This window comes from Passer montanus, unplaced genomic scaffold (assembly GCF_014805655.1).
Source record: "Passer montanus isolate IOZ18808 unplaced genomic scaffold, ASM1480565v1 scaffold16, whole genome shotgun sequence".
NCBI lineage: Eukaryota > Metazoa > Chordata > Aves > Passeriformes > Passeridae > Passer > Passer montanus.
In genome coordinates this window covers 12903659-12975747 of record NW_024363160.1, presented here as the reverse complement: position 1 = coordinate 12975747, position 72089 = coordinate 12903659, and positions in this window count along the sequence as shown.

The following is a 72089-nucleotide window of genomic DNA, read 5'->3' as shown; positions in this document are numbered from 1 at the left end:
CAGGACAGAGATAGCATTGATCACTATAAGCATACATTGTACAATAAGCAGTGCTTAAAATCAGTATAATAGGAGTCAAGTTCCAAGAAGGCAGAGAACACTGAAATTAAGGTTATTTGTGCAGTCTTAGGTAGTGTCTTGCATCTTGCACGGCTTCCACTGGTAAATATGTTATGGTATACCAAGTAGTCCTGTAACTGACAATATTGGTATATACCCTTCCTCATTCCCACAAAAGACAATTTATGCCTCTTTTACACTGCAAACTAGATAGAATGCTGTTAGTTAATAGATATTTCATAGTTCCTATATCTCTTCTCTTGCTTTTTTCCCTTTTTTAAATAATTTTTTAAAATTTATTTATTTATTATGGAGTGAAAAACCTGTCTGTAAAACAACATTATTAAATCTGTCTGTATGGATCATTACTCTGATACCTAAGCATTTCAAAAGCCATCATTTATCTTTATTATCTCTTCTCACAAGGGGCTTTTATTGTGTGATTTGCAACCAGAGAAGTGAATCAGTGTACGAAATGTTTGATATTTATGATTTTCAATGCTGTACACTGTTTCTGATATAATCTGCAAAATGAACACTTCATCTGGCCCTTTATGTATTCTAGCACTGCTTCTGTTGAGTGGTATTGCAGGCAGTAGTGTAGTTCTCAGCAGTTGTGCTGATTGGGTATTTGAGACTTGTATTGGGCAGGAAGAAAGTGTGGAATGTAAAACAGACACAGATAAAAAGATCAATGGTATTTTTATTAAGTTTTATATAGTGTTTTATGTTTGCTTTCAAGATATGAAAATAAAATTACAGTTAAAATGAAACTAAAGTTGACATTGAATTGAGTTGGCAATGACAATTTCAAAATACAGTACTTTCCATGTGACTATCAGGACTGTTTGTCATACCTGTGGGACCTTTTTAATCCTCAAAATGAAAAATGTATTTATTTCAGAAAAGTATTTAAATTGAGCCATTTTTCTTAGAATTTACATTATTTAAAAATAAAAAACAAACAACAACAACAACAACAAAAAAAAACCAAACCAATACCATACCTCACAGTAACATAAAGTCCCAAAACAGATTCTAGACATTAATTAAGATGTAGCCAGTTCTTCACAGATAAATTAATTTCTGACATACATGCAGAAGCAGCGTCTAAAACTGTACTTTGAAATTTTATGAAAACAAAAGATGGGAAGTGGAAATATGTCCTCAGAGTTGAGCAGTGGATATTAAAAAATTTCAATTTGCCCCCACCTACAGGAATCTTTCAGTTGTAAGGGAGCCTTTGGCAAGGTACAGAGATGCTAGGTGGTGGGACTCCACACAGTTGTGAGGGATCTTTCAGTTTCCTGTGAGATGATGACAGGTTAGGGAGGAAGGTGGTGGAGAGTTCCTTTGATCACATTGTGGGGACAATACTGCTGCTTATAGGACTATGACATGGAACATTGTGGGGTTATTGTCTTTTCTTAGATTTAGGACAATATCCTAGTACAAAGCTTCAACACTTTCTATCTGACTGGCAGAAGGGGAGATCCTGATAATGTCATGAACTGCTCACGTAGCTGATGCTGTCACTTACAGGAGGAGAATCAGCAACCAGGGCTCATACTCTCTGTCACCACAAGGAAACCTTGCTGCACTGCACAGACTCTCTCACCCTCAGGCCAAGGATGCCCATCCAAATCTCTCAGAAAGGCATGAAATACCCATGCTGGGCTGCCCACTGACCTCCCTGTGACACAGGACACCTCAGGTGTTCTACCAGCTGCGTTAAGGCCACAGCATGACTAAGGCTTGTGCCCACAGCTCATGTGAGGCCCAGCCACATGAGGGATCTCTCCTTGCCAATGGCTGTGGGGAACATCTAGTCCTCCGCCAGATAGTGACAGCATTGTTTTATCTGTCCTTTGGAGCATTGTCCTCTGTCACTATGACTTTTGAGGAGGTAGAAGACAGGAGGAAAGAGATATTACAGAGATATTACAGCCAGGCATCTGGCTGTAATACACAGAACACAGAAAAGAGGAGCTGCCTGCCTCACCACTCACTTCTCCCTGCCTTTTTTCACATCCATACCAACCTGTCAACCTTGGCTGGTTCAGCCCTTTTGACACCCAGCATGGCCATCATGAACATTCTTCCCTTCATGGTATGTTCTCAGCATCACCAAGGGTAGTACCAGGAGTTGGTGACACCACACTGCGACCATGGAACATCAGGAAACTTTGCTTTATTGTGAAGGTGACTGAGCCCTGGCACAGGTTTCAGCAAGATGTTCTCCATCCTTGGATATATCCAAAATATGTCTGGACATGGCCCTGGACAACATGCTCTAGGTGGCACTGCTTGAGCAGGAGCAGGGCTGAACCCAATGACCTGCAGATGTCCCTTCCAGTCTCAAACACTACATGACTATGTGAAAAACTAGAAAATACTTAATTAGTTATTTCTCTCTACACTGCTATTCTCTTAATGTTGGCTCTGGAAAGGTAATTTTAGTGATTTAACACAAGAATTTTCTTGCAGAATCAGACATTATGGTGTCTGGAGGTTCAAAATGCTTAAGCAGAAGAGAAGTATCTTTTTTTTCTGTAGGTTGGTTTTTTTTTCCATAGGGATCTTTTTTCCCCTCGCCAGAATTTGTCTTGCCTACTTATTTGACTTTTTAATCTGAGAACTCAAATGAAGTTTCTCAGACAACAGTATTTGCTATAAAGGACTTCTAAGGACAATCCATCTCACACAATGAATCTGATCTTGTAGAGATATGTGACCACTTCTTCTAAAAGCTCATTTTCTTGACTAAATTATCTACTCAGTGTTAGAATGTAGCATTTGAGCATTATGAAGATTCTTGGCTTTAAGGAAAAGTAACAAGAGGAAAAAGACAGTGCATGTAATCTTGTGACATACTGATACACAGATGGATCCTGAGCATGGATTGATGATTTTTCATCCACTGCTACAAGTTTTCTCTCACCTCAGGTAACAGAGTAGTGACTAGTATAGATAATCATTCTCTGATACACCAATATTAGCAACAATTGCTAATATTATCTTGGACTGCAAAAGTTACTACTAGATAGAGAATGATGGTTATTATGGTTGGGAAAACCATTGCTGCTGTTGAGGACTCCTATCTCTTGATCACAAAATACTTCTGTGAGATAAACTTTTTTCTGCACCCTTCCTTTGTACCTCTCCTAGAAAAACCTTTTTTAACTTGCCCTTGCTCTTCGCCTCTTCTTATCTCACTCCATCAACCATAATCTCCAAACTGACAGTGTAAATCTCTGTCCCAACCCCATCCTAACCCCAAAGTCGTTTCTGAGTAAATCTCTCTAGCTTCTTACCTAAGCTATGCTCTCTCTCCTTTGCTCTTCATTGGCTATGTGCATTTTCTCTGGCTTCCCATTCAGTTATTGCTTTTCTGGTGTCAGTCTCTCTAAATTATGTAGGTGACCCCAGTTCTTCCTGTACAGTTATCTTTTCCTTACCTGATCTAAAATGCCCTCTTTTTCATCATCTCCCACCCCAATTTTTAATCAGATTTTTTATTTCTCTCTTCTCAATCTCATTCTTAAGGTGTTAGTGCAAATTGACCCACCTATGGCACTGTGTCAGTCCACCTTGAAACTTAATTGGGGTTTTTGCCTTATTTCTTAAAAGTAATGACCTTTATAAGTACAAGTGGAAAGTGGTTTTTGGTCTTGATTTTTTTCATTTTTTTTAAGACACAAAAGTTCAGAAACTTTTTAAAGCAACTCAAAGTTTGCCACTCTAACCCTGTAATAAATAATTTAAACCCAGGGATTTTAAAATGTGCAATTTGGTGAAAACAAGACAGGTCAAGAAGTTTGAAAATCCTTAATGAGAATACAGATTTTTCTGACCTTTTTTTTCCTGTCAAATTACAGCAGGTTTGCTTTGATTATGTGTGAAATTGGATTCCCTCAGACCCCACACAGATAGAGTAGGTCAGATTATTAAATGGAACTGTGTTTGAAGGGACTGATCCACAGTCCTGTAATTCAAAACAAAAAACTCCTTGATCATTTTCAAATAAATTTGTTCTTATTTGCTTTATGTGGGCAACATCTTCCAGTTTCATTCACAGAAGTCAGGCAGAGGTAATTAAAAAGCAGGATATTAGGAAGATGGCTGTTGTCCAGCCTTAATTATATAGGTTACTCTAGTAACCTATTATGATAATGGGAAGGACAAATTTACCTATATCAAACTTATATTTTATAAACAGATCCAGCCTGGCTTAGGTGATTGTCTCAGGCTGTCCAGAGGTGAGATAACCCCTGTCTGAAATATGTACAGCTGCTTGAGCATGACTTCTTGAGCATGTACCCAGCCTGGGTTACATCACAGAAGCTTTGTGATCCTGGGCAGCTTGGGGTAAGGGCAAAGCAAGCTGGGGTCTTTAAAGAGAGGCTGGTTCAACTTCACAAGGATTGTGGCAGTGACGTAATAAAAACCACAACTTGTTCTGGAGAGCTGGTGCTATTGGTAAAAGAGGATCCAAGTGCTAGAAGCAATTAAGACAGGCTCTCAACTCAAGTGCTGTTTTACAGTCTTATAAAAGGTTGCAGTTTTTTAAAGTCAAATGCCAGCATTTACCCAGGTGGTCTCAAAGCAAATGAAACGTAGGCCATTTTTGGAAGCTTAAAATCACTTTTTCCATACTGCAGTCTGCTTAATCATGCACTTAGTAGTAAGCACATGCCACCACTGAAATGTAACATTTGCTGAGTAGCTTCCTTTAAAAAAATCTAAAATATAAATATGCATCTAGGGAAACAGAACATGGAGTTAAAATATGAGTAGCTAAACATGACTTTTATTGTTTCCATAGATCTTCATATGCACTTATGAAATGAAAAATGTCTTTTGCATTTGCAACATGCTTGCTAAATCATTACCTCTATCTTGCAATTAACTGCAGTGGGTAAAAGCTGGCTTTCCTATCAAGAAAATAGACACAAATCTTCTTTCACTTTGTTGTATCACTGCAGGATTTTTATCCATGACCTTGTAGGAAAAAGATACATTTTTGAATCCCTGAAAATACCTTGTTTGGTGCCCTTGGAATACTCCAAGTACTTTTTAGAACTGAACTGTACAATTGAATTCTTTGACAAATCTCTCTTGGCCTTTTTGAGAGCTACTTTTAGGTGTTGTAGTGCTGCATAGAGAAGCACCTGCTTAGCACTACTGGGGGACACTGTGTACCTTTCTTATTTGCCCTATCTTGACACATGATCGATATCCTCACTTACCAGCACGCACACCACTGATACCTTTGAACTTTTGATTTTTCTCAGCCTGAAGATCAAAGAGGATTATTGCCTTAAACTGAACCATGTCAGTACATACCAATAACTGCTAATTATTAGCTAATTAGCTAATGCTATTTCCTTCTGCAGTTATATCTATACACAGCTATCTTTGTGTTTTTTGTTGCAATAGTTATCCAATTGATAAAGGATAAATCAGGTTACCCAGGAAAGCAGAAAAAAAGGTGTAAGTAAAATTGGAAGTATTTCACATTTATTATTGAAATTCTCAAATTGATTACTTCTGCTATGTGATCTGCAGTCTCTTTAAATGTATAAATAGGACAATATCTTTATATTCCAAACAAAGAAATCACATACTAACTAAAGCAACAAAAGTAATAAATGCTCAGTGGAAAATGATTTTTCATGTTGATATTCTAAGTATGTATTATAAAATTAATTGTCCTTATATGCAGTTGGCCTATAATTTAATTTCTTCCTCTGGTCCCTCTACAATGTTACCATTTTTGGACTCTATATGTTATTTGTTTTGCCAGGAAAGTGTGGAAAGTTGCTTTGAAACAACGTTGTTGTATAGTAGAAGAACACAGTAAAAGTAGAAATTTTTTGAGGAAAGAACGTGATCAAGGAAACTAATTTTGCTCTGTATACCATACTTCTCCCCGCCTTCTTCTGCTGTGGAGGAGTGTTGTGTCAGAAAAACTCATGGCAAAGAAATAGGGAATACTGGAAGAGAAAAGGAGGACTAACAGTGTATGATGCTCTCCTGAGAATGCATCATTTTTCCAAAGATGCTCTATGTCATTTATGATTGTCTAAAATGACAAGAGGTACAGGTTTCGAATAGGGTCACTAGAGCATTGGTGATTCCTAAAAGCCCTTTGAATCCAGGAGTTATTCCAAGTTAATATTGGGGAACAGCAAACAAAATAGCTTTTCAGTCATGATTAATTTTGTTCCTTAAGCACTACAAATTTCTCTCCTAAGAAACACACTGGTATCTTATTTGATTTAAATGAGAGACATTGGCACTGCTGGTGAGCCTACAGAGCATTTGAGCAAATTAGCAAAGGGGTTACTGCATCCATATGTGTGTTGCTTCAGGGATTAGATGAATCTATTCAGTGAGTCAAATGCCTAGATTTAAATATCCCACAGATTCGAGATTTGTGGGATGGAAGCTGCCTGTATTCAGAAAGGACATTTACCAAAGGAATAAAAAACTGTGATAACCAGGTGCATTTTAGATCTGAATCTGAATGCTTGTTTCAATGCAATGTGATTAAACTACAAACAGTACCAATCAAAGCAAACTAAGATGCCATTTCCAGAGATAGTAACTTAATGACTACACTCTGAAGATTTGTAACTCTCCAAAAACTTGCAAACTTTGAATTTTTGGTCACAATGTCCAATGCATTTTGTATCTTCTCAAATCTTTAGATATTATTTTCTTTTATTAATGTTCTTTTTCAGTTATTAATCTTCTTTTTTCCATGGATACCATACAAAGAAAAAAAATGCTTTTCACTGTCCTTTTTTTGAAAATCTGATGTTCAAGAAAGAAACTCAAAAAAGTATAGAAGTGTTTCATCAGTATTTTTCCTAATAAAATATTCTGGTGAGGAATTTTATGTAAAGTTGAGATACCTAGGAGAAACAAGTTCAGTATATGACAACATATTATTTTGTAAAATAAAGTTAATGAATGAATGTCAAGTCTTATTGACTAATATTTTCAAAGGGCTGTCCTGAGTCAAATCCTGCTAGGTGTCTGTGGACCTCAGCATGCATGAACTTGAAGTTCTGCGTATGTTGGTGGTTTGGTCTAAAGGGATAGCATTGTTAATGCTATTCACTGAAAGAAAATCAATGGTGGTTCTGTGCTCTCTGCATTATAACAACATTTAGGTTACCAGAAAGTAATGGAAATTTCATATTTTCCCTTGATCTCCTTTTTTCTTTTGATTTTTGTGTTATATTTTGATACTTCTCTTTCCATATGATTTTTGGCAGTATTTCAACTGTTTCAAATTTCAAACAAAAAAAATGTTTTTATGAAATTTTCTAGTTTTGTGTTATGACCCTTCCAAAAACTAAATGAAAGCCTTTTCATTTGTATTACTCTCTTCAGGACTTTGACTAGGTTTTGATTTGAAGAGCTCTTTAAAATATCTGTAGCTAACACCAGCCCTCTATCATCCATTACAATGACGTTAGAGAACCGTATGTCACTGAAATAAATAAAAAATTGAAAGTGTTAAAATGAAATGGGTCAGCCCATTAACACGAAATCAAATTCTGAGTTTTAAAATTTGTGGGTAAAGTAATAGGATGTAAATCGGTGCTAGTGGCAATGCAGATACACAATTTGAGATTGTGTTAACAATCAGTCAAACAGAGCCTAAGGTGGTGCATTGTGAAGGTTTGGGCTGGGGTAGAGTTCATTTTCTTTACAGTAGCTGGTCTGGGTCTGTCCTTTGGGTTTGTGCTGGAAATATTGTTGATAACAGAGGAGCATTCTTGTCATTGATGAGCAGGGCTTGCCAAGAGCCAAGGCCTTTTCTTCTCCCCAAACCATCCCACCAGCGAGTGGGCTGGGAATGCACAAGGAGTTGGGAGGGGACACAGGTGTGTAGGAATGTAGGAGAGTGCCCCCTAATGACAGAGTGGCAAAGCTAGCCTTTGTCCCCCAAAAAAGGAAAGAAGCTCAGAAGTTTCTCCCAACGATCAGGTGAAAAGCCACCTTATAGGACCCCAGAGACTTCACTGAAACCTTGGGGTCACCTAATTGGATAGAAGCCAAAAAGTCCCGCCTGGGCCATAAGGTAGAAAAAGAGGAGGACAAAAGAACTAAACTGCTTTTGTGAAGGTGTTTCTACCAGGGGCAGACCTCTGTACCTGGCTCGGATTTTCTGTTTGTTATTTTACCTTTTATTAAACCTTTTTGTTTCTAGCACTGCAGCAGAAGCCATCCTGCTCATTATTTGCCTCCAATGGTAATAGCTAAGCTATACTTGGGTGTATTAGGTTCCCTTTTGAAGGCTCATAAAACCCTGGCCCAACAAAAAAGAACCCAATACAGGTGGGACAGCTGACCCCAGCTGACCACAGGGATACCCCACAGCATTTGGCATCATGCTCAGCATATAGAGCTGGGAGAAGAAAGGGAAGGAGGCAACTTCTTCTGAGAGTGATCTCATTTGTCTTTCCAAGTCACTATTACATGTGATGGAGCACTCCTTTCCTGGACATGTCTGAACACGTGCCTGCCCTTGGGGTTTTCTCACTTTTACACTTGTGATTCTCTCCACCATCCCACTGGTGGAGGAGTGAGTGGCTGAACCTTGACATAGATTCATGGTAATTTCAAGCATTTGCATCTGAAATTCTGCAATTAATTTGTCTCATTTTATTGATTTGTTGTTCTGAAATGGAATAGTTGTTATTGCTTATATGCTTATATGAGTTTAATCTGCACAGGCTTCAAATATTTAATTTAAAAAAAAGTTGTAAGTGTTCCAAACCCTCAGTGCTAGAAAGAAGACAGAGTGTTCTTCAAATACATATGCATGTCAACAATAGAGCTCTTATAGCAAGGTCACTGTCAGTTGATTTAATGCTCAGACTCCAGCAGAAAGTACTTAGAAGTCCAACAATTACTGTATGATTCACTTGACACTGCAGATAGAGTGAACTTCTGCAGATATGCACGTTAGAACTCTGGTTGTCACTAACTTGTGACTGATAGTGTAAGACTGCTAAATGATTAACTTGATGTTTGCATGCCTTGAAAACAGATAATAGATCTATAAAATCCGGCAGTATATTCAAGGCAACACACATAAAATACACTAATGTGGCATTTAAATTGATAAAAACCGTCAGCATTATAAGGGAATGCTTTTCCATGTTGTACATCCTGCTACAACTAAAAGTTTCAAGGTCTTGTTTTTTACTGTGTGACCAAAGATTGTGAACTTTCATGGCACCCACCTCATATGCTTAAGGCTTTCCAGTGAAAAACCTTTAGCAAACTGAGAATCATTACCTGAAAAAGATTAAAATTTGTTCATTTCACTGCGCAGTGTTAATGCTATGAACATCACAATTTGTTTAACAAAAATCAGTTTCAGTTTCAAAGACGATTTCTGACTATCATTCTAGAGGAGATTGCTCTAGTGGCAGAAGAATTTAAATAACTTTTCCTGTATATCTACACTGTTGCATAAATCCAAAAAGCAGATGCTATACCAATAGTAAGATTGACACTTGCCAGTTTCTCTTTGATCTGAAGCTGTAATTACAAGAAAAAAGCATAAGCTTATGGCAGGAATTGTACAGGACCAAAATAAAAAAAGTATTTGATATAGTTAGGATTCTCAAACATTCTTATATCATGGGGGAAAAGTGATGCTAAAAATCCTCTGGATTTTAAAGTGTTTTTGGTCAATGTGAATGGGGTTCTAATTGCTCATGGCTAGAGTCGCTTATCATGTGGTGAAAGTTGCAACACTGTCTTTTGATAGATTATGAGTAACTGGTGTGGAAAAAAAAAAGTTCAATAAAGCTTAATAAAAATTCACCTAAAATGCTGTTTTGCATCTCGTTCTGATTTGAATTTTTGTGGGAGGAGTAATCAGTGCTATGAAAGAATAGACACCTCGAATTGCTCCTCAAAAACCTTCTGTTCAAACCAGATGAATGGCTCCTATTAGTGCTCGTTTGATGAAATATCTTTAGGCAGGAGGACATTCCATGTAAACCCATAAGCATCAGCTTCTGCTATCTTCACTTCCCTACTACTTATTGACATAATTTCAGTGTTTGTGGAGGAGAAAAAACCATTAAATTTCTCAGCTCTTTAAAACTGGCTGTGAAGAAATGTTCATGTACCCAACTTCTTGTCAATATGCTTTAATAAAAAAAAAAGTCTAAAGAAATTGTAGGATTTTTTGAAGGACTCAAGAGAATTCTGAAATAAAACAAAATAAAGTTGCATAACAGTGTGGTTTTAAGAAGGGATTTAGTTAGATTGCATGGTCCTTAGTATTCACATGAAACATTTGGAAGGCTTCTGCTGACAGCACCTTTTCCTCTCAGCTGACATCGACACAGAAGGAAGATCTCGGGTACTGAATGCTCTCCACTTGTGGCAAACAGGAGACAGAAGAGGTTTAGTTGAGAGAGTTTTGCTTTGCCCACAATTTCTGCAGTGTTACTTCGACAGAAACTTTAACTCCAGATGATCTAAACAACTCAAGCTGTGAAACTGAAATCAAGAAAAGTGTAAACTCTGTGTCAAGAACTGGATGATTTACATGGTGTGCTTTCTGGTGATGTTAAGCACACAAATAAGACATCACAACAAAAGAACTTCACTGAAGGATACCATGTTTGGGTCCTCATATATAAATGTTAACTAAAGCTGAAATTAATATCCCTTATATGATGGCAGAACCAAGGAGTAGAACCAGAGTGTTTCTCAGGGAGGTGAACAGTCCTAGCTCAATGTTGGGAAATATTCTTGACAATACCACAAAACATTACAATAACAGAGATGGTGGTCAAGACAGCACAGATATTACCAAATAATAAAGCTTCTGTTTTTGTTTTGGGTTTTTTCTCATATTTCCCAATATAGACCTCTGAGAGAGTGCCAATGCTGTCTTTTAACATTTATAGGTTATCCCTTTTTCTATTCTCTCTAGATTAAAAAAAGAAAAAAAAAATCCCAAACCACAGAAAAAGCCCCACTGGTTAATGACCATATTTGTAAATTCTTTAATATAATTTACAAAAATATCTCAGCATCTAAGAGATATAAAATTTCTGCAACTTGCTTTTTAAAAAGGTTATAGTTTTTTCTGTTTGGACCCTGTTATTGATGATAGTATCTGCCAGGAAGATTGAACATTTCTTCTGTGTTTGCATATCAAAGGACTAGATTTTCACATCTTCCTGAAGAACTAATTAAAACCTTGATTCTTTTAAATGGTAATTACGTTTTAAAGTATTAAGGGCTAGCCTGTCTCTGATCATGTATGGAGATTGAAATTATCAGACACCTTCAGCAACTGTTATGCCATGGCAATACTAAACTTTCCAGAAGAGGGAACTGCTGTTTTTTAAAGATTTACCTATGTTCATACACTGCATTTGCAGTGATTATAACCACACTATGAGACTTTAGTGGAAAATTGAATGTTGGATTTCGGTTTAATTTGGTTTGGTTTAGCTTGATTATGTTTTATACAGACCTTCAGTATTATATTAACTGTTCCTTGTTTGCTGTCCATTTCTGTTTTAAAGAAAATTCTTCAAGGTAAGACTTGTCTGCATTTTTTTGTCAGGTTTTCAAATGCAAAGAAGATAGCAAATTCTAATGAATTTGAAATCTATGCAACATAGTAGAAAATAATGGCACTCCCAAGGACTTGAAATCCATGCAATTTGTTAAAAAAAAAAAAGTTACTTTCTGAGTAACATAAGATTTAGTATAGAGTGCCCTTGGAGTATTTAACCTAACAATATTTTTATATTATATAACTGTCCTCATGTTAGAAACAATGTCTCAGTTAGTTTCAAAAGCATTATTCTGAAGATTAATGTTATTCTTAATCAAAGTGGATTCAATAACTTTTACAGTTCCATATCATATATTGTGCTGAATTCAATTTTTTTTCTCATCTATGAATCTAAGAAACCTTTCTTTTTCAGCTTTTCTTCATGGCTGATAAAAGATTCAGTATTGCATAGATGTCTAATGAAACTCTTGCCAATTTACAAAAACATATTAAGGGTTTATGCAACTGTTATTTCACTCTTTAATCTTATTAAGCCATTGAAAAACCTCAGAACAGGAAGACTGTTGGTTCCAGTTGAAGCCTGTTTTCTGCATTTATTCTTTTTTTGGCCAAATGGAATTATCAGTTATTATCTCAAAGCACTGAAAGATCACCTCCAGTCACACTCTTCCATGGCAAAGAATGTGTGTGTTACTTTCTTTTAGTTTCTGACAATACTGGCAATACTTGATTATGGTAATAAGTGGTTTTAGTCTACCTACAGCTTGCTTTTGGTGTCAAGGGAACATTCAAAGTTTTGAAAGTTTCTTTTTGTTTTAATCTCTACATATTTCATTGCTAACTCTCCTTTGAAGTCTCTCAGTTCACACCATGATTTGGATTTTCAAAAAAGTCTGAATTCCTCTAAAGGTTCACCATCTAGATCCATCTAACATTGTTTGAAAGTTTCCCTCTGAATCTGGTTTTGTCATTAGGAAACCTCGATTAATCGAGGGACTTTTCGCTTTTGTTAGGTATCCAACTATGCATAAACAGTTGCCTTTTCAGGCAACTTGCCCAGAGACACCTTCACTTTAATCCTCCCTCACTTTGGCTTGGGTGTTTCACACCTCACTCCTCTGATAAACTGCTCTGTGTGGTTTTTTCCTCCTCCTCATTTTTTCCCCTCCCTTTGTGGTGTCTTTAGGAGTTTGTTTGTCACGAGGTTCATTGGATATTATTTACAAGAATTATACAATTATAAATGTGGGTTTATGAAAATGAAATTTCTATATCTAGTGTTGGTATTTAGAATTAAACAAATGAAACATCTTCCATTTTTATTCTGACAAACTGTATATTTAAACATGTGATTTTTTTTCAAGGTAGACATATTTTTACTTGTGTCTAAATTAGAAATACAGCCCTCATCTGTTCCAAGTGCACAGCACAACTGCCAAGGATGACTGAAAAGATCACTGAGACCTTCCTGTTATCTGTTAGCACCCGAGGATAAGTCAGCATTGATTTGTGTTTGTCAACAACCTCAGCTGACAAATTCAACAAGTGGGGCTGCCTTATTCCAGTTCTTGCTAAATACTGAATCTTTTTCTGTGCTACAATATGAGCTAGAGCAATGTAAAAATGACAAGAATGTGTCTCAAGTGGCTTCTCATGTGGAAGTCCTTCCTTGCCCATCAGCTTGCTCCACTAGCCACAGGCTTTTTCCCATCAAGTTGAAGAAAATACTTTAATTTAATAATATTTTATTTTGTTAAGAAATGCCTGGATCAGTATATAATTTTAATTTTTTCCATCTGGCTAAGGCCATTGAAAATTGTAATGTAGATGAAGAATTAAAAACTAGAGAAATACTCTTTTGGAGTCTTAACTAACACGTAACTTATTTGAGCCTTATATTCTGGCTAGGTACAATTAGATATTCTACTCAGGTAATGTGTGGGTGAGGAGAGGTGAAGCAGTAGCTGTTCAGGTTTCAGCAGTTTCTTAGAAATCCATTCATTTATTCTCCAACAGTGTGGAAAGATGGTGTTTCTGCAAAGACAGAACTGTAAACATCCAAGAGGTAGAGGTCTGTGGAGAGAGCAGGAGTGATGCTGAGGCAGAGCATCAGCAGCTCCTGGTGTCCTTGGGAAGCTGCCATGGCTTGACAGCTTCTTCCTTTGTCTGCAGGAGGACTTTGGCTATGTCCCTGTAGGCTGAAGGCTGGTTGTGTAGAGCTGACACATGGGGAAATAATCACAAGAGTGACTAAAGACCTGTCAGGAAAAGTAGTCAAGATTAACAGATACAGGCACTTAGGTCTGCCTGCAACAGTTAAGTATTTCTGGTCTGGTTTAGGTATCTTCCTTGAGGAAAATTCTTTTGAATTTTTGCAACAGAAAAACAGATATATTATCTCCAGGTAAAGCTTTCTGAATATCACTCTTAAAATACACCCTAAATAAAATTCTAGTTGCATGCTTTTATTTACCCATGAATCTTTCTTTGGGCTTCAGTGCCACCAACACAGGGTTTGCTTTTCCTCTCATCTATTTTGATGGTCTTCATCTTTTCTCTACTATATTAAATCTTACATTTATCCTATCTAGCTTTGATTTTCTTGCTGCCTTCAAGCTGCTATTAGATAACAGCAAGTAAAGATGAATAAATAAGATGGATTGACACTGAACATAACATACCACCTTTGTTCTCTAGCATGGGAATTGAGCAATGCAAACACTACAAATAGGCATTCAGCAAAGACACTCTGGATGGGGATGCTAACTTTGTTACAAATTTGTTAAATGCAATATCACTAAAGCAACCTATCAGTGTCATCTTCAGCAGTCTTCAAGATTTTGATTTTGTGCATTATAGACCTATGTGCCTGACTAAAAAAAAAATCAAATAATACTCTGGTATATGTATTTAATAAATAGCAAATTATGATTCCTGCTAGCAAGATGCCCAGCAAATCCTTATAGTTTATACATATTTCTTTTGTAAATATCTTCTCACTTATCTCCATCAGCAACTTGAAACTCCCCTACTGTTTAGAAGTTTTGCTTTGGATATTTAAGTTTTATTTGATCTATGATTTCCAGGTACCCAGGTAATACTTGTGATTTAAATACCTAAAAGAGGATAAAACAATACTGGGTTTTTTTCAGTGTCAAAAGAAACAAAACCAACTGAAATTTAATTTGACCTGCATACCTAATTCACTTTAAACTTCTCAGAAAATGGGATGCAGCAGGGACACCTCCATAGGGCCACAGTTTCATCACTGCTGATGTGTTGCACACACACTACCAAAGCTCCCAAAGAGACCCACAGTCAAACAAATGTCAAATTGACAAGAGAATTGGATAGGAGGTTGTGAAGGCTTCATGTCAGGTATGAGAGAGCAAATGGTATCTGATCTGACATGAAGTTACAGTGGCAAAGGCAATATCTAATCCAGCATCAAGCATGACAGAAAAAAGTTAAACTTTCAGTCATTTTTAATATCTGAAGCACCTGGGAAGAGGGAACTGATGCAAACTGATGCAAACCGATGCAAACCAAGAGGTTCAAGTCATAGGATGAAGAATTTGTGACCTAGAACTAGAAGACTTAAGGCTTCTTTCTTAACATTTGCTACTTATTGAATCAAGTTTCTTGTCAAATTCAGGGAAAATCGAAACACTGCTTATCCCAAAGACTTTGAACTCTAAAGAACAGCAAATATGCATACATAGCTAAATATCAAGGAAGCAAATTAATTACAGAGATGGGCTATCATCCATGTGATGATGTAGGTTGGGCAGGCGATAGGTACAGACCATAGTTCTCCAGAGTTCGTTCCTGTGGGGATTACTTGTATGGTCTATGGCCTATTGGGTCTCCATGGTTATGATTTGGGAGGGGTGCTACAGGGGGAGCTGCTGTGAGAAGCTGCCAGAAGTTTCCCCATGTCTGACAGAGCCAATGCCAGCCGGCTCCAGGAGGGACCAGGCCAAGCCCATCAGCAGTGGTGGTGGTGCCTCCGGGGTAACAGAGTTAAAAATGGGACAGTGAACCCCTGCAAATGCAGCTTGAGATAGGAATGAGAATTGGAGAGAAACAAGCCTGAAGACACCAGGGACAGTGAAGAAGGGAAAGGAGGTGTTCCAGGTGCTGGAGCTGAGATTCTCCTGCACCTCAGAGCTCAGGCCACGGTGATGCAGCTGCGTCCCAGCAGCCTATGGAGTGCCCCACACTGGAGCCGAGATCCACTTGCAGCCCCAGGACAACCCCACATCAGAGCAGGTGGATGCCTGAGGGAGGCTGTGACCCCATGGAGAGAGCTCACACTGAAGCAGGTTTGCTTCAGGACTTGTGACCCCACCAGTGAGTGACCCACTCTGGAGCAGCCTGTTCCTGAAGGACTGCATGCTGTGGAAGTGATCCATGCTGGAGCACTTTGTGAAGGACTACAAGCAGTGGAAAGGACTCCGTGGAGAAGCTCATGGAAGAGCACCTCCTATGGGAGGGACCCCATGCTGGAGCAGGGGAAGAGTGTGAGAAGTCCTGTCCTGAGGAGGAAGGAGAGACAGAGACAGAGGGTGATGAACTGACCACAACCCCCATTCCCCTCCTCCATCCCACTGCAGTGGGGGTGAACAAGTGGCTGTGCAGGGCTCAGCTGCCTATATGGGTCAATGTGGAACAGACAGAAAAAAATTATATCTTTTATTGAGCCAAAGACATTTGCATCTGAAACATGTTTTATTCTTTTTTTTTTTTTTTTTAATTTTTCAACTATGTCATTGCTTCAGGAGCCAGCAGCATCAGATAAAATGCTATTATGGGCTCTATTAGTCTCCCAGTCCTCAGCAGAACAGTATTTAAAGGACTACCTGCACAAGAGATTCTACCTTTGATTACTAGCCCATAATAGATCTGTTTTCTATAAACCTCTCCCACATTTTTTAGACTCCTGTAAAGGTTTTATTATGAACACTTTCTTGTGTCAGAATTCCACAGATTAGCTATGAGCTATGAAGAATTTCTATTTTGTTTAGTGATTCATTTTTAGCTAAATTACTTTGACCTCCCTAGGTTTTATTGCACTAGTCCTTTCTTTTTTATTTTCTTGGTGTAACATATGATTTTACAGGGAAGTATTTTACCCCTTACTAGCTGATTTTTTCTGTAATTGGAGAATTGTCTGTGATTATCTCTCTAACTAATTGTCTGTGATTATCTCTCTAACTTTTTCCTGCTTCTTTTTTGAGATGGTTGTCGGGGTAGTAGAAATTGCAAAGAGCACCCAGGATAGCTTTATACAGTATCATACAGCATCATAACATTTACTTTATTTTCTTTTCCTTTTCTAAATGTCTATTTTCTTTTTTACTGCTCCTGAGTATTGAGCTGGCATTTTCACTGAACTGTTCATTACAGGTCAATTCTGAAGATTTCATTCCTGTGTGGCAAAAGTAATCTCAGAGTTCTTCACCTCGTATGTAAAATTGAGATTGTTTTTCCTCATGTGCATCACTGTGCATTTACCAACACTGATTTCATCTGCCATTTCATTATCACATTATTTCTTCTGCAGTTCAGTTGCCCTTTTTTATTACCTTGAATAACTAACTATCACCAACACATTTTGTTTTCTCATGGCTTCTTCCTCCCTTTTTCCAGTTATGGAAGTGTTGAAAAGTCCTGAAACAGCAAAGATCCTGTGTGACTCCACTTTATTTATTAGCTAAATAAATTTAAAGTCCAACAACTACAACTGTATTAGGCTACTTATATAGTTCCTTGTTGAATTTTCCTCCTTTAACAAAATGGGTGCTGAATTTTATTTAGGTGATCATGTGTTCCTTAAGTACCAAATTTTTAAGAACTATGAGCTGGTATGTGCAGTCAATGACATAATTTGACAGACTTCCTTCAACCATGAGAGGGGATTTTTTTATGTTTAGCTAGAGTCTTTGTATTTTGTATGGAGACAATTTTCAGGTTCTCATGGTTCTCAAGACATTTTATTGATGTGATATAAGTGGAAGCAATCACCAACAATATAAGTAATAGAGATACATTGTGCTAGCCTAGCATTTATTATGTGTTCTTATGTTTCCATATTGTGTGGTTGAGGACAATGTTCATGTGGATAGGTTGATCCTAAATTTCAATGAAACTATTAGGAAAACTTGAATTATCTTCATTTCACGAGCATGATTTTACTTTAAAAGATTATGCACCTGGCTTTCAATGCAGTATTGGGCACTTTTGTTTGCACTAGATTAGACTATTACTGATTATAGTTTGATTAAAAATATTATTTTAAAATATATATTAAATTAATTAAATTTGGCAGGTTCACAAACCTCCACAGTAGCTCTCTCCAAAAGGCTTTTCTGTTTGCAAGTAGAACATGTCAGACAATATCTGGAAATGAAGATTTAAGGTGGTCATAACCTTATTTGAACAATAGAAATAATTGCATCAGGCAAATGCTCTAGAGATTACTGTTTCAATCACTTTTAACACTTTTTGAAATGTGCTTTCAAAGCAGCGGTAGGTGAGAGTGTTTTTAATGAGGGGAAAAATATAATATCTGACCAATCAAGTATTATTTCTTGTTTTATTGTGCTTGAGCAAATTTCAGGTCACTGGGATTAACCCAAACAATTCCCTTAAATTTGATCAGAGACATTGTTTACAAAACTATTGTTAACACTTTTACAAAACCAACAAAACGGGAAAAAGAAAAAAATTATGTCAAATATAATATTTCCATTAAGATTGAAACATCCTACAGCAACATGCTGAACTCATCCAAATTTCAGAAAGAAAAGGTCACTATCTTTTTTAGGGGGGGCTATGACATTAAAAGACAGGATTTAAAACTAAATGCATGTTACTGGTGCTGATATATGTTGCATCTTGTCCATGATTTATTTTTACATTAGTAAAACAAAGTAGTTTTCATTATATAAAAAGAATAGTCTGTTGTTTCAGAACAGAATTACTTTGGAATGATAATTATGCAAAGACAATTTTAAAATCACTGAACTGACGTGCATCCTATTTGAAGTGTTTTTTACAGATTCTTTTGGTTTCTAAGTTTGGGGTTTTTAAGCTGTTGGAGTGTGTCCATATGTTCAGTAGAACACAAACTGCTTTTCATTCAGTTCTATATCAATGCAACAGAATATTCAAAATATTTTCTAAACTCCTATAAGTTTTAGAGTATAATTAAAAGTAGTAGAATCTGCAGAAGATTTATAAGAAGACTTATAACCCCAGATCATAATAAGACAAAAATTTGTACTTAGAGAGTAACCCAGAGAATGAATTCCCAGGACTTTTAGGGAGTATCCCAAAGATTTTTAAGAATTTAAAACCAAAAACTTTTATTTGTGCTTACGTTTATGTTCTTTTTGCTGTACCAAGCAAAAAAACTTGTGTTTTATTGTGTTATATTCCATGAAGGCATCCTGATTTGGCTTCCAGACATAAAGACTAGTAAAATTCAGAACTCTGGTATCAGCGATACTTTATTTTGATAGCTGGCCAAGTAACTTTTTAGCAATTTGTGTGACATTTGCCATTTGAATTGGCCATCAGCTTCTAACTACTCATTCTTGTCATGCTTTTTGTCTATTAGACTGAACGCTACCTGATCCTTTTAGTACCTGATCTCTGAAGTATGAATATGTTGCAGGCAACACACCTCTTAATATATTTTTAGATAAGCTAAGTGGGGTGAGCTGTAGGTGCCATCTGCAGAAATGCATTTTCTACCACACAAGTAGTATTGGTCACTCTCTTCTGTATTGTCTCCAGGTTTTCCATCTTCTTTTTACAGAATGTGGACTACAGAGTAATATTATTCTGATATGTCTCACATATATCACATACAAATAACCACTATCCCCTTCTTTAGACAGCCACAGGTCTTGTTATCACTTTTAGCAGCAAAATTGCATTGACAGTTTGTGTCAAATCATCTACATGCTGTATATGTGCTATTTTTATGGTTCAGTCTTAATTCTGCCAGTTAAGAAATCTGTTCCTCAGTATGCAAGTTTTTATTTTACAAAACTAAATTCATTTTGTTTGAGTCAGTTTGACCTAGATCTCTATTTTCTGCTACTTCACTTGCTTTTTCTTTGATGGATTTTATGGTATAGCTGCTTGTTTGATGCTTGCTTAGACACAGGTGATCAAGATGATAAATAAGGCTCCAAAATAGACTTTTTCAGAAAATAAAAACTAAATAAAGTATTTTCATAAATCCTAGTAGTTATTCTGAATTTCAAAAATAACCTTTTTGTAGTTTTGAATCACAAGGTTATGGAAATCTTCACGTTTGCACATGAACCTTCTCATTCCCACACGAATCTTCACGTTCCAAGAGAACATAGCAGTACAGCCAGCCTAAACTACTGAGGCATTGAAAATTTTTAAAAAAAGTACACTGGTTGAATATGAAAAATAATTTCATTTCAAACATGTATTTATGTTGAAAGTGATTCTTAATGACTTTCAGCTAATTAGTCTGTTTCTTGCATTTTTCACTATCCTTTCTTAAAACAAAAAAGTGAGAAATGTCCCATTTTTTTTCAATTTTGCTTCCCTGTTCTGTTACTCATTCTTTTACTGACAGTAGCAAAGGGAAAAAATAAAAATTAAGACATAAGTACAGCAGTTTTATCACACACATGAAGAAATGGTCCTTTATTGCAACCACTATGGTTGCAATATTTATTTGAAAATTTACAGATTCAGTAATTTTTTAAAGCTTCTCATTTTGTTGGACAAATAATTTTGGCCAAATTTTATCAAATTTGTCTGATGCAATGCTGAGCTTTAGATAAATTTGAATGGAGAGAATTTGGACCCATCACACCTGACAAACCCTGGAAAATTACAGTATTATCTGTTGTTTCAAAGATCTGTTCTACTTTATTCCTCCTTCACTTAGCTCTGCATCCTCTATTTTGCCACCACTTTTATTAAAATATCTCCATGCACTTTACAAAATGGCTGTGCTTAACCTCAGATTCAGCCTTTTTTTCATGATAAATAATCCTAAGTGAAAGAAGCTTCCTAAATCACTACATCTATTATGGACTGTAGTCATTTTGGCCATACAATTTTTGAATCCTCAGTGAGATACTATGGATGTCTGATCTCTCTGTTTTAACTTTAATCTCCCTTAAAAATATTTTCTCCTTAATCCAATTTATTACATTATTTCTCAGGGTAAGAGTTATCTCAGGAGGTGTCTTGGTTTGTCTTTAAATGAAAATGGGCTTTTATTCACATACAGGCATTGAGGACAAAAGGAGGCTTATCAGGAGGGAAACCATTTACAGGAGTCTTTGAGTGCCCAAGTAACCTGATCTGGGCCTGACTACAAATAATGTTATAATACAGGAGGGTTTTACTGCAAGAATTGAGCAATGTTCTCTTTGCTCATGAAAAAGAAGCATACTTCACAAGCTTAGAGAAAGTTTGCATCCCAAAATGAATGGAGCCAAATCCTCAATATGAGCTAAAGAAGAAAGTTTGTTTCCCTACTGTTCTAACTAGACAGGTTTTATGTTTCACGTAAAGAGTGATATTCTATTAACAAATACGTTGCAGAGCCTATGCACCCAGACCTATTTTCTTCATTGCAAAGTGATGAAGCAGACAAGTGAAAGCCTGTGCTTTCTCGAGAGGCCAAGGAGGACCATGGGCTACACAATAAAGCTGAGCAATTGCAATATTTCAGTTCACTGCACTGGAGCAGGAGACAATTCTAATGGCCTGTGCTGTGAGAGGTAGTGTCTGCACTCTGCTCAGACTCCCTTGTCTAACAGAACATGATGAATACAAGTACAGGACCTCCTGGCAGGAATCTCAGTGTCTCAACAAAGCATTACGAGGTTCTGTCACGCCAAGTGACAGAAGACCACAGGCTTAATACTTCTGCCTCTGCTCATCATATTTCCTATTTGAAATCTGAATTACTTTTTCTTTTTATTTGTTGACCAATTGACCCTGTATATGAAACAACATATGTTGACAAGCATATATGCTTGTGGATATTTAGTGATCAAATAAGCTATTTCCAGCCATTTCCTTAGCTTCTCCCATCTTGTAGGGTGACTGAATTCTGAATTCCCCTGCTGAATTCTTGGTAATGAACCTGCCAAAAGTGTTTTACAGACAGGCAACTGGCAAGTCGACTTTCTGATTAGGGCTTAAGATTTTTTCTTTTATATAATGTCTTCACACAGTAACATCGGTGGGCTTTTTGTTTGTTGGGTTTTTTTTCTTACTTTGGATTTTTGTAAATTTCAAATTATTTTACATAAAATGCTAGATAAAATTTTGAATATGTTAAGTTGAGGTTTCATGGAGGACTTCTGGTTGCTTTTTGATGGGCCTTAAACAACTTCATGCTTGAGCAGTTCAAACTCTGACTAAATGAGGGGAGTGTTAAAGTTCCACTGAAGTGGAAATTATAGCTACTCTTATGCTATTATACTTTAAGAAAATCCAGCTTAACAGTGTTCAGAAGAATGGAGAAAAAATTAATCTTCTAATTTTTCATTCATGCACATTACATAGCACTGTAACTGTTGTATTTTTATTATCTTCAAATGATGAAGACCGCAGCTGACAATGACAGCAGTTATTATGTCAAAGCTTGCCTAACAAAATTCAGATATTTTGAAATTTCTTCTAAAACATCAGACTTATTCTTCTGCTAAGTATTTTAATGATATTGAGAGTTTCTTGAAGCACTCCATGATGGCTCCTTTAATTTCTTCTAGGTTCATCCTCAAACACAGACTCCCACAGGTCACGATGAGACAATGCAAAGTATGCACAAATTATCTAAATCTAAGTATAAAACAATTCTATAGCCTTCTAAAAACCAGCTATTGGGTAATATTTCCTGTGACAACACTATAAGCCAATATAATTTGGGATATTTATATTTTGTAATGAAATGTCAAGAAAGAACTTAGGAACAAAACAAGAAAGAACTTTTGGTGTATTACTAGTTAATGCTCAAAACACACAATCTTTTTCAAATTAAAATAGTATTTTTTTAAAGTTAGAATTTAGAAGTGGTAGAATGCTTAGAAACAAAACACATTTTAAGAATAAATGTTTATTATCACCCTTCTTTGTATCAAAATTTCACTTTTGTGCTTTGACTTTTTAACTATTTCTGTCATGTTCACTGAAGTCAACATGTCTTAACTAGAATGAGGTATATATAAATAAATAATCAGCATACCCTTGAACACAGCTTCATCCTGAGTTGTCCTTTGAAGGAAATAAGGTGAGTTTAGTAACATTCTCTCCTCACATACCCCAGAAGAATACATTTTTTTCTGGAAATAATTTAATCATCAATAGTGAAGTTAAAGGAATTAGATCACTTAAGGAGAAGCACTGAGAGATGGTTACTTAGAGACTGTCTGAGTCTGCCTGTGGTTAATATAAGTTTATTTTCTCTTTCATTTTTCTCTCTCTACACTTTTCTCACTTGGAAATTGGAATAGGAAGATATTGCATCCCATACAAAGAAGATACCATAGAATGAATTGTATTGAAATTATTCATTGATATAAAACCAGAAATTTACCATAAAAAGAGATACTATGAAAAATCTGCCAATACACTTCGCAATTTTTCATTTAGGAGGCAAAATATGCAACTGAATTGTGTTGTCCTATTTGAGTGTTTTCAATTGCATTTGCTTTTCTGACTGATCTGGATACTATAACATCTAAGATAGACAAGTCTCAGATATATTCCTTACTCACTGCAGATGATGAGTGATTTTTAATTTTAAAAAAAGAGAGACGTAAGACAATCTAAAATAAAATTTCTTCATCAGCATCCATATTTTTTCCTTAAGAAGTATGTATTGCAATGTTTATATGAATTTATTTATCTAGTTGCTTGTAAAAAATAACCTATGCTCCAAGTCAAAAAATAAGGGTTTGCAAGGATTTTAGTAGTAGAAGAATGAAAAAACAACTTTGTAACAGGTAAGACTGAATTTATGAAATGCCTCCCTTCTTCCCTGCTTATTTTTAAGTCTTGATTGAACAGTGGCTTAAAATAAATTCTCCAATCATTGAACAAAAGTTCATCTTATCTCTTGAATAATTCAATCCATATATTCCGGTAGCTATAAAATTAGTTAATCAGCAAAATATTTGTCAGACTATTCAACTATAAAGTATTTTTATTCTAATCTTAAGTGATATGCAAATACTTTTCTTCCACTTTAAATGTTGGTAGGTAGGTGAAAGGAGCCTTCAATATAAAGTTTTTAAGAAATGAATGTATGCGCTTGATGAGTGAAAAGTTCCTTTTAACCATAAAATTGCTCAGGGAGCTAATATTTCTCTTTTCTAATGCAATCAATTTGAATGAAAATAATTTGTTCTATTAAAACAGAACTCTAAGTAAAACTTGCTAAACTGCAGAAATAATTTAATTGGTACAAACTATGCTGTAAACCTTCATCCAAACTTTTTAGTACTAGTTCAAATAGAGTTCATTGTAAGTCAAAAGCTATTTTAAATATGGTTTAGAATAAGGACTGAAAACCAGTTGTAAAATACAGAAATTTCAATGGTTGTAAAACACAAATTATATTATGGTTTTATAAGTAAGAATAAGAATGTGATTTGATGTTTGTTTTCCTCACTCATGGACCCAGTAGGTGAGATTTCCTCTTCAGGGAATTTTAGCACAAGTGTGAAAAGTCCTGTATATACCTAGGTCAAATTTATTACATATAGGAATGCTAATGAATATTCATGAGAATCAGCTAAATCTTCACACTCTATATGTTTTCACTCTATTAGGTACAAAAAAAAATCTTAATTTTGCTTCAGCAAGACCTGAATCAAGACCCACATTTTCTTCAGTCAGTTGTTTGTAGCTGGTACTTGATCCAGATTTAGTTTACCATCCCACATGCCAGTAACAGGCTCCTGTGTATTTCCTAAGTTAGTGCATGTTTCTGTGAGCCCTATGCCTGTGTGTGCATACCTATATATAAATATAAGGGCTCTTTATTTGATCCCAACCTTAAGCCTTCATTTCCTTAGGAAAGCACTGTAGATGTATATACATGTACTATTTTCCGGAGCTCAAGAAGTGTTTAGTTTCACTTGGACACAATATAGCCTTAAAAATTGGGTTTTGTAGAAAATGCAGGATAGAAATTATTCACGTTTCTATGAAAATAGATACTTCTGACTAATAAAGGAACTGTGAACTGCTTCATACACTCTATGCATGGTTCATTGCTTTTCTTATAAACTGAGAATAATGATTTCCCACCTTGCTCTCTGTAAGAGCCTCACAGAGCTGAATGCCTGGAATGTTATACTTCTCCAGGCATTGTGGTGAGAAGGTCCATGTACTGGACCCATCTCTTAACTCAAGATTACCAATACCAGAATCATAGCCCTTGTTTACCTTGCAGGGAAGTCTACCTGCTGCAGTAAACCTTAAGATCTCAGTCTGTTAACCATCCACTCAATGGATGCATTCTAATGAACACTCTCAGCCTGAATTTTTCCTAGTGAGACATCCAGGTGGATGCAGCATGACAGCCTAATTCCTGCAGGCTGGGCATAGCCAAGGAGTCCTAGAAGGAAGAGGACTAGCTCATACACAGCCCTGTAACAGGAGCACAGGAAGACAGATATATTATAGATCCAGATAAACCTTAACTTGTCCATTTTAATGTCACCAATGATCTCTTCAGCAGTTCTCTCCCCAGTTATTCTGCTGTCCAACTGAATAAAGAGAAAATAACAGAAAAAAAAGAAAATAATGACTTGTGGAACAGATGTGTGTTTGTCTGCTAGTCACCAGCATTGCCTATGCAATTCAAAAGCCTTGTCTGACCAGTGCTGACATATGGAGCTGCTCAGGGATGAATCATGAAGGAAACATATGGATTAAATATTTATGGCATTAAGATTCCATAGAAGCAGAAGGTGGCCTGTGTGGGCCCATAGGGATGATTCACAGAGTCAACCCTATGTTTTCTTGAGGGTGAGAGGAAACTTCATTCCATTTAATGTCGTATTTGCAAACTCACCACTGCTTTTATATCCATTTAAAAAGTTCATGATAAGAGTGCATGGAGGAAAGCAGCATGACTTGGTAATTAAGGTGCAAGATTAGCTTGTTTAGCTGATGGCATTCCTTCAAACTGCACTGATCAAACCTCCCGTCTTTCCAGATGCAGAGCTACCAAAGCAATTTTATGCACAGCAAGGCTACAGATTTATGTACCTTCCCCAGGCTGTATTCCTATTACTGAAGTCATCCAGTCTCTGGCTGTTTGGTTTTTTTGAAAAGCCTGCTGAATATCTGACATTTAAAAAAAAAAGTTATGCAGGAAATTTGACTGGAAAACAAGTTTGGGATTCTGCCTTCCATTAAGGCAGAAATTTAACTTTGAAATCTGCAAAGTTAAACCAAAGAAAACTCTCACAATTAAGGCTAATGCATTTTTACAGGGAAGCAATCTATGAAGCCCACTTGCTCCTGTTGTAGTGGAAGTTGTTGAAATAAGGAAAGGCAGTGTTAAACATGCTTTCTGCTGCTGCTGGTCCTCCCATTAACTCCCTGCTTTCCTGCTGCTGAGGGACAAAATGCCAGGATGCGTGGGAGTGGTTTACACTGAAATGTTATTTCTGAGGAAAACTAAGCAGATTTTGACAAAGCACCTAGTGGCCTCTGGAATTTTTTGTAGCAAGAATGCTTGAATTTAAAAGCCATTTTCTTTCACCCATGAGGAAAATCATAGCTGGCCATGATCAACTGGTGTAAGAGATGCACTACAAACAGGAGTACCACACACATGGATAATTCTTAGCCAGAAATTTCATGAAGAGTCTTTTATATTTTTATGTGTACTTAAGTTATATATAGTTCATAATGTTTATGGATATGTGCATCTAATTCATACATACTACTCACAATTCAGTCACATAACACAATGCACATTTATTGTGTATGATGTGATAAATGTGATAAATTCATATCTCTCTTACATCTATGTGGTTATCATGATAATTTTAGTTTAACTTCCATTTTTCTTTCAGACTCTTTCTTGTTGGTTTCAGGTTTTGTTTCATCCAACCAAAATAAATTCCCTGAAAAGTTTAAGGATCAATAAAGTAAGTAAAAATTCAGAATAATTTTTTAGCTAATTCATTCTTCTGACCAAAAAAAAAAAAAAAAGGAAAAAAGATTGTTTTAAAATTCATTGACTTCAAAATGTTTTTGGGAAGATTTGGCTTTAGTGTTATAGGTTTAGGGGCTTGACTTTTTTTGGGTGGTCTGTTTTTCATTTTTTATAAGTAACTTAAACTTATATTTTAGCTTGTATGCAACAAAATGCTCATCTCATATTTTACCCCACTCCACAAAAATCCTTTTTTTTTTTTTGGAGCACAGTTTCCAAAAGATTAGTCCCAACTATGAAATAAGATCCACATATGGATGGCAACTGTTAAATCCCCCTCAACAGTCTTTCAGTCCTAGCCTTTTCAGGGAGAAAAAAGAAAAAAATAGGCAACAATGCAAACATTCTTATATCACATAGACATGGACTAGTATGAATTGTGAACATATAATTTAATTATTTTGGAAGTGTGATTGTAGGTTTAGCTATATAAAGGATAGATGAATTTCCCCTTTTCTTTCTTAACAGAGAACAAACAATGGCAATCACAAGCAGAGAAAAAAGAGAAAAGAGTTCTATTATCTCTTTTCACAGACCTCTAAACACCAGCCACCTTGAACTTGGACACTGAAGCTGTCGAGGAACCATAGCCATCAGGACTATCAGCTCCTTCATATCATTTACTCACAGCTAATTTAGGATAAGCTTGTTTAAAACTATTTATTTGAGTATATGTAGAGATATTTAATAATGGATTAGGACTAAATGTTAGCAATGTGTATTGGCAATGAATATCAATTTAGTATTGTTTCCCAGTTTGAAACAGGCCAAAGTTTTCAGTCTTTTAAACATTGCTTTTACAGCCATTTCTAAGTCTCTTAACATAGATATATTTATTTGCATATATATATACATATATATGTATAATCATTGCAAATTACAGCCATTTCTAATTCTCTTAACACAGATGTATTTATTTGCATATATATATATATACATATATATGTATAATCATTGCAATAGGTTGAAGAAAACTGTGATTATGAATCATGTTAGTAAACATTGCATAGAAAAAGGGCGTTTTGGATTGAGCTTGAAATTCTACAAATAACGTGGCTTCTGCTTGACTAGGAACACATGAAAAACCTGTGCAGATCTGCTTGTGTATGACTGCAGAGGTAAACTGCAGGAATGGTGCATTTTCCATTATGCTTCCAGTCTTTGACAGATCAAAAGAATACTGATGTGATACAAATCTTTGTACACCAGCAGAAATTATATAAATAAGCAACAAGAATATAACTTGTGTTTTCGATTTGCTTGAGTAAGATATTGGACTAGGAAATCTAAAAAGAGGCAAGCCCCACAGAAATCTACTGAACCATTGCTTTGTTAATATGGCTCCTTTTGATAAAAGCAGGCTTTTTCTTTAATTAGGTGCATTCTTCTGAACAGAAAACTAATCTACAAAGTATAGAGAATAATCTTATTTAGAGTAAATGCAACTGTTCATAACTTAAATAATTTTCTTTCCAAACAGATAGATTTCTAATGATTACATTGAGTTTGGGTTTGTACCTTTTGTTTTAGAAACAATATGAACATGAACTCTTAGAGGTCTAGACTATTAGAGTCTCCTTGAAAAGCAGCTGTTCCTTCTGTCATGCTATGTTGTCTAATTTACAGAAATATTTAAAATATATGACTATTGGTCATACAATGTTCTCTGTAGTGTATTATATTTTTTCCCTATCAGCTAATGTCATGGCAGGCCATTTTAAATGTTATTGAATCCTCTAAGTTATAGTATAGAAAAAAATTAACTTTGTAAGTATCTAGGAAAATGCAGCCCAGCTTTAATGATCTGTAGGTTTTTCTTTAAAGAAAAAAGTGTCAATCACCTAATGATAGAATTAAGTAAAGTTTGTTTAAAAAAATAAAGAAAATAATGAAAAATGCTTAAAATTTTAAACAATAAATTTATTAATTTAGTCAACAAGCCTCTTATGCAAAGTTTTAGTTAAGTATATTTTGGAAGAAGGGAAAATTATGCTGTTGATTGAAAATAGACAGTTCAAAGCTCTTAATATATTATTAACCAATTAAGTCTGACTTACATGGAAAATGCTCTTGTATAAAATCGATATGATTGTGCCCACACAATCATGGTATTCATCCTGAGATTTCACTGACTACTTTATCAGATAATTCAAATCAAGACACTGAGCTATAGATGTTGGCACAAACTGCTGCTATATCTCATTTATATTTTCTCTCTAAAGTAAGAGAAAAACTTACTTTAACTCCAGAAATGAGAGATAAAAAAGTGTCAATATTAGGGTCAAAGAATTCCCTGAGTTGTGAATTGCATGATCTGTTCTTTTGTTTTTCCCTATGTATCCATCCTTGACCAATGCTGCAGTTATGACATCTCTGTTCTGATTCATCTTTTCTACTTTTGTTTGACAGCTAATATCTCATGACCTGCATAAAAATAGTCTTATGCGGGTCTCTTTTTGTGAGTTTTACCACCTTCTAATATAGAAATATTTGCATGTTGTTTGGGTATTTTTATTGTTCTATATGGATGTTCACTTGAAAAATTTAGATAATTATTGTACAAGTGTTTGCAAACTCAGAAAAGCAGTCATAATATGAGGATTGCTTCCAAAGAAGTAAAAACAAGCAAACAAAAGAAACAAGTAGAGGTTATTTTATGACTGACAAAGTGTTCACTTTAGAAAATGTCATCATATTGATAAGAATATGTTTCCTCTGAGTCTGTTATGCTTTTCCACAATATGAATGATCTTGTCAGCACATGAAGCATATGCAGCTGTCAAAATGTTACAGGCTAGCCACATGAGCTTGACTTGTTTATGAAATCCAAGCCTTAATTTAGTTCTTTATAGATAAAAAGAGTAAAATATTTCAAAAATATGATTATTTTGTGTGATATTATCACTCGTTGTACATAATAGAATTCAGTTTGCCTTCCAAAAGGTCAACAATAATTGCAATTCTAAACCATATTGTTCTAACGCTCTTCTGGAGTTATAAATGAAAATTTATATTTTCTAAGTGGCATAATCATAAAAAGTCACTACCTAACAACAACAATAAAAAATAATGGATGAGGTTATAAAAGTAGGAGTGCACTAAACATGGTGAATTAATTTTCAGTTTGTTGGCTGTAAAAATGTCTCTCTCAATCTTTCATTAAATATTACATCTGTTTATAAAATATTTTTTTAAAAATTAGTATAAATAGCAGGTTTTTAGGAATATTTTTAGGTGACAGTCTGTCTATTAGGTTTTAATGTTTAAGATGGAAAAAAAACCCATAACCATAAGGAGCAGTAAGCTATTAAAGCTAAGTAATCTGAGGGAACACAGCTAGCCATCAAGAACTGTATTTACAGATGTTGCTTGTATGAAGGCATGAACATATTTTTTATCATTAAATGAGCACTTTTATGTGGAAAGATTCAAGCAAAGTACCTGGTGCTACTTCTATTCTCTCTCCAGCTTCTTACTATATTGAACAATGGGGGTGACAGAGGCATGCATTGAACAATACCTTTAGTCTCCTACTATCTTCATGTTTAAAGTTGCATTTATTTTCAAACTGTTACAAATGAACTAACAAATAATCTAGGTTATCTCAGATTATTTGAAATTGTGTGTTTTCTGAATTAAGTATTTTCTAAGATGTGGTACTCCAGTTAACCATCTTATTTTATAAGCAAATACACTGGCTAAACAGAAGGCTCCTTATTAGTGTTTTGCAATATTGCTTTACAGTTTGTTGGGAGTATATGACAACATTCAGCACACTCCAGAATATACTTGAAAACTCACAGAACTTGGTGTTATAATGGACTGCTATTTTGATCATGCATATTTTTCACACAGTAGTAGTAATACTGAAATTTGGGTACTGACTGATTTTTTAGGATTGTTGACTGATTTTTGGCAATGAAATTGAGCAAAACAGATTGAATTGACTAAAGTGGACTTGAAAAGAAATTGGCTGCTGATGTCTCTTTCATATTTGTTTCCTGTATTCATTGTTCAGATTATTTTTTTTCCTGTGCATATTAAAGAAAATCCAAGCATATCATGAAACACTCTGATTCTACTGTGAAAAATGCCAGGCTTTAAACATTTTAGCCTTGTATAGGTTAAAGATGAATGAGATGTGTAACATTGTAAACTGCTCATAGCCTACTTTAATTTATTAGCTCAGAATGCATATAGTAACATCTTCTGGAATTAAAAGCCTAATATTTCACTGCTACTCAGTGTAATAAATACGCTGTTATTTTATATAGGTGGCAGTAAACCCCAATGCCATAAATGGAGATCAATAATAAAGAGATAATACCTTCTTTGAAAGGTTTATTGTCCAAACACAAATTTTAGAGTGGCAGAATTCTGACTGATATACAGGTGCTGCCTTCCAGTCTCTTTGCTGTCCCAGAAGAGCATAACCACCAGAGCCCTCAAACAGACTTTCTCCCATGTAAGCTCTTCCTTTCTGTTGTTTGAGCCATGCATTCCTAGTTAGCAGGGATGAGGTATGATTTGCAACAAGGGGGACAGAAAGATAGGAAGGGTCTGCAGGCCTGGGAGACTGAGCTCTGGAGCTCTTATTAGTGAGGTCCTGTATGTTGGGAGGAAGGTAGAACTTGCTCACTAACTGCAAGTGACCATCCCTGTCACTTAATGCAGAGACCATATATCATCAAGTGTTACTGGAAAAAAAAATACTGTTTTGCTTTCCTTACTTCAAAAAACATGGTCCTGAAACCCTAAAATAGCAGTCAGAAGTCATAGATGGTAAATTAGAGAAAAAACTTTCACCTAAGCCTTCTGTACAGTGCTCGACCTCCTACTTGTTGGACCCTATAGACTGTTTCAATGTGTATTTTGTTATCATTGAGTTGTGTTAAATGCAAGCAGTTAGTTATTAGAAAGACAGGGTTTTTCTCCTTTACATTTTCTGGAAGCTTCCCATTGGATTGTTTTGGGACATGGCTAAATAGCAATGCTTTCCATTGATCCTGTGAAATGTTCTGCAGCTTGCAGCATGCTGCAAATTACCTTGGAGAGCCTTTCTCTCAGCAGAAGCCGTTCCCAGCTCTCAAAATCTTTCCATGTTATCCCACTATGGGAGCTATCTTTGAAGATGGTCTACATCTATGCTTGGAAGACATTAACTCAGAAAAGTCCCTTGCTGAATTTAATAAGCAATTGCTTTAATTGGTCCCCCACACAAGGGGGATGCAGCTTCAAGTAAATGCTTGACTTTCTGAAGACCTCTCGAGACTTAATCATTCATTGGGGTCACTCATCTTTCACACACAGGAAAGTAGGGCATGGACACCTGATCCTGTGGGATAACATGACTGAGCCTGCAAGTAGAGAGGGTGAGAATTAGAGGAGTATTAGGACAAAAAAATTATGGCGGTGGGAATGGTGAATAGAAACTTTTGATTACTTTTTTTTTCACTGCCAGCCAAGTGTAAAGACTGGAGTCATTCAGGAAGCCAAATTTGCCGAAGACCCAGAGACAGAACTAGGGCATTCCTCAGAAATTGTCCACCACAGTAAGATGCTGCATTATGTGAGAGACCTGCAGGTTTCCCACCTGCTTTTCCACGCAGGCACCTCTCATATACAGATAGACCTACACAAGCTGCAACCAACATCATAAGCATGTGCTTGATGTGGGCAGTCCTTTCATACAACACTAATACTTTATGTGGAAAATAACATCACCAAGTTATCTATCTATTGTTATTCTACAAGCACCTATGAACTATTATTTATAATGTTCTTGTTTTACAATTTCAGTTGAAAAGGAGAAGCCTTTTTTTTTTTCCATATGGAGTGTATGGATGATGGTGGTAGGGAGGGGGATAAATATCTTTCCTGTGGTAAGATTTGTGTGATGAAGTGGGGAGAAGCAGGCCACTGTAATTGCTGTTCTTTAATGGCTGTAGCATTAAATAGCAGCCAGTGCTTTCCTTTCTTTATACTTTATTGAGTAGATGAGATTCATTGATCTGCTTTCCCTCCCCTATTTGCTTTCTTTGTGAAGAACTCAATTCTGCTTTCTGTTCAGAGATTAGTTTTTCATGACTTTTAAAGTTTAGTGAAGTCACTAGTCAGGTTCCATCTGCTAGTGTATTCTCTGTAAAAGCACAGTTCTCCATTTTCTCTTGTATTTACTGTCAGGTTTTACTCTGTTTGGAGGATAGCTTTAGGAAATGGCTTATATTTATTTCAAACATGTCTGGTGATACAAGAGTTTACAGGTAAAGAAAAGACTTATACTTAGACCACTGCTGTCCTATACACTGTGGCAGTCCACTGCCTACAAAAAAAAAAAAAAAAGAGATATTGTCAAAAAAGAGTAATTTTGAAAAGAGGGCTATTCTGAATGAAATGAAGTTATTTGCTAAACCTAAAGACAGGCTGGAGAGAACAAGTTGGTTTGGTGTTAGAAGAGATGTACTTTTGCCATGGAAAAAATTACCTCAGATAGAAAATGTCTCAAAACTGGACTGCTACTTATAAACCTGTGGCTATAAAACATGAAATTGTAGGCTTTAGAAGTTTGGGAAATAATATATGTAGGATTGCCACAGAGAAATTCAAACTTCCAGCTTGAATGCACAAGCTTTGATTAAAATTTTCAGATGACCTGCCTGGTGCCCAATGTGAAGCACACGTGTATTAAAAGTTACCATTCTCTATGCAGTTCTAGTGCCTTTCAAGTAAATAACACATCAAGGAGGAATAGTAGACAAATTCATAGTGAAACTATAGAATTATGCTCCATGCCTTCTGTCAAATGTTACACAGAACAGTCTGAAGTTGTCTGCTGTAAAAGATAATTAAATTGTCTCAAAAAGGGATTTTTTTTGGAGTGGAGGGAAGGTATATGCTGGTTAGTGATAGTGACCATATTATATCTTCTAAAAGTTCTCATTTTATGTTATACATTCTTTAGTTTTCCTATGTTCTTACATAATTTTTACCATTTACCTTTAAAATGTTTAAAAATCCAAACCAAATAAATATTTCTAATGGAAGAATGAGCAAAGAGCAAGGCACTAATTTTGATACAGGAGGGAGGCTAGAGCAAGTTAGAGATATAAAGCATAAGCTTTTATTTATAGTATAGTATTATATACATATATATATATTATAGTATATAATATATACTATAGCAAGTATTTATAGTTTTGAAGATATTTTTCTTCAAACAATGCCCCTTCTGCTGTTTAGAGGAAAAAAATTTTGACTGTGTAGAGTAAATCTATTTTCATATTTACAGATTGCTTGACATTGGGCATTTCAGCAAGTAGTAAGTTTTCTTGCTGGACAAGTTTAATTTCATGTGTGACAACAGCAGAATTGCTCTCAGGCACACCAAATTAAACTAGCAATAAAATCTGAAATAGCCCACTTTTATTGCACAATGACATTATTGCGTTGTGTGCCTTCAAAAGTGATTTAAAGCCTAAAACACAAAACGAAAATAATTTTTATTATAAGGAGGTCAGTAAATCCTTTGAGTGATCATTAAATTTGAGTGAGTCTACAGACTGAGCAACACAATTACTCCAGGAAAATAATATTTTGGTGGACAATATCAGAGAAAAAAGTATTGATTAGAATTCCAATGATCAGCGAAAAGCTGAAATCACATTTACTCTTGCTTGTTTTCAATGCAAAAGCAGTATTATCAAAGATTATTTTAATATATTACTATTGAGTAATTCATAGTTACAAATCATATTTATGGCAGGTGATGAGGCAACCAGCAGGTTGCCTAGAAAAGTTGTGAAAGCCCCATCCCTGGAAGTGCTCAAGGCCAGGCTGGACAGAACTTGGAGCAACCTTTTTTAACAAAATGTGTCCTAGCCCATGACAGGGAGGTTGCAACTCGATGACCTCTACAGTCCCTTTCAACCCAAACCATTCTATGGTTCTGTGATTCTGTGTTGAGCTGTAGATCCATAATTAGCCTTGCTAGTCTCCTTGTTCCTCAGCGTGGAACTTTCTTCCTTGCTGATACTAGGAGCACAAATTTCAAGTCCTTATACCATTATATTAGTTGTAGTTTCTTAGACATGAAAATGCATGGACAGATATACTCCAGCTGATCTTCTTGCTGTCTGAGTCTTATCTCACATGACCCCCAGGAGGATCATGCTGCTTGTCCTCCCTGCACAGAGACTGACCAATTCTGCTCATTCTGCACAATGGAATTTCTCTGCAATCTTCCACATTTCGTATCAAAACTCACTCTTTTGCTACTCTCTCAGCTACCTCTCTGCTCTACTTAGCTACTGACTTCTGAGACCTCTGAAATCACAAGCCCTCAAGTATATGAAAGATCACTCATCAGATGCAGTAAGGAAAATTCACCAGGCTGTATACACAGTTTTTGCTTCACATAAACGCTATTGATTAAATATAACAAAAAGTTAGAAGTATTTTTGAGCTCTTGATCAAGCAGGTCCAATTGCTTTGGCTGAACCAGATGACTGTCTTAGCTACAGAAAATGTTTATGTTTCCTTTTTTGTTGCTCATGTTCATTTATCTGCGAGTAGAAGACAATAGCCAAATAGAATTGAAAAAAGAATGCAATGATACCTTCTGACCTGCAGAACAGCCACAAAATTCAGCAAAGATTTTCCAGTGTTATTTAAAATGCTTAGGCAAAGTGGTTGCTTTTTGACGTCTATTTCAGATGATGGTCTTTCACCCCATTTACTTCCAATTTTTCAATAAACAAGAAGCTCAACTATTTGTCTGTACAGCAAGTTGTGAAGAGTACTCTTTCACATGACAGCACAAAACTATTTACAGCACAAGTTTAATTATCAAACATCTGGTTTCCATAGCAACAGAAGGATATTTACTATACAAAAATAACTTGCACATTCGTTTCAAGGCTAATGCATATCTAAGACGCAAGCTTCCAAAGCTTGGGCTGAATCAGATCAAAGTCATAGTGATTGTACTACCTTTGCATATAACATCACCTCAAAACCATCTAAAGAGTGGTGTCATTTTGATGTTTGTTTTCAGTAAGAATTTTCTGTCTTTAAACCAAAGGTAGGATAAATAATTATGTAGAAAGAGAAGATTTCAAGAACTTCTCTTTTTGTTTTGCCAGGGGAAATTTCCTATGAATAACAATTTATGAGTTGTTTTCTAATTATTAGTCCTCTATGGGGAGCAAAAATTCAGTGAAAACCTTTTTTTTAAAGTTATACTCTAACTTTAGGCAGTCATCATCCAAGCAAAATTACTGTTAAGGTATTTTTATTCACGGTTAATTTTTTGCTGCTGGAGGTTTGGTATCAGAATTGCTATTTTGCAGGGGCTTTTCATCAGTGATTGCTGTGGGGTGTATAGCCATAGAATACATTAAATGCAAATTCAGCAAATCCAAATTCAGCAGTTCTAAGCCCAGAGAAACACAGACTCAAGCTGCTCAGGAATTAACAATTCTTTATAATACTAAATGATTGAAAATGAAGGACTTAGTCCAAATAAACAAATTGCTCTGGTTTACACTGTGTATTAGGCCATGTTATATAACCAGAAAGTGTCAGACCTGATCTTCAAATTCTATTGATATACAGTAAGTTTCCATAACACAAACAAAAACTGGTCTTTCTCAGAATGACATCAGTTTGTTGTAATAACTGTATTTAGGATTTCAGCACTTGAACTTTTGTTTATATCTAATAAACTTCTCTTCCTCTGTGAGTAATACAAGACAATTTTGGTGGTGGTACTGTAGCAACAGTTTAACTCCACTTTCTCATCCACTTTTCCTTGTCACTCTTAAATGAGCTCAGAAAAATGTCAGATTTTAAAAATTGCTCTAATGTTCTACATGTGTATACTCTAATGATCAGAGTAGAAAAAATAAGCACAGTCTGCAATCCTGTCTTGGAGAAAACTTAGCTGGCTTCTGTCTCTTGTTCAAGCTTTCCTGTGTACATGGTGTATTTGAGCAAGGAGGGCAGGAGTGTGAAATGAAATGTCTTCCCTTTGCATCAACAAGTTCAGATAATTTTAAGTGCTGGAAGTTTCAAGTAAGGGAAACAGTATTAAAGTTCTAAAATATTTAGTACATTGCAGGCAAAAAGCAACATCTTTAAAGGCATCCAGAAATGAACTGGAAATGAAACTCTTGACAGTGGAGTGAAACATTCTCCTTGATATGCAAAGGAACAGCCATCTTTTAGACCTTATGAAATAGATGGCAAAAGTCTACAGGCTCCGGGAACAGGTTTTTAAAATTCATCTTGGAAAGAAGAAAATATGCTTCACATAGCAGTAATTGCAGTTGAAAAAATAACAACTGTTGTTTCTTTACTAAACGGAAATACACCTTATCATAGCATACTGAGATGAATCATAAATCAAGAAATTGTGTTGTGAGTGAAAGCTCAGCCCCTTGAAGTTTTGACTTGATTCAGAAACAATATTTCACTCAACAGTTTTACAAGAAATCCTCTTCATAACAAAGAGGAGCAAAAATGTGAAGTCTGAGTACCAAGTACTGCATCTACCCATCCATTAAGGCAGCTAATATCTCTGCTTTTCTGAATGGTAGCAGTGCCTGGGCCTGGCTGGGACGAGTCTCAGGCAGCAGTGTCCATTCTATCTGCAGTCTTCACTGGATAGGAATGAGCTGACAGTCCTCGCTGCCTTTTCCAATGCAATAGAGCTGTAGAACTGAATGTCAGTTGCCTAGCTCACACAGCTGGTGACAAAGATCAGATTGGGCAAGTAGCAAAAATAGAGATTATTTAGAAGGCTGAAGTACCCAGCAAACTCTTGTCTATTAGAGATATTCCAGTGCTTTAAAATTCAAGAGTCTCGATCTTTTGGGAGGAAATGAGAGAAACTGAAAACGATACAGGATAGATTTGTTCTCATGACAACAGTTTAACAGAAATGGAAAAGGAAATTAACCCATTCTTGTCATGAAGGGAAGATTGAATCTGTGGATTAACTTCTAATGGCTGAAACTTTTAAGTAAACCAGATTTAACTGGAAAGGGAAGTAAGGTGATTATGCATTTGTTTATACACTTCACACATTCTTTTTGAGACCTGCATGAGGTTTATGATATGCTATTCTGCAACAGTTAATGGCATGCTATTGTTAATATGTTGGTTTTTTTGTAATAATTGTAGCAATTGGAAAAATCTTTAATGCTTTTTTCATTTCCATAAATAGTTCATTAAAATGCCTTTTTTTAGGGTTATACCCCTGCCCAGTTGCTTTGTACTTTACACTATAGGTTTCCCCTGTTTCTCCTCTAACAGATAGAATCTGCCCTGTAACTATTTTCTACTGATGAAATGAGATACTAAAAATTTTATTTCCATCCTTCTCTATGTAATGAGTTCTCCAGGTCACATTTTTCAGCACCGAAAATTTTTCTATTACTTATTTCTACTATGTATCAAAGCACCTTTTTAATTTACTGATCCTAGCTTAAATTTCTCTTTTTTCTTGTTTTGGTTGTTGTTTTTAATGAGCTTGATGCCACTAAGATTAAAAGGGACTTTTAAAAAACAGGAGCTGTAAAACAGCTTTGATCTCTTAAGGTGAAGCACATTTTTGTGCAAAGCTTTTTCCTCCTGAGGCATGTTAAGAGTTGAATTGATCTAGAGGGAAAAGAAAAAAGAAAAACAGGTGGATGAGAAAATGAAGAGGAAGAAAATGTGTGAACCTTAATAAAAATTAGACCTGCTTACTTTCAGCTTGTGCTACCAGCTTTTTTCCTACATTTTATTTAAAACATAAAAGAATTCAGACCTCCATTGTTCCAAATTCACTGAAGAAAAGAAGCTATTTTCCTGAGAAATTGAATAAGAATTTGGCATGCCAAAGCTTTTTTTTCTCTTTGATATATGAAAATGTTCCTTTAATTGGGCTATGCTCAAGATAGCATATTAATTAAAAACTAAAAGAAAGGAAAGAAATCTACGTTAGATACAATCCAATTTATTGGATACAGATCCAAAAAATTTCCTGGTTTGTTAGAAACTAGTTAAAAGCTTTAAATTGTTTAAACAGCCTTAACACCACATAACAGCCTAAATCTAAGAATAAGCCATTCTAGAGATCGTATACACATGGACTACTACTGGTTTCTATCCTAAAGAGATTACTACCAAAATTTAGCCAAGGATGGAAAGGCAATGTCAAGCTACAAATCCTGAGCGATAAACCAGCAAGTTTAAAACAAAAAGCAAGTTTAAACCAACAAGGTTTCATATAAGGAGTAACTTGAGTCACACTGTGTCAGTTTCAAAGTCATTGTCAGTTGCTGAAGGCAATGTCAAGCTACAAATCCTGAGTGATAAACCAGCAAGTGAACTACAAGGTTTCATATAAGGAGTAACTTGAGTCACACTGTGTCAGTTTCAAAGTCATTGTCAGTTGCTCTGTTTTCGGTTTTGTGAAAAACAAGATCTGAGAAAGGATTTTTAAAAAGTCACTGCTTGTCTTTCCTAAGGACCCTGGGGAAGAGGGATGGTTGGGTTCTCTACTAACTTGTTTGCTTTACATTTCTCAAGTTTCCTGCTGTCAGGATGACCCCAAGGGTCTCTTTTTCCCAACCCAATGGTTGAAGAATGAGTTGGAACTCCTTGGCTCTGGTTTTCAATGTTATTTTCCTCTTATCTAATACATTCTTTTCCTGACCTGCAGAGGTCTGTCCAGCAGGTCCATCCAAGGTACACTGCCCGCCCTTGGGCTGGTGTCAACATTTTATACTAAAAATTATGTGTACTTTATTTACCATTATTTACCATTATTTTCCAATACCTATCACCTATGTTAGACTGTCTACTTCTACCCTAAACCAATCCAAAAGTGTCAACATCACACAGAAGATGGAGGCTAGGAAGAAGAAGGAAGAAGGACAAGACAATGCCCAAATCCCTCCATCTTGCCTCCTAGACCCCTATACTAAAAATCCCCCAAATTCCACCTTTCACCCTGTGATAAATTTATTATCATTCCACTTAAACTTTTTTGACTTCTAACTCTTCATACAAGGTTGGTAATTTGCTCAATGGGTTAAAATTGAAAACCCAAGTGTCTTTGGCTTCCTGCCAAGATCTCCGAGATCCCTGCCAGGAGATCCATCCAGGGCACACAAAGGGAAGTCCTGAGTCCTGACGTTCTCAGAAATTCTTCTCCTCTGTGGAAGATGACAATTTTCACATGCGTAAAAGGACAGAAAGACTTGGGATTATGTTCATCATTTATCACAGCTTTGTTTTCATTGTTAGTTGTAATTATTTATACAGGAACAAATGGAATTAGGCATTTGACTGTCCTTTGTGCCATTGAGAGTCTCACTCTCTGTACATAATTTAGTGCATGCCAATTAACATTTCTCAGTTTGGTTTAGACTTTAGACTTGGTTATATCTTTTGTTTTAAATATGAAATTGCTTTAGGAGGAAAGGGTTGTTAGTTTTCTGAGTATTTTTTCTCTTTTGTCAGAGATTAAAACAATATTTTCCATTTCTTAGAGAAAGATTTTTGGTTTAGTTCTGTTGCAAATAGTGCTGCGCTACTATAACAGCATTGCATTTTCCCACTCAAAGGGAATCTAGGTGTTCTTTGCAAAATTTGGACCTGGCAAGTTAACACAAAAGTGCCCCTCCCAATGCAAGGGGAATCCACTAACAGACTGTACTTAGAGCTAGCAACAAATGAGGTTTATGTTTCTCTCATTGTCTCTTACTAGAGTATAGCTTTTCTACCCTTTTCACATGGTGCAGTCCTTGAAAAATTTCAACACCCCCTAAACTTAGGTAGGGAAATTCTGCAAGCTTGACCAACTCTGATGATTCATAAGATTGTTCATATTGTAATCTACTAGAGTATAGCTTTTCTACCCTTCACATGGCACAGTCCTTGACAAATTTCAACACCCTCTAAACTTAGGTAGGGAAATTGTGCAAGCTTGACCAACTCTGATGATTCATAAAATTGTTCATATTGTAATAAAATGAGTTCTGATACATTTCCAGAAAGAAAAAAAAGTCAATAACAGTCAATAGTCAATTGTCAATAATAGAGACACAAACCAATGTACAATTGCATTGTGGGTCTTTGTGGTTGTAGAGCCTAAAAACAAGTCTGAAAACAAGAAAAGTTCACCTCTCAAAGCTGTTCCTTCTTAAAATGACAGGTCTCAGGAGCCTAAACCATGACACTGTAACGATCAGATCTGACATTGATGAATTGGTTATTGACCTCAGCACCCCCTCAATGCTCTCTGGATAAGGCAAAGAAAGAGGAGGACCATTACCTATTGCAAAGACCATTACCTATTACTGCACAAACATGGAAGAAGTCTCCCCATTTTTCAGGAAGATATGTAATTGGGAAAGTTGGAACCTGGTATAAACTACCCACAGCAAGGGGAATAAAGACTCTTGCTTTTCCTTTCCTAAGGATGCACTAACAGGGGTCTCAGGAAATTTCTTTGTTTGGAGAAGCTGCTGATTCTGTGATTCTTTTGGAAGAACTGTGTGTCTATGCAGTGTTCAGCTGCATTCATGCCATCACTGTTTTCCTTTATTAAAAGAAGCTTGTTATGAATAGAGATTTAAAAAATGTGAAAGCCAAGTTGGAGAAGGAATCAGACAACTTATTAGAGATGAGAATACAAATCCAGGTTATGTCAGAGGCTGAGGGATTTTCACAGGTAAAATTCTGCAAATGTGATGCTTTGCTGAGATTGCCTTATCTGAGAAATGCTCATTTATCAGAGAGATAGGCAGATACGTGTAAGCTCTATAGCTGAATAAGCATTTGGTTATCTCTCCTAATTCAAATAAAAGCATAATTAAAAGATGAATCAAGCAAATACATAGAGGAGCTTTTATGCAACTTCCAAACAGCAATTTAATTTTATAACAACCAGCAGAGAGCAGTGCTACTTTGCAGTTTGAATGTGATCACATTAGAATCTTGAAAGCTTTTTCAGCAGAAACTTATCAACATTCTATCTAGCCCTTTTTAAATATCTGTCTTTATAAAAGTTATCATATGTCAATCATGAACTTTTAGCAGTTTTCTGATGAAATTAATCAGGAGTAACTAGAAATATTCTGACAAATAAGGGGAAGAAATTTCATTTCTCTTACTAGAATTCTTTTAGCTTAACCAATATATTCAAATTTTCTACTTATTCATTTAAATGTTGTATTAAACTGCTGTAAGAAGAAAAAGAATATTAAACTGTTAATTGGAAATAAGCAATAAATAAGTACAACAGATCTCATACACACTTTCAAACATTCTTGGTGCTGGAAACTTTTTATTTCCCCCTCTGTTTGGATGCAGTGATAACATCCGAAGAGACATCATGAAATGGGGAATCTTATAAGTGGTGGAAGATTAAAAAAATGCTTTTTTGGAAAAAGACAGAGCATTCATGGCAAACCTTTTTCCTTCGATCTTACATAATGTTGTAGTGAAGACAGATATGATTGGTCAGACATCCATGTAACAACATAGCTTTTTTGAGATATGTTTGTCAAAAAAATTAGGGATTATCTGGACAAAATTGTAAAGATGAAGACGTGCAGGTGTGATCTTGGCAGAATCCTGCATGTAGAATCTAAATCTAAAGTAGTACCATCCTTCTAGCCAGTATAAATGGGCATGAGTAACAGGTTGCCAATCTTCCTGAACAGACTGAAAACACCATGTGTACTTAAACCCAAAAGTAAGTAGTGTTATTTGTCATATCTACTTCTTGGGAGGGAAAATTTCCAGCTGAACATGGGACACTTGTTTTTTCTTCCTTTTATTTTTTTATTTCTCTCCTGAAAAACTTGAACAGGTTCAAAGGTTTTGATCAGTGGATTTAATTTTTTATTTTTCTAAGACTACTTTTAAAAAAATTAGTATGATCATTGACTTGACATCATATGTTATGATTCATAGAACTGTGTGTGCTTCTCTTCTTGGGATATCCCAAGGTACTTAGGAGACTTTTTATCCCAAAAGAGTATCTTAGAATACCATAAATATGTTACACATTCTTAGTGACAATATATTTGATTTAAAAAAAAAAAGGATGAAATATCAAGCTTGTGTTCCAGCTCTTAATCTGACTCCTGACTGTGAACGAGCAATGGAAAATCCTTTAGTCACAAAGGGAAGTACCCCAAGTAGGCTGAAATCATCTTTCCCACTTCTTGCATTCAAATCTGTGTGACTTGAGCATTCATGTCAGTGCTCTAAGCACACCAAAAATTCAGTGATTTCTAACCCTTTAGCTTCTCCTTAATGTAGTGTATTTGGTAATTTGTGGCATCCAGAGCACCAAAAAGAAATATACAAATGATCACATAAAGACAATCCCAAAAGATTATCAAACTAGAAATTAACTGGGTGTTATCCCTACTGTAAGAGGAATGTTAAACTGAAAGCTGGACTATAACTTATACCTCCTGTTGGCTTAGCTAATACAGACTTGAAGACCTCTGAGTTGAATACATAATTTTATGTATGTATAAAATACATATAATTGTATTTCATGCACCTGGTTATAAGTTAAGTCTTCACCAAAGGCATGTTTTCACAGCTGAATCATGCAGGCATTAAATTATATTTATAGCATGTTTACCATTACTAATGGATGAAGTCTTTGGGTTCTACTTACGTACAAAATGGAGCTTTGTATGAATTACATTATCAAGCCTGTAACATTTTGCTTTCATATCATTGTGTGGTTGTCAGTAAATCTTACTATCTTATTAAGCATAAACCTTCCTTAAGAATTTAAGTACTTCAGGAAGGTGCATGTTTCCATGTAATAGCAGCACTTTCTTTGTCCTCTTGATTTGGTACACTGTGTTAAATAATGAAGGTTGGAAAAGTGAAAAAAGAATTGTATTTGTAAACAAACAATGGGCACATCTTTTATAAAAAATGTGCTAATTCCCTATAAACAGAGAATGGGCAAGCAAGGTATTTCTGTGTAAATTATTCATTAAAACTTTCTGTGGTAAAGGTTTGGTAACAGTTAAAAAAAACAACAATGAAATACTTCAAAGAGAAACATATAACCTTTGGATTAGATGTCTATTGTCTGACAGTATGTGATGTTCAACTTGAGACATCAAAACTGTGAATAGAGCTACTGTTAAATCATTTGCCATGTGATCTGTTATGTGAATGGTCTGGCTGATAAAAAGATCTGTAATTCTCTTTTTTATTTTGAATTAACATTTAAATTATGCATTGATGCAATTTTTAAAATTTTTGTGAATATAGATATATATAATGCAGTTCTGCACGGCACTATGAAATTAAATATAAACAATGATAGCAGCAGGAACACAGTGGTGCAGAGACAGGGTAAGCCAAGGTCAGTTTTAGTCACTGCCCTGCAGTTGTAAAGCTTTTCAGAAAGGGAATGTATCAAGCAAGATGATGAGTCATAAAGCTGTAAGGAAAGGGGGAAAAAAAAGGAAAATAAACATCCTCAGGGATATAGCTTGCTGCTACAAGCTTATCAGTGAGGTTTAAGTCTACATCCTGAGCCTGACCTGAGTATTACATTAGATTCCACTTTCTTTGCCAACAAAGTGGGCATGAATTCCTCACAGATGTCTTTTTCAAACGTTCAAAATGTTCCACAGACTTAAAACAAATGAGATTTGTCCTCCCAACACATCTCCTGTAGCCATGAGTCTATAGCTTTGATGACCCTTCCTTTGTTGTAAAAAAAATAACAATTTTCAGCAAGACTATTAACTTAATCGTGTCTGAGAACCTGAAAGGTGACAATTTCTATTTAGGCTGATCAGAGAAATGTGCTGCAAATTTCTGTAATATCTGTGATGCTGCTATACTGCAGAAGAGCAGGAGATGTTTGGTTTCCCAGTTGTTTGGCCTTGCAGTCATTTAATGGCCATTCAAAATTTAAGTTATTTTAACACTCCTGACACTTACTGATGACAATTTCTGTGAACTTAGGGTAAAGAACCGTACGTGTAAGATTTCTCTGGTGTAATAAGGCAGGCAAGGTCTGTGATAGGTCAGAAATGGCTTTGCATGAGTATGCCCTATATTGTTGAATTTGTTTTTGTGTTTAGCTGCTTTTTATCTCTGGGGGAATCTTTTTATTTGGATGTAAAGGACTTTTTGAAAATTCCACCACACACATAATTTTAATGGTTACTGTTTCTTAGTTGTAACTCAATCAACTTCTCAGTGAAAGGAAACTCTCATAAAGATCACACTCTCTAGGAACCTTTGGAGAAGGTCAATAAAATCAGAAGTTGGCTGAAAAAGTAAACATGAAGATGATTTCCTCAGATCCACTGAAAGGCAATCAAATGAGGACACCATATCCCTCTGATTCATTTTTCTGTGTTATCAGGTGTTGACAAATAAACAACAAGACAGAAAATCCTTTGATATTGATGGAGGTGAAGAAGCAAAGCTTTTTCTTGATTTTCTATTTTAAATTTTTGAAGAAAATTTTTAGACTTGCCTTCTCCAGATATGTTCTATGAGATGGGAATTGATTTTCTGAAGACCCTGAAGTATTAAACTTCATAACAAGTCTCTTACATGTCCATGGCAATTTAAGTCCATACATTCCAGGGTGACAGAAGGACATGTGGCTTTGCTTGATACTTTTTTCTTGCTATTCACATTCAAATCACAAAAATTCTTGCAACTTTGTTTCTGTTTAGCCTTCTCTTTTTCAAATGTTTTTAACAGTCTTCTTTAAATTATCTGCTGGGCTTGGAAATTCTCATACCTAAATCACAATGTTTTTGAAAACAGAATTGACTAGGTCAGATGCAATGGTTAATAAATGTTTTCTTCACAATAAACCTAACCTCCAGAAAAGGATTAGAATGTTAATAGAAGTGGTGTGCATGGAGGGCTGGAAGTGAGAAGGGTTTAAGTGTTTTGAGACAGCCAAGTTGAAACAACCTGAATCAGTTCCCTACAACACCCAGCTGTACTTTTTTGTTTTTGTGGGTTTTTTTGTTTTTTTTTTTTTTTCCTACTGTGGAATGTTAGTTGTTCAAATAAATAAATAAAACTGCATTAAAAATTATATTAAAAGTCTCTGGACACAACCCCTCTCAAATTTAGCTGTCTAAACTGCACAGACCCAGACTGAGCCTAGTTAGTTAGGCTGAGCCTTAGTTACATATTTAGTCAAATGAAATGTATATACTCTTTCAGAGGGCTGTTCCTCTGGTCTGTCTGAGGACATCAGATGAATGGTTTAGACTGGATGCCTACTATTTAGATATCGCAAATTTGTCTAAGTAAATTCAACTGTTTTTTATATAATGGTGAAAGGAGAGAGAGAAGAGGTGGTCCAAAACTTCAGCTCCACAAGGTGTGCAGAATTTGATGAAGAGTGAGATGCATGAGGATGAAAACCAACACCATCACACCACTGATTATGATATACATCCCGTACAGTGATTATTCTTTTATTGGCTTTTTCCCCCTTTTTATTATAAACAAAAAATTATTCTTGCAGAGGCCTAGTAAAAGGTACATTTATGCACAGGTAATGCTTTAAAAATAAACAGTATCACAAAGCTGAGTTCTGCACACACGAGTGGCTTAACTGTTTTCCTAGATTTTTAACATAGAAATTTTTGCGTTGCCTTTTTTTTTTTCTTTATAGAAAAGGAGACCTATAGCCAGGTAGACTGATCATCTTATACAGGCATCAGTGTGGTACAGGGCATGGGAATACTCAGAATCAGACTTTCTAGCTACCCCGAAGAGTATTACTATTCATAAAAGTTTTTTTGTTGAATCTTTTCTCATGAATCTTATGAATGTCACTTATACATCTTCAGATGTAAACTCCATGCATGTATTTGTTCATAATGCTGGAGGCACATCATAAGGGCTCTGCAACCCCTTCCTCCCCCTCTGAATGTAGGGACTCTTACTCCATATCAAAATTAATGCAAAAAGCTAAGAGCGAAAAAAAATCCAAACAACACAGAAGTTAAATAACAAGAAGTGACCCCTAGCCTAAATAGTACGAAAGCTGAATTCCTACAATTGCTGAAGTTTTCTCCAAGTAACAAGCAGTTACTTCTTTCTCAAAATACTTTTGATATTGGCATTCTGAACATAAAATTCTGCTTTGAAATAAGAAGCTGTAACTCAACACACAGAAACACTCACATCACTCCTTCCTATCTTATTTTGAACAGAATTTGAGTGTACAACTTGAACATTAAATTTTACAATGATACTTGTTTACAAAGCAGTTTTCTTTAAGGCTTGTGCTGACATTTTTAGGCAGCACAGATCAATCTGACTAACACAACTTTTTACGAATATGAGAAATGCAGCACAAAAGCTTTAGATTTTTTTAAAAAGCATTTGATAATGTAAATCACACTATATATCAACTAAATAGACATTGCAGGATGGTCATTGGCAATATTTAAGCTGGATGAGTTCCCTGTGATGGAAAATTCCAGAGCACTGCCAGGAATGCAACAAATTTTGGATGAAATTTAGGAGGGATTGAGCTGCCATGATACTACTCACAGAAAAAAATATCCTTTTTGGTATATCCTCCCCCTCATCTGTTGTCTCTGATATTAGGAAAATCCCATTAAGAGCCTTTATCATTGACTTTATCACCTGAAAACATTGTTTCTTTAGAAAAGACAAAACCTGCTGCGAGCATTTGATTTTGTTATTGTGTGGAGCAAGCATGAATACCAACATACTAAAACAAATATATTAACCAAATTGTTTAGAAAAGACAAAACCTGCTGTGAGCATTTGATTTTGTTATTCTGTGTGGAGCAAGCATGAATACCAACATACTAAAACAAATATATTAACCAAATTTTATTTTGCAACTAGTGATAAAGAGCCAGCTAGCAAGAAGTTCTGGCATTGCACAGATGAACTGTGTAGCCTTTATCACAGAGAGTGCATTTGCACGAGGTGGGAAAAGGAAAAGGAAATTAAGTATTGCAATTTCAATTTCCTTTCAGGAAAAGAAATCATATCTGGTGATTTCAATGAGGATCAATTTGGAAAGCTGTGCTCCATATCCCTGCACTTCATGGGATCCCATGCCTTTTGATTGTTTTTATTTCGGTGAAGATTTTTTAATTTTTTTTCAGTGTCCATGCCAATTCATTCATATCTTTCCCTCAATGTTCTGTTTTCTGCCTTGATTTTTTCCCCTGATTTTGAAACATCTGTGAGGTTTGGTTTGGCATGTTTTAGTCCTTCTCACTGCACCTCATTTCCTCCCAGACCAATTCCTTGTAGTCATAAAATTACCAAAGTTTCTGTTTTTTTTATAATTGCAGTTCTGTTAGAGGATGGATTGTAGGAGAATGGAGATAGTGCTGAAGGAAATCTCGCCCCTGAGGAGTGGCAGCTGTACTAATTACCAAAGAATAGGAACAGGCCTGCCCTTAATAGGTCATAGCTATGTCCAATAAAGCCGTCCATAATAAGTCACAGCTGTGTCCAGTAACAATGGGTGTTATAAAAGAGTGGGTTAGCTGTTTGAGAGGAGAGCTGGAGTTTCTTGGCTGTGCTAAGAGAAGGAAGGGTCAGGCAGTTGTGCAAAGGATAGAAAGGAGTTCAGCCAGCTATGAAGAAGAAAGAGGAGTCAGTGTTGTGAGGAGCTGCCTGTAGAAACTCAGAGATATGGTATGAATATTTTACACTAAAATTATAAACTGGTGATGATAGTCTGTCTCCATCCATCACTGATCGCTGCTGGACATTGACCCCAAAGCATTCCATTTGATCATATCTCCATTCCAGAGTGTTTGTAAGATTTTTCTTTTCTGTTTTCAAGGTTTCAGGGAGGATCAATTTGGAGAGTTTTGGTCCATATCCCTGCACTTCATGGCATCCCATACCTTTTAATGGCTTTCATTTTGGGGAAATTCTGAATTTTTTTTTTCAGTATGTGTGCAATTTATATAATATTTTTCCCCTCAATGTTCTGTTTCCACCTTAATATTTTACCCTAAATTTACATTTGTGGGGTTATTTTGGCATGTTTTGTTCCTTTGCACTGCAACTGATTTAGTTATCTCCATTTTCACTAGTTACTAAATGTCCCAATTTGCTATTTTTTTTTTCAATTCCATATCATTTGATCACATCTCCTTTCCAGAGCGATGGTAAGTATCTCTTTTCTGTTTCCAAGATTTTAAAGAGGATCTTTGGCAAGGTTTGGTCTGTAACCCAGCACTGCATGGCATCCCATGCCATTTGATTGGTTCACATAACAAAAATTTTATAAACTTCTTCTTCAGTATCCATGCCATGTCTCTCATCTTCCCTCAAAGTTCTGTCTTTTGTCCTTGAGTTTTTGCCCCTGATTTTGCAGCATCTGTGAGGTTACTTTTCAAATGTTTTGGTTCTTTGCCCTGCACCTTATGTAATCTCAGACCATTTTCTTGTAGTCACTAAATTTCTCAATTTTTTTTTATTTCCCTGAAATTGCATTTCCTTGATCGTATCTCCATTCCAGAGTGTTTGTAGGTGCTTCTTTTCTATTTCCAGGATATTAATAAGGATCAAGTCTGGCAAGCTACGGTCCATGTCCCTGCCCTTCATGTCACCCCATGGCTTTTAATGGCTTTCACTTCGGCAAAGATTTTTTTACAGTATCCATGCCATGTCTCTCCTTTCTTCCTGTCAAAGTTCTGTCTTCCTCCTTGATTTTCCCCCTGATTTTGCTGCATCTGTGAGGTTGGTTTTGGCATGTTTTGGTCCCTTGCACTGCACATGCTCCTCGGGACCGAAAGATTTTGGGAAGGGAAACAAAATCTTGCGAAACAGAAATGGAAGTCTTACACTCTGGAGATATGATCAAATGAAATGCAATTGGGGAAAAAAAAAAAAACAAAACAAAAAACCCCTATAAACCAGAAAATTGGGACATTTAGTGACTGCAAGAAAATGGTCTGGGAGGAAATGAGGTGCAGTGGAGTGGACCAAAACACGCCAAAAACTAACCTCGCAAAAGCAGGGGAAAGAAATTATAGAAGAAGATAGAACCTTCAGGGGAAGATATGACCGACATGGCATGGATACTTGGAAAAAAAAAATCTTGGCCAAAGTGAAATTAGATGGTGGTTGGTCAGAAATGTCTGTGGCTAGCCCAAACTCTTGGCCCGTCCCAACGTTGGCTGCTGCCTATCCTCCCTTTGGGCTGGTCTGGACAGCAGTGGGAGCAGGGCTGTTTAATTCTCAGAAGCTGCAAGGCTGCTCTGTGTGGCTATTGTAATTCCGAGTCGAGAATTCCAGACTAAATGAAAGAGAGGGATCACTTGTGTAGGCACACAAGATGTTTTAATTCCTGAGAGAGTTCACTGACAAGTGACGGTAAATACGGGGGTTCAAGGGCTTAAGTGCGGGGGAGGGAACAAGGGGAGGATACAAACTTTAACCAATGGCAGGACACCTAGGGAGGAGCACAAGGCAGGAAATACATTGTGATAACCAATAAGGGACAATAAGGGAGGAGGGTGGTTTGAACATACAAATGGAGTTTGGTGATGGACATTGAAAGTTCGTGGGATAAAGGTGGGGTTACAGTGCTGGACAATTGTAATTCCGAGTCGAGAATTCCAGACTAAATGAAAGAGAGGGATCACTTGTGTAGGCACACAAGATGTTTTAATTCCTGAGAGAGTTCACTGACAAGTGACGGTAAATACGGGGGTTCAAGGGCTTAAGTGCGGGGGAGGGAACAAGGGGAGGATACAAACTTTAACCAATGGCAGGATACCTGGGGAGGAGCACAAGGCAGGGAATACATTGTGACAACCACTAAGGGACAATAAGGGAGGAGGGTGGTTTGAACGTACAAATGGAGTTTCAAGATGGACATCGAAAGTTTGCGGGATAAAGGTGGGGTTACAGTGCTGGACAAGGGAGGAGGGCAGGATTCTGCTGAATGTAAGGAAGGATCCAGACTAAAGGGCTGGTCTTCAGGGAGATGGACAGGGAAATGGGAGGGCACTACACTGGGGTAAACTAACCTGCATGGGGGACAACCAGAACAAACCACTTTCACTTATAGCTGGGAAAAACAAACCACTTTAAACGTACAACAGAAAAATACACACCACTGTAGTGAAAGCTGTCCAAAGGCATAGGAAGATGGACAGGGAAATAGGAGGGCACTACTCTGGGGTACACTAACCTGCATAGGGGACAACCAGAACAAACCACTTATAACTGGGAAAAACAAACCACTTTAAACCGACAACAGAAAAATACACACCACTGTAGTGAAAGCTGTCAAAAGGCATAGGATGCCATGAAGTGCAGGGACATGGACCAAAGCTTGCCAAAACTGATCCCCATTGAAATCCTGGAAACAGAAAAGGAGGACTTATAAACACTCTGGAAAGGAGATACGATCAAAGGAAATGCAATTGGAAAAAAAAAAAAATTGGGAAAATTAGTAACTACCAGAAAATGGTGTGTGATTACATGAGGTGCATTGCATAGCATTCAACATACAAAACTGACCTCACAGATGCTGTAAAATCAGGGGCAAAAATCAAAGAGGAAGATAGAATTTTGTGGGGAAAATATAAGAGACATGGCAGGGATACTGAAAAAAAAAACATAAAACATCTTCACCGAAGGGAGAGCTGTCCAAAGGCATAGGATGCCATCAAGTGCAGGGACATGGACTGTAGCTTGCTCAATTGATCCCCATTGAAATTGCAAGATTTCATTTTCTTTTTCATTTCCTTTCCTGAAATTTACTGTAAAACCTTACCATTCAAAAGGTTTTATATCACCCACTTAACAGTGTAAAGAGAGAGAAATGGATGTCAGGATGGTGAAAGTCATTCAGGCTTTTTTTAATTGTGAGTATCCATGAATGCAGAGCCCTCCAGTAGCTGGTACAGACTGGGACTCTTACTGTGCCTTTTTTGTCACCATACTTCTAGTTGTTATGAACTCCTTCTGCTTCTTTTCTCAGCCTTCTGTGTCCTAAACCTGCTCCCTTTGGATTTTCTCATTTTCCCACTTTACCCAACAACCAACAATGTCCCTTCTTAAGGGGTTGTTTCACCTTTATATTCCTGTACTTTGGGCTGGTGAAGTCAACTTCATTTTCATCATAGGTCTGCATAGTAACCAAGATCATGCTTTAGACTTACAGCTTTCTCCTGTAAAATGAAATGCAGTAAGGATTATTTTTTGGTATGGAAACAGAAAAATACTTCTCACTAAAAAATTCTGAAGGGTCCAGTGTGCTGTAATTGATTGAACAAAAAACTATAATGCATCCACAGCCAAACCTTAACTAAGAAATTTGGGAGTTTCTACTTTTGAAACACTGCCCTCCTGAGAATAATTCTTCCAGATTGTGAATACTGACCTTGTAAGAAAAAAAAAAAATGGCCTTTATTGGTTTCATTTTAGCATTCAACATACAAAAAAAGTGCCTTCTCTACATAAGATAAAATAAAATGAAATTTTAAACTAATTAAATCTGGCATTCCAGCAATATAACTATTAAATCAAATGTCCAGTCTCCTGTCTAGATATATGCATGAAAAGTTCTAAATTCAATTAGTCCTTGAATCTCTGTTTTGGTAAGTTGTATCTCAAAAGGGTTGGAAATGTTTTTCAAAGTTATCTGAATTCAGATCTACAAAACGCTTTTTCCTTTTTTGGTTTCTTTTCAATATTTAAGTCATAGTTGAAATGGTAAAGGGTAAATATTGCTTATTAGAATGGTAAAAATAAATGTTTCTAATTAATTATATTTGAAAGTTCCTATGAATTAAAAATGGAATGGACTTTTAGTTTTTAATTTTAGATCTAATTCAAGTCAGGTTTAAATATTTTTTTCTGTACTGTATCTAATTCTATTCATATCTTTATATTAACAACTTAAGTTTTTATCATTCAAACTGTCATCCTTGTGCAGTAGATAAAGTGTATTATGTATTGTACCTAAGTACTGTAAATGAAATGCTTTAATTGATTTTGTAGGTTCATTCCATTAGTAAATCATGTACTAAAAACCATGCCAAGATCACCTCTGGCACATGGATAAAACAGATATAACCACCCACAGCCATCCACTTATTGTGTCCTTTGAACACAATAAGAAGTCAGAGAATTGAGAACTGACATTTTGTATTTTGAATAAACTCAATGTGCTTGGAACCAGGTAATTTTTAGTATAGATACTTGTACCTAATGTATCTAATGTAACATGTATTGCAATTCAACCTTTTTAAAATTGGTTTCTCACTTGCTTACATATTTTTCTTATTTGAATTATTCTATAATAAGTTTCCCAATTCATCTAAAGTTTGTTATTCTATGGCACAATGGTAATTGAAATTACTCGCTAGCACATCTCTATCATGGACTGCTGACGCTCATTTTATATTTATGAAGGGACTCCTGACAGACCCTTTTCCACCCCACACATATTCTTGTGTATTTTTTTTTTTTTTTGATAGCTTAATAATGATAGACTACTGTAAGAGGCAAATTACTGCCTGTGGGTCTTGCTCTCTAAGTCTGCGTGCTGTGCAGGAAGCTCTTGGTTTGGTGAGACTGGGTCTGTTCTTCTGAGAGCCACTGAAAAATTACAGCTGAAAGAGAAGGAGAGGTACACAGCTGATGTTTACTCATTGAGATGCTTCAGAGTTGGTGTGGATGTGAGAATCCAGGAGACCTGGGTTAGTACCAGTGACCTGGGGAAGTACACGGGTGATGTTCTGGGTGGCTGTTTGGACTGCATAATAGAAGACTGAAGTTATGATTTTCATGATAGCCTTCTCCAAAATGCTCCCACCTTCAGGGCATGAGGCATGGCAAACAGGGAAGGATTCAGAGTTCTATTTCATGGGTAAGACCACAGAGTAGCAGTGACAGGTATTTTAGTACATCAGGAGAAGGAGACCATCAAGGAAGGACAGACTTTATTTTGATCAAGGTGGAGACAGACTGCTGCCTATGAAAATGAAGAAGGTCTTGCAAGATTATTTAAACTAGGAACTGGAAAAATGCTGACAAGCATGGAGAAGCACCTTTTTCAGATTGATTCAACTTGGCAGTATAACCCGAATGATATGCATCATACCTCTGAAAAGGCCAGAGGGGAAATAAACAGAAATAGAGAAAGCAACTCCGTTTTCTTAAATCATCAGCTGACTAGTCTAGGAAAGCTAAGCCAAGGGCAAAACTAACAAAAGCTGCCTTCTACAGCAATTCTAGAAGCCTTTAAAATAATGTTTTGGTTACAAACAGCAACCCTGACGTAATTGACATCTCAGAGGCCTGGTGAAGGGATAATTAACAGGATAAAGTGTTGCCAAGCTACAGGGTTTGAATGATAACAGAATGAAATGTACAGGTCAGAGCAAACTATATGAAGAAAAGTACAAAAATTATCATAAAAATACTGTAGCAAAAAAAAGAGAGAAATACTGCAGAGTCCTGTGTGGAACTCTCGTTACTCTAGTAATAATAATAAGACTAGGATCATACTTTGGGCTGTTTAGGATGATAGTTCATGTAATGCTGCAAATTTAAAACAGGTTGCAATGGGATGAGATTTTCACTATACATATACAGATGGTATCATTGTGGCTCAGGACAAGAGACAGATAAGACTTGTATGCAGTAAATGTCCACTTCCTAGAATAACTAATCTTAGCACTCTTATGAAAAGCTGCCATTTGGGCTTAGGTCCTGAGTACAGGGCCTAATAAAAATGGTGTTAGTTGAAGAGCATTCCATAACAGAAATCAGTATAAAATTAGGCTTAATATTTCAGTGGGAAAGAACAAGCCAAACAAATCTTGAAAACAGAGATTTAATTTGAGGAAAAAGAGTTACATACAAATGAGGTTATTAGCAAAAATACCCCCAAAATTAATACTCCAAAAAGGCTGCTGCAAGCAGCCTTGAGGCTCTTTGAAAATACTATATTGGAAGCCTAGGCAAATTGCTCAGAAAAAGAAAACATAATGATTGAGTAAAAGCCCTGTTTACCTAAACAGAAAATTTCTTATACAGTAGCATCTAAGTTATTGACTATAAAAACCAGAGGAGTTGTCCAAATGAGGAAGACAGCAAAACCACAACATATAATATGTACATAGGAACTTAGAGAATGTGGATGTTACAGCCTGGTCAGAGAGCTCAGGATTGGCTTGTGAGACTTCAGGGAGTTGCAGAGCCACAATGATAGCTTGTTATGATAAACAACCTGCAGGTGGTGTTTTCCCACTGTCTGTTTTCCTGTTTTTCTCAAGGATTGTTTATAAGAAAGGTGTTTTTCTTTAATTAGCCAATCAAGTAAAATGTATTGATTAATTGACCAATCTGGTCTGTCTGTATTGAAAGTCTATAAAGGGAGAGATTTTCGAAGTAAAGTGAGATGCTGTGCAAACCAGCCTTCTGGTGAGTCTGTGGTGTTTTTTACTCAACAGCGACAACAGAAAACATAAATGAGTTTGCAAAGATATTCAAATGGATAATAAAAAGGTGTTTACATAGCTCAAAAGCTGAAAGCTCATGAAACAGCTGGACCATCTGATGACAAAGTGTGTGAAAGTGGCATCTGAAGATAAGGTCACAGCAGAGAATATGAGATTTATTATATATATATATATATATATATTTTTTCTGTTAAAGATGTTAGGAAGTTTCCAATATGCACTGCATTTTTTGGTAGCAGATTGGTAGGGTAGCTGTACCAATTTGAGCTAAGTATACAGGAAGAATTTGTCTACACAGAGTAAGTCAGATGACAGTAAGTCACCAGGATTAGCAGCCATTCACCCTAGAGATGTGAAGGAACTCAAATGTGAAACTGCAGAGGTGCTAGCCAAAATGTGTAACCTATCATTACAAGGAGTCACTGAGTCAGGGGCCTGGAATATCACCATTGTAAGTCCCATCCACACTCAGGGCTCCAGAGAGGTTGACTGCGTCTGTTGTTTGTCTGTGGTTAAAGTGAAAGGGCCAACATTAAAGTATGAGATTAATGAGCACATAGATAAATACAGACCATAAAGAAAGAATCAGCATGGCCTCTGGGAAGGGAAATCCTGCCTTGCCAGCTTGTTCTCAGTATGTGCTACATGGATGCATCTGTCAGGAAGGGTGCCAATGTTTCCCTGACCTGAAAAAATCCAGGTCATGGGAAAAAGGCATAGGCTGTTGAAGAAATAGAAGAAAATGTTCAGGACTGGCAGGATCACAATGAATTAATCTTGCCTGAAGTCAAGGACCTGCAGCAGACCTGCCAACCTTCACACCTTCTCTGATAACCTTGCCTCTCTTTTGTCCCAGTTCAGAACTGGGGAGGGATTGTTTGCAGAGGTGTAGATGCCCAGGCAGAGCAGCATGCCTGTATCATGCTAGATTTGAGCATGAGCATGAACTCACCCAGTCCTGAGCCACTGGGTCAGATTTCTTGACCCAGTGAAAGAGACCAGCAAGTCGGTGACTTAACAAACTTTTACTTCCATTGATTCATCTGTGTTTTCACACACCTTCAAAAGCATGGATCTTCTCCCACTAGGGAGGTAAAAGCATGTCAAGAGGTAGCCTTGAAACTCTCACTAATGTAAGTCAACAGTCTTGTTCCAAGATCCTGATAAACTTAACCAAGATTTCTGCTCTAGTTCATAATGCAAGTGACTTTGACAATGCAGGGACTAATGGCAATATACAGGGATCCCTACAGCATATTTATGTCCCATGCCAAGTGCTTTCTTCTTGTTGAGTATTTGACTAGATAGGATTATCAAAGGTGCTCTGTCACAGAATCATATAGGCCTGGTCTGACTGAATCACATCTTCCAGCAGGGACACCAGTTGCAGAAGATGAGTAGAGTAGAGTCTCATGCTGTGGAGAGAACCCAGGAATTTATACCTCACTTCAACAACAGGGCCACTGTGATCCTCCTTCACAGTAAAGGGAACATCCTACATTTTGAGAATTCCTGCCATTTATAGTGTCAGCTACAGCTGACATGTCACAATGTATGTCAACTCCAGCTGGCTCTAGTTGTTCTCACTGGCCTTCGGGAGCCCTTTCTACAAGTTGTGATAACCAACACAAATAATCGTATCTGCAAAGAAGCCCACACTAAAGGTCAGTGCTTTTTCATTCATATGCTCTAAATCCCTAAAATCGGGTGTGTCCCCTGCCAAGAAGCAACAGTGTGTTCCTTGGCATGCCTCTTCTTTGAAGTGTAAAAGTGCCTGCCAAGATCTTTGTCTCAGAAGTAATGGGTGACTGAGCATATGGCAGTACCCTATACCCAGATGTATTTCAGGGTCCAGAATTTTTTCCACTTCTCCTGATGTTCACTGGAGGGATGTGGATTGTTGCAAAGTGAAGGCAGGCACCTCTCCAGTTCTCCAAATCCTTGCTAAACTGTTTTATCACTGTGTCCTTCTGCTGAAGGAATCTTCTTGCATCTGTAGCTGAGCAAAAGAGCTTGGCATTTTTCTCTCCTATACTTCTGCATCTCTATGTTCAAGTGATTTGGGAAGACATCCCCACATTCCCAAGGAGCTTCTCCACTTACCACAGTCCCTGAAACATATGGGGGTTTTGTTTTGTTTTTGTGATATCAGTTCGTCTTTGTCAACTTTTTAGGCAGGCATACTGTTTGTCTGTTTTGAGCAACGTGATCCAGTGAGACACGTTCCCCATTAATGCAGTACTCTAGAAACTGTGCCATTGGATAAAAAGAGCCTTGATATTATCCAATTACTTGAAATGCCTATTAAGTTCAGTCAGATAAAGTAAATACAAATGAGAGTATTTATCATCCACAATTTGCAGTATCATGAAAAGTAATTATGAAATACAAGAATAAATATATTAAATCCCCCAAATCTATTAATCTATTACAGTGTGGTTAAATTTAAAACACCTCTCACTCTCTCTTTTCTCCTCTTTCTCTGACTTTTTTTCATTTTTTCCTCCTTCAGGTGACACATCCTCACTTTGATAAGACCTCCCTATTAGTTCTTAACTTTCCTTAGCTAAAGAGAAAACTCTCCCCACTTTGCCTAATGAGATGATGTTCTATGAGATGCATGTGCAAACTGAAAGTCTGCTGAGAAAAAAAAGTCAAACTTTTCCCCCTTGAACCATTATTCCGTTGCGTGAATGTACATTGCAGGCTCATCTCCAGCTTGTCCTCCACCCCAATCCCCAAGTCTTTCCCAGCAGGACTGGTTTCAATTTGCTCATTCCCCAGCCTGTATTGATACTGGGGATTGTCCCCACCCAGAAGCAGGACCTTGGAGTTGGCCTTGGCCTTGTTGAACCTCATGACCTTCCCATTGACCCACTTCTTGAGCATGTCCACATCCCTCTGGATGGCAGCATGTCCATCAGATGTCTCAACTATGCCACTAAGCATGGTTCAGAAGTCACTATGCATCCACAAATTAGGCCCATTCCTGAAAGTCAGTGCCAGCAGACACAGAAGAAGCATAATTGAGCAATCACTTGTCTTTTCAGAAACTGATTTTGAAATTATTTGGTTTTAAAAGAATAAGAATTAATTGGATACTGATGCCTTTCCAGGGCATAGAGAACATAAGTGACAAAAAAGTATTCAAAAGAAGTAAATTTTCCTGCGTATCCATTTTGACTCCCACTAGCATCTGCTGTGTGGACATGCTCAACACTGCCAGAGATTCTGGGACAAGCCACACAATGCTCATGAATTATCCATAAAAGTAATTGTTAGGAGAAAGACCCTATAAAATGGCATTTCAAAACAATGAAATTGAAATAAATTAAAATTGAATAAATGTACTGTGGGAGAACAAACTTATCCTTGAGACTATTAGAATTTAAGCGTCTCTTTTTTAATTATAAATGTAATAGCAGGACAGGAGGTGGTGATACTGTTCCTTGCAAAATGAAGTTTGAAGAATACCATATGCAGACAATCAAAAAGAATGAGTTCACCAGCATCATCTTTCTGACTTTGTTTATAGGCTTGAGCTTATAAAGTTCCATAATGGAGCATAAAATTTTGTAAGTTTTGTTTAAATGGGATCCTTATTAAATTGGCAGTTAATCACAAATAATAAAGAAACAAGTGCAAATGAATATAATAGTTTTATGTGCATAATAGGCTGGGAATCCACATACTCCAAGGAATGGAACTACAGATGTGTCTGAAGGACAGGCAGCAACACAAATAAAAGGGTACAAAGGAAGGAGATACAGAGGTGGCTAAATCAGAGGTTAGAGATATGGGAAAATCTAAGCATTTCTTAATTGCAACAGGAGATAAGTAAAACTGCTGGAAAGAATCCAAGAAGAAAAGTCTCTTTAGATAACATCCCAGTTTTGCTGAGTGGACTTCTTTATTAAACTGATGAAATGGAGATGTTTTAAAACTGCTACCAAAATGGCTAACCAGTCTTCTGGGAAGGGAAAAAAAAAAAGAATTTGTAAATGCAGATGAAGAAAGAACAGGAAATACATTCAAAAGCTGTCATTTACTTTGTTGCCTGGCGACACTGTGAATCATCAGAAAACTTGGAGATAGGTTTATGGGGGTAGTACACTGTAAAGCACTTGTCCTTTATTCATGTTCATAACTTACATAAGTGGGTGCCTTTAAATTCTTTTTCTAGTATAGTTATTTAAAGATTTAGCTGCAGCTGGAAATAAGATGCAACTGTCTTAATGAAGTTCCCTTTCAGCATGGATTTAGAATATGAATAGCTTCAGAATTTACACAGCTTTGCAGGGTTCTACTGTTAATTTCTATGTTACTCAGGATTATGAGCATTATGCATTTAGTTTGTAATTAATGTGAACTATTCTCAAGGGAGTTACAATTATTCCTCTAAAAATTTTGGTGGCTACTCTCCAATAATGAGTGCATTAAAATTCTTAAACGATAAAAGCCCTTAATGTAAACAAATTGTAATTATTCTAACCAGTTACATGGCTATAGCAGCATTACTTCCACACAGCTTTTAACAACATTGCAAATTTCCTTGCATTGGGAATAGTAACAGACTCCCACCACAATGTCTGCTTTGTTGGCCTTCCCCCTGATTCTTACCCATAAACATTCAATGCTATTGTCACCATCATCAAGCTCTGGACAATTGAAACTTTCATGAATATACAAGGATACCCCACTGCCTCTCCTTCCTTTCCTATCCCTGCTGAAGACTTTTTAGCCAGTGATTTAGTCATTAGTTCATAGCCAGTTTATAGTCAGTTATTTCTAACTTTCGTGATACAAATAATGATCTCATAAGCTGCCTCTTCATCTTCGAGTGCCCTATGTCACACTGATAAGCAGAACAAAGGCTGTATGTCCACAGAGTCTTGCTGGGCTTTTTTGTAAAAGTCTGTGGAAATCACAACATTGCATAAATTCTAAGTCAGCATAATTTTAGGAGAAAAATGTAACAGGTTCTTCAAATTGCTTTGAAGCTGCTTTAGTAACCCAGATGGAGAATCAATAAAGGTTTATTTCTGAGTAGAAGGTCAGTTGGAGTTGGATATTTCAGGTCAGCCATCTGCCCAATATGACAAAGGAAAATGCTTTGAGCAGCACTCATATTTCGTTTTCCCACTGTCAAGCCTGTAAGACCAGATTTGTATTTACAGCCAGGTCAATTGATATGAAGAAGTGCAGAGTAAAATTTATGCCTTGAGGGCAACTATATTATATTTTATCCACCCTGAAGAAAGGAAAGATAAAAGAGGACAATATAAAACAAATGCCCAATTTTAATGGAGCACTGCTACAGGTGCCCAGCTCATACACTTTATAAGTTACTTTATACAATTCAGCTGATCAACCTGCATATTACTGACAAATGAGTTTTTCAGTAATGTCAGGACCATGGGCTCACATTTTGAGTTGGGAGTGCTCTCACTTGGTAGATCTTACTGGCTAAGAGAAAATAATAAATATATTGTTCTTAGAATGCTTGTAAAAATATCAATTTGCATTCACTTAACCAAAAAGAAATTAATTTATATGTTAATTTAAACATCAGTTCAAGGAAGCAAACCTTGGAATGAAAAACACATGTGCCACAGAGTCACTACCATTTTATGCTTTATGAATAGTCTCTTTCTCATAATTAAAAATTGGAAACTAAATGTGGTCTTGATTATCACTATCTTCAGAAAGGAGCAGGAAGGTGTTAGGCATGGAACCAAGGCAGGGAGCCCTGAAACTGCACCTGATACTCCTATTCACCCATCATGTGATAGCATTGATAAATTATTTAATATCTCCTGCTTTTATTTTTGGTATTATGTCTTCATGGAGTGATATCCTGTAGCAGTGCGTTCTGCTCTGGCTGAATATGTTTCATTTCCTTTGCACATGTTTTGCTGCCATGGAAGATAATAGAAAAATAAAGCTGCCAGGGTTTTACCTCCTGCCAGTTTTGATAGAATTTAGGAAAAAAATAGCAGAATTTAATCTTAAAAACTTTCATTATGTTCTTTCATCATGATGTAAGCTGAAACAATTTATCCATCAGACAGTTTATTTTAATGTAATGCTAGTTATACTTCACCAAAATCCCTTTAAATCTTACCCTGATCTTAGAATGTAGTCAATGTTTTAATATTGTTATGAGATTTTAAAACTTTGATCAGGAGAGCTAGAAGTATTTTGAGAGACAACAGTTGAATGCCAGCCCTAGATCAACATGAGATGTTCATAGCCAGGAAAGATGGGTGGCAAGGAGGAAAATGCTGAGACAGGTGGAAACACTTTTAAACAAATTTGGTAGATTTGGTTTTTGTTTTCAATTTAAAAAAACCTCATAATTTTAAGACTTTGCATTAGAAAATCCCGCAATGCTTTTGAATTGTTGCATCCAGGAGTTTTATTCATAAGAATACAGGGGAAGCAAAATAAAAGATAATATGTTTCTATGTCATTAGCAGTGTGTACTTTGCTTTGAAAATACATAGTAGTTTTGTACATACTAAAGTCCAAAAATCTCAGCTATTTTGCAATGGAATAGAAAATAAAATAAAAAAAACCCTGAAAGCAAATCCTCTAGTTATGAATAATTAAATAAATGTAAGTCCAGAAATATTTTACTTGCCTTGTAATGTAAAGACAAAAATTCAGCTTAATTTTTTTTAACTGCCATTTTCTGCCAGTTAGAATTTCTGATGGTTTCAGTCTCTCAGCTTTTCTTCCTCCTTCTTTGTCAGCTCTTGGAATAAATGAATAGGTTTGGTAAGAGCCTTGTGGATTAGAGAAGGCTGAAAACAGTGCATTTCAACTTGGAGAAAAGTATCAATGTGAGAAACAGAACTGTAGAAACACAGACTTTTTATACTCACTTTTTTGCACTTAAGTATCAGCAATAACTGTTTCCCCACCCCCTCCTCTTTTTAAAAGACTATTTATTGGCATCTATTTTTTGAAAATAAATGCTTTCCTAAACTTCTAGTCTCTGTGTTTTTCTCTTAGATACATACCTCATAGACTTCTGCAATGGTAAGCAGTTACAAAAATCTATTCATTTTGCCTTTAAATATACAGAAAAGGTGAAGTCTGACCACTTGGGGTCTTCAGTCCACTAGTTAAAGGACATCAATTACTTAAATAGCTATGACAGGAACTAGTAAGTAGTCTGGTTCATAAAAACATAGAGCAAAAGGTTATGCCCTGTCTTTTCAATTGCCAAGCAAACCTGACAGGCTTCACAGAATGTGATAGAATAATTATTAATCCATTTTTAATCCATTTTTATAATATAATTCTTCTTAGGATGGAAATTTTGGAGATAAAATGTAAGGATGAGAAAAGTCTACATATTTCACCTAGTAGATATTAATTATCCTCAAATTGCATAGATTCCTGGTATTTACAGAGACAAATTCCTGAATTTCTTTGTTCCAATCATCCATTTTTATAATATAATTCTTCTTAGGATGAAAATTTTGGAGATAAAATGTAAGGATGAGAAAAGTCTACATATTTCACCTAGTAGATATTAACTGTCCTCAAACTGCATATATTCCTGGTATTTACAGAGACAAATTCCTGAATTTCTTTGTTCCAATCTGTTTAATATATGTAAATCTTGGATCTAAGCTCAAGGCTTTTAATGGCTCATTTGACTTGCCTCTTAAGTAAGAATAAGAGACATTGTACAGGGTTGGATTGGCTATTTTTTCCCCTCAGACTTATTTCAGTTTCTGAGGATTTTCATTAACTGTATCATCATCCAGTCTGGAACTCAAGAGTATAAACACTCGTAATAATAAACAACAATCCTTAAATAATGTATTTTTTCATATGTATAAATCATGGAACATTTCTCAGTATAAGAAGATGATGCTCATGCCTCCAGAATCTAAACTCTTTCACAGCTTTCCTAACTCACCAATCTTCTTTCATTTATCCTTTCACAGTAACCATGCACACAGAGAAGAACACGATGTCATCCGGCTGTTCACCCAGTGTGTGTGCTACAGTCCCTTTTGGTTAAACTTTCTACCTCTCAGCCAGAGTTTATTTCCTCTTCCTGTTTTGTAAACTGGTTGCCAGAGTAGACTTCTTTCTGCATCGGTTCTTAGGTTTTATTATAGCTTTCAATACCCTTAATAACTGACTAATAAGATGTCTACCATAGACCACTGAAATACATTAAGGTATATGTGAAAAATCTTGAGTGAAGACAGCCACAAGTCACATGACATTACAATTTTATCACTCTCAAAGACAAAAATCTTCCTCTTGTGTACCAGCTGAAGTTCTTAGTGTATCACTGACTTCATGAAACAGTATATTAATATACAGTATATTGATATACAAAACTTGAAATTACAGTGATTTAATCTTCATCATAGGAATAGAACCAGTAATTATTCTTAAAAGACTAAGATAATGACACAAATTGTGTATCTGTAGCAACCAGATGACCATTAATAGTTTTCTGAACAGTTTAGAGTTTTCAATTTGGGTGCCCAAGTCTGGGTTTTGTAGCTTGTCCTCTGAGATCAGAAGCTAAATTTTAGCTCCTATGAATATGTGTGAAGATCCTTCAGCATTTAGCTCCTGTGTGTGAGAAATAGCTGCCTGTTTTGTGAGTGAAAAGTTAGTCCTTGGAAAAAATAAAAATAATGATTTTTGTACAATATGTTTGGCAGTAAAAGCTTTTTCTTCTTTACCAGCATTTTTTCTTCTCTGCACAGATAACATTTGAAGTGTAATTTTTTTCTTAGGACATTAATTGTATTTTTCTTATTGTGACATCTGAAAAAAGTATGAACATTCGTTTGATTTTGCCTAGAAATCAATATGATCTTGAAATGTTATTAATTTCATTTTCTGCTGCCATTTTTGTAATTGTGATTCAGCACTCTTAAAGGAAAAAAAAACAACTAAAGGAACATTGGCCAGCTGTATAATATATTCTGAGCAGAATTTTCCTGTAACAAAAAATTGTGAAAAAATCCAATAGCTTTAATTATTACAGAAAATGGTGCAACAATTTCTCTCTGCAGAATTCAGCCTGGGCCAGCCATCATTTTCAGATCTCTTTTTGTGTTTAGACAGTTGTACACTCACATCTGTGTTTAACAAGAAAAGACAAACCAAAACAGAACTATGCAAATGACAAGCCTTGTTCTTGTGTCCACTCAGTTTCCTAAGCGTAAACCTAACCCTAAGTGGAGCAGTAAAATCACGATTTTGCTGAGGCTGAAGTGCCCACCATATGGGTGATGTTGTCTTGGTTTGAAAGACAGGTGTCTGCCATGGAAGGCAGGAACCTCCCTTGGAATGGAAAATGTGACCTCCTTCCCTCCAGATTATTATAACTGTGAAATTACATGGCTTTCAGGCAAAGATATGGGAAAAGGATTGACAGTTCTTTACTAACATTTGTATGTATAACAAGACAAAGAAACAACAACAATGGCAGTAACAACAAACAAAACCAGCAGCAAACAGACGGGCTGGGCAGGGATCACTCCCTTGGTTAGCTCGCTGGCAATGCCTGGTCCCAGGGTCAGGGGTGCAGAGGCAGTGTCCCAGCAGGGGACCATGGGCTCCAGGCAAAACAAGCACTGGCTCTCAGCTCCCAAGCAGCAGAGCAGGAGAGAGGCAAGCTGACAAGCCCTAGTCACAGTCCTGATGGAAAAAGAAATGGGCAAAAACCACAGGGCAAAAAGACAACCAGCAGGAGAGCTGTGCTGCCGTGGCTGCTGAGTTGCTCAGCAATAAATCTCAGCAATAAATCTCACCCCACCCGAAGGAAGCAGCAGCTCTCAAAATCAGGTAAGAAGTCCAGCAAAGAAACAAGAAGAGAAAGTGAAGAAATGAAATGCTAAAAAACACAGAAAATTCTGAACCAAAGTGAAAACAATAAAAGCAAATGGTACAACATAAAGAGCAGGGAAATGGACTGAAGCTTGTCCAGTTGATCCTCATTGAAATCTTGAAATCAGAGAACAAAATGCAACAAACACTCCGGACAGGACACAGAAACAATAAAATGCAATTGAAAGAAAATATTAAAATTTGGAAATGGAGTGACTACCACAAAATGGACTGAGATGAAATGAGGTGCAGTAGAAAGGACCAAAACTTGCCAAAATTACTCACATGAAAATTACAAAACCAGGGAAGAAAGATAAACAATGGGACAGGAGAAGAAATTGAAGAAATGAAATGTTAAAAAAAGGAGAAAATTCTGAACTAAAGTGAAAACCATAAAATTGCATGGAATGACATGAGGTGCATGGAAACTGGACCAAAGTTTGCCCAATTGATTGTCATGGAAATCACAAGATTTTATTTCCTTTCCTGAAAAGAAAATTCTTCCTTTCAGGAAAGGATAAGAAATCTTGAAATCAGAGAGCAAAATATAACAAACACTCTGGACTGGAGATATAAATAAAATAAAAATTAAATAAAATAAATAATATATAAACATATTTATTTATATTATATATTTATATATTTATATTATATAAATATAAAATCAGTTTTAAAAGGCAAATAAAATGCAACTGAAAAAACCCAGATAATTTGGAAATTGAGTGACTACCACAAAGTAGTAGACACATTGAAACAGTGAAATCAGGGAAGGCCGGTAATCAAGAGACAGGAGAAGATATTGAAGAAATGAAATGCTAAAAGGAAAGAGAAAATTCTGAACTGAAGCAAAACCAATAAAAATGAATAGGATTACATAAAATGCAGGGAAATGAACCAAAGCTTGCCCAATTGATCCCCATTGAAATCTTGAAATCCAAGAACAAAGTGTAACAAGCACTTCAGACAGGAGATATGAAGAAATAATAATGCAAGTGAAAACAAATAGAAAATTTGGAAATGGAGTGACCATCATGAAATGGACTGAGATGACATGAAGTGCCCTGAACAGGACCGAAACTTGCCAAATTTATACTCATTGAAATGCTGAAATCAGGGAATGGAATTAAATGAATAGACAGGTGAAGAGATTGATTTTGTGGTTTATTTAAGCCTAAGCATAAGGGGACCAGTAAAATAAGCAATTAGAAAAAACACCTCAACATTAGTGAAACCCTGAATCACAGAGAAGTGCATTATTGGTGAAACCATGGAGCAATAAATCTCTTTTCCAAGGACCTGTGTCCAAATTCATGGTTCTCTATGGAATGTAAGACACTTGAACATAGAATATTTGAACATCAATTTTTCTTAAAACCCGAACCTCTACAAATAAGACAGAAGATGATTGCCACAGTAAACTAAAGGCCATTCTGGCACAATACAATACAAGTGACTCTCAAACACAAGTGACTGTCATTAGGCTCTTTCTAGCTCAAGTTATATCTCTTTACCGTTGTCCAAAATAGCAATATTTTGCCAAAAATTAAAGACTGTCGTGTAGTAACCTGCCATCAATCTGACTGTCAACCAGAAGAAAAGCAAAATTCAGTCCCTCAGTTGTAGTTTTGTAGCATGCAGGATGGGAGAAATAATACATCAAAGACTCACAAAGAGTACAGCTAAGAAACTATATGGTCTTTCATCTGGAAGCCATGAGACTGTTCTGGCATGTTGTATTGCATTTGGAATAATTCCCCATTCTAGCACAGAAAGCTGGATAATCTAAAACCAGCTCAGCATATGAGAAGGAGAGGAATGATATAAACACAAAGCAGTTTCTTCTTGGCAAAGACAAACAAAAAACTTAAGAAAAAGAAAGGCTTCAGTTAATGATATTCCTAATTCTAAATTTCCTACTGAGATACTCTACAGATTAGAGTGGGACTGGTTGCTGATCAGATACAGTAATATCAGCAGGAGTTACAGCTACTGCATAATACAGAGGACTTGGACAGTGACCTACAATGCTACTTCATCACCTGGGTTGAATCATCTCAGCCAATATTAGCCACCTAAAAATTAGCAGCCTAATCTATTCTGGTGATGTGGATTCCTTCAGTGGAGATAAATGAACCTCTTCAGTGCTACTATTCTCATCCCTAGGTAGGTATTCACAGTGCATAAGATGAATTGTCCTTTGGAGATGCCTCACTCTCTGTGAATTTATCTACATTATTATGATTGGTCAGGTACCTACATGTTAGGAGGGTAAAGCTGGATATGATAAAATTCATGCTTATGCATTTGGTAGTAATGGCATCTCTTCTTATTATTAGCACAAATCCATGAGGGCATATCTTACTGTCTTACTAAAAGATACCTTGGGAACCAAGGCAGAGAAATTTGTGAGGAACAATTTTGCCTGAGAAGAAGACTGATTTGCTCCAGAGAAGAAGCTAAGCAGCCACTGATACAAAAATCTCTCCATACGTATGGCGAGTCACAGAAGTTATAAAAGAATGGGAGTTATAAAACAGCAGTTTATAAAAGAACCTACCATCTGTGAGGTTTAATAACATGAAAAGATCTTCTATGCAAAAGTTACCCTATAAAAGCATAATGTAGAATACTAGCAATATCTGGGGAAGCACATCTTATTATTAATGTTTTTTTTTCTCCACTCTCGAAGAAATATGCACTCAAATTTCTTAGAACAGTACTTTATTCCTGTGTGACATGAACTGTAATTTTTCATTTGGTTAACAATTCTAACTTATCTTCTGCAATTATAATTTATAGACAGTAAATTAAATAGTATGAAAGTATCCAATTTGAACAAATATGAAATACCAGTTTTTCCCAGTTGCACGTGGTGTTAAAAATTGATTTTTTTCCCCCTCCAACAATTTAGAAATGTTTCTTCATAAGTGGTGGTGTTTACTCTGTGCACTTACATGCACATTGGACATAGGAGATTAAATCCCTTTCATTTAAAACATAAACCAGCAGATTAGTTGTTAAGAAAGGTGTTTAAGTCAATACTGATATTAAAGAATAAGAAAATGTAGAGATAGAACACATTGCATGAAGTCAATACAATAAGAAAACTGTCAATATTGTTTTTTCTGCAGAGTAAAAGAAAGAAGATAGCATTTGATGAAATCATATATGAAGCTTCTTTTAAGCACTTAAGAAAAACTGCTATAGGGAATTGTAACAAAATATAGGACACACAGAGTAATTTTAAAATGAGTGACCATTACAGACATTTTAAAGATATACAACTTCAATCAAATTCTATGTCAGTATGACACAAGCAAAAAATCTTTTGCAGCATTTTTTTAGTGTTGTTTAAAGATATCTTGAAAATTCTATTGTCATTGAAAGTTCATTTGAAATGTTCTTTTCCTCTCCATTACCTACTCCACGGTGTTTTGACAGATCTTGTATGCTTAGCTGTAGTACTGACTAAAACAAAGCTATAATTTTGTAAAGTAATAAGATAAGCAAATACTATTCAGATTAAAGGGAAAAAATAAGTGCTAAGGGTGAGAGGAGATTCAATTTATTTCAGAAAACATTTTATAGTGTACAATTTTAAACAGAAATGTAGCACTTTTATGGAATTTATTCCTCTTTTTTATGTATTTTTAGAGAATTACCTGCTATCTGCATTAGGAACTTTTGGGTTTTGTTTTCTTTTATAATATCATTGAATTTGTTCATATTTCTAGAAAATTAAAGGTGCACTTGGTGATAACATCATAATTTTTAAAGTGATCTTACAATTTAACTTTGAATTCTGAATCTACAGTCCTGAAGTTATTTTGAATAACCTGATACATTCTGAGGTCAAGCATCATTTGGGAAACATCTGTTTCAGGGAATTAATTTAAACTGGAAGAAGAAATACTATGATGAGTGTTTTTACTTTGTGAGTTTACTTTTGATGAATGTAGGTATATAATAGGCATAGTTTTAAAAAGGTTTCTACAAAGAAGGACAGAAGACAGTAGGGTGACAATATTTTAATAGAGTCATAGAATCATGTAGGTTAGAAAAGACTTAAGGTCATTAAGTGCAACCATTAACACAGCACAGCCAAGTCTACCCCTCTAAACCATGTCCACAGGTGCCACATCTGCACATCTTCTAAACACCTCCAGGGATGGTGATTCAACCACTTCTCTGGGTAGGTTGTTCCAGTTCTTGTTCCTAATAACTGGGCAAAAGAATACTCACTATACAACATTTGTTCCTCATCTGGCATGACCCTGAAGCATTTTCAGAACTAAGACTCATTAGTCATTAATCTCATCTGCAGGTCATTAAGTATCACAGTTGCCAGAATTCATGGTGTTCAAAACATTTTTGAATGAGGAGAGGAGAGAGCAGGAGAGGATTTTTGAACTGCTATGCTTGGCAATGAATTAAAAGTCTTAAAAATGTATTTAGATCTTGGAACAAACTTTTTTGGTAAACTTGGAAATTGTGTTGCCTGTCTGTCCTAAAAGCAAAATAAAAAATAATAGTAGTTATGTCTAGAAAACTTGGCAGCTGCTGTGGCTGTCCTTAAAGGTATGAACACCTTACCCCAAAGGTAACAGTTTTTACATCAGTCATGGGTCGGGGGTAGGCACTGATGAAACATGTAATCTTGAGTCCTCGTTCAAAAAAACACCTTAATTTACAACAGTGCTTACATTTTTGCACTTGCCTGACAATTCATTCTTAGCTGGACTGAAGGAAATTAAGTGATAGACTGTTAGGAAGACACAAAAGATACTTAATTTTAACAGCTGTTTACAATAACTTGATATCTAATTCCTCACTATCCCATCCAAAATCTGATGCTTCAGAAGAATTTGTGCTGCTAATAGATTTTTCACTGGAAACTTCAAATGTACCTGAGATTCTAATAAACATTTACAAGTGGTATGTTTGTAACTTGATGTAGAACATGCAGCATTCAGCACTCTAATGAACTCAAATGACTGGCTGAAAATCTGAGAATTATTCAGCACTTAAATGTCTAAAATAAATGTCCTCTGAGGGGACTTTTCCACTCAAGTTTTTTGACAGAGTAGTAGAAGAGTAACTATTTGTTATTTTGTGTACACCTACACAGTTCTCAAACTGAAGTTTAATTCTCTTAGACAAACTGACTGCTTTTGATGAGATAATGTACTAGATGTAATTACCATCACAGGAGCTTTGTTTGGAGTATTGCAATTTTTGTAATGCCATCCTATTCATCATTTAAGCAGACAGTTAAAATACATATTTATATAATCATTAATATCTAGTTAAGCAAAAGACTTGTCTAGCTCTATTCTAGCTTGAAAACAAGGAAACTCTAAGAAGATGCTATCTTTTCCTTCTTGGTATCCTGCTATCCACAAATGGCTGCTTTCTTATTTTGCAGGATGTCACAACTCTTCCTTTTTCCCATGAAAGTAATTTTTTTTCCAGTAGTAAAATATGATTATGACATCCAGACATATATCTCATGGCACTCTGACTCCAAGTCCACAAATACCTGATTTCTCAAAGGATTATATGTGTAGGACAAAGGAAGGTTGAAGAGAGTAAGATTAACAACCATATTCGACTTCAGCAATTTACTTTCATGGATTTATTCCTGTAAGAAAATTAGAAATCAGGTCCCATAGTTGCAGAATCTGGCACGCATTATGTGGAAATTTCCTGTTCTTTACCATTTAATTAGTTCAATGGAGCTGATAATTCTAATTAATTTCTTCTCTGGTTTTCTGAATAATCTGCTTCACCCATGGAGAGAAGAGATGATCTCTTTTTTGCATCAATCCTGGAAATATTATTTGTTACTTTTAACTATGAATTTATTGCTAGATAGAGACACAAATTTGGAAGCCTTTCACATTTCAAAATTTCACCTCTGTTGTTCATTTCAGCCTGTCATCCAGTGAATTTATCAATGTCATTTATGTCTTGTACTTGTGAATTTTTATCAAATTCATTGATAATGAATTATGGCATTGCCATAAAGAGTCCAATTAAAATATGGTTGTGAATTTTTATCAAAGCCTCAGACATTGCCATAAAGAGTCCAATTAAAATATGTTCAATGTATTTTGAAAATTTTACTTTGCTGCAGTTAAAAGCATGAATTACATTGACTCACCTGAAGCATTTAATAATTTATGATTTAAAAGGGGTTCTGGATGTACTTTATTGAGTTTAATGCTAATCAAACTAAAAAAATAATTTTGAGTATAGCGCTTAAGTTTTCAAAGCTACCTCTAATTCTAGGTATATAAATTAAGTGGGAGTGATTAGATACTTAGGTTAGTCAAGAACTCACATCTCTGAGCTGCAGCTATTCCTTACTTATGATAATCAGGAAAAACCATCCAAAGGCATTCCCATAATCTAAGACTAACGATTAAACAAAACAACAGCAAAACCATAACACTAATATATATTACAAAATCTGGGATGCAACCAAGACTCTGAAATATTGCTTAGAATATTCTTTTTTTAGGATTTATACTGCATTATTGGGCATTAATGTAAATAATGAATGGAAAGATAAAATGATAGGGTACTTGAGGGTCTCATTTAAGCTCCCTTCCAATTAAAGTTTGGACCAGATGACCTTTTGAGGTTCCATCCGACTTGGACCATCCAATAATTCCATGAGTAGTACATTGCAAGAGGTAGCTACAAATTTCAGGAAACTCCATCCACATTCATGGTGGGCTGTACAACATCTACTGGGTAATAGCATATAACTGGGGTCTAAAATAATGATATCATGAATACTATG